Consider the following 62596-nt stretch of genomic DNA (forward strand, 5'->3'; position numbering starts at 1 on the left):
CTGTTCCATGTTCCCATGTGAATGCAGAAGATTAGATGGAGCCATGTCTGTCCCGTGTTCCCATGTCAATGAAGAAACAAATGTGAGTGTGGTCCGGTAGTTGTCCAAATAATGGATACGCATTTCAAAAATCGAACCCCAACAAGACCAACAGCAACACCAAGCTCTTATGGACCAGCCACGTCACAAGTAAAAATGTTGGTATTTGTTTACTTTGAATGAAACTGCTCACCTCCAATCATTTGTTCCTCTTTTTCATACCTGTGGAACCACCTTCCACATTCTCTACAATACAGCTGTTCACCACCACGTCAGATCATCCTCCAACCAAAATAATGATAGTTTCTACCCACATTAACCTCAAATCCACCCTCGCCCTCATGCCAAGCCCTCCTTCCAAATTTACTTTTTCCTTCACACGTTTTCTTCTGTGTCCTTTCCAGCCCCTCATTGCTCCCCACATCCATCATTTATCCAAGTCGCCCTCTTTCTTGTCATTCAACTCTACTGTTGGTGTTTCCCCTCCCTCTCTATTGCCTTCTATTCCTTTTGCCCGGTTAAGTCCTGCTCCTGTTCCGTTCAGTGTACTAGCTCTTCCACGAGCTTTGACTATTCAAAGTGTGTGTGTGTGTATATATAATAAAAATAACCACCTTTAGAGGCCATTTTTCCCCGCAAAGCGGGGGTTGGCCTTTTTCGGGAACCGTGGTTGTTGTTGTTTTGCGGTCACCTTTTTGAAGCAATGTTTTACGGCCGGATGCCCTTCCTGACGCCAACCCTTTTTGCCGCCTTTAACGACAAACAGGGAATTACCAGTGAACTGGTACTCAATTAGCCGACCTCTGAAGGATGACAGGCTGAGTCAACCCCCCTGGCGTTAATTCAGCGATCGACCGGGATTCGAACCCAGGATCCTAGGATCCTAAGCCGGCACCCTAGCCGCTAGCCCAACACCAGGGATATATATATATATATATATATATATATATATATATATATATATATATATATATATATATATATATATATATATATATATATATATATATATATATATATATATATATATATATATATATATATATATATATATATATATATATATATATATATATATATATATATATATATATATATATATATATATATATATATATATATATATATATATATATATATATATATATATATATATATATATATATATATATATATATATATATATATATATATATATATATATATATATATATATATATATATATATATATATATGTCAAGTAGTAGATTTGTTATTGCCTAAAGTTCAGTTATAGACGTTGGGTGCTAATGTGTTATGATTTATATGATGTTTAAAAATGCTATTTTCATGAAGTTAATAAAGGGTTTTTGCTTCGTTTTAGTTTTGGATGAGGAGAGGCTCGCTGAGGTCATGCTGAACAAATTGTATACGTGTGCTTTTTTCGAGGCTGGTCGTAAAACCACGCCCACATGCGCTTGTTTTTGCGTAATGCTAGTAGAATGACATGAACCTATCGTTAACTATATATATTTTGTTTTAATCTCAGCAACGCATGACTCTGTATAAACATGCTTTGGATTACTCATGTACACAAACCCATAAAATATATGGGTTTGTTTGGCTAAGCATACACTCTTCTCTTTGTGAGTTACAGTTCTGTTTTCTCGGAGCCCAGAGAAACAATTGGTCCAAATGATAAGGAAAGGCTGACTCCCCCGAATGATAACGGTGGGAGGGACTCTCGCCAGTCGCTTCGATCTCTCGGAGATTTTCTGATAAATCGTATTCGTATATAAGTGAATGAGAATCAATGCGTTTTCAGGAAGGCTTGACTTGGCATGTTCTTGCTGTAGCTTGCTGTAGATGTCTTGTCTCCTCCGGATCCGTATAAGTTGGTTTTTAATAAAGCTGCGCCATTCCAGGCTATTGTGGACTTCTTTTGCAAACGAAGAGCTGATTCTTCACAGATGGTACCAGGAGTGGGGTGTCAACAGACGCGGAGGACGGGAGACGGAGCCCGAGGGACAGGAGGAAGGCTGACCTGAGGCCGGCGCCGGCACGTTGATTTGATTAAAGGTGGGAGTTGTTTTATATCAGAGGGCTATTATTCCAAATTCGTACCTTCCTCCCTCGCGCGGGTTCAGTCTCCTTGTCTTCCGCGCTGTCTGCACTCGAACAGAAATTGTAAGTAGAGGCTCATTTAGGCCTCAGAATGACGTGGTTTGTTAAAGCCAGGATAAATAAGTAAGGATAAACAAGTAAGGACTTAACAGTAAGCTTAAAGTTACAGTTAGCACCAGGAGGGGAAAATGAGGTCGGACAGCCATATAGGTTGAAACCAGGTGGCCAAGATTTTTCCAGGAAGGAACAGCCCAGAGACAAGATGGGGTATGCCATTGCATGCCAGGGAACGAAGGGCTGTGGCTAAACTTAGACGGCCAAAGGGACATGGCCAGGAAGGGTGAAATGCGTAGGTACCAGGTAGGTTTGACAAGAAGGTAGTGACAACTACGAGGTCAAGCCAGGAAGCTCTAGACTAAGTTCTAGACAAGAGGTCCAGATAAAGCAGGCCAGGATCTGGTGGACAAGAGAAAATAAATAAGCTCACAGGAAATGGGCCAGGTGGCCACAGGGTGAGAAGGACAGGTTAGGTTTTGAAATATTGAAAATTGAAGCAGGAGCTGCATTGTAGGAATTTGAAGCTTCAGAGCCAAAGGAAGCAAGTTCAGGAAGCAAAGTTCAGGACAAAACAATTAAGGAGGTAGTTAAACAAGTAAATCAGCGAGTGATGCCGCTGGACCAGATACCAGACCAAGACCCCCCACCCCCCCAAGACCTGAGCTCAGCCCCGGGGCTCTAGGCAACACCCCAACACCCCCCGCCCTGCCTCCCCTTTCCACCTCAACCCACCCCCCGTCCAACCCGTCCCAAAAATCCTTTTTCCTTGAATGAGAGACGTAATATGAATGAGGATATGAATGAGGAATGAATGTATATTGGAATATTAATTGACGTGTGTGTCTGGCCAATGTGTTTGTCTGTGTGTCAAGTGCAAAGCAGAGGGTTTCGGTGTGAAACTTTGTAAGCGATCTGCTCGACTTGGGGGAAATTCAGGCCGGGAATGTCCATTTTAACGTCTATCCGAGAGAACAGGCGAGGTCCTGAACTGAGTCCGGATTTTCATCTGTTTGGGAGTTGTTTGGGAAGCGAATTGATATAAATCGGGTCAGGAAAGCACCCGGAGTGCCCTTGTCGATCTACTGTTGATATGAAGCGGTTTCTTGGAGATGGTTGCAGAATTCGAATCAATATGTGTGTTTTACTTGAATTGAAGAGTTCATTCAATGGCAGATATTGTGTATTGTATGTGTGGGATGTATCGCTGAGGCAGCTCACCTTTGGAATTGGTGTCATATAGTGCATTTTGGGTCAGAGAGGTGGAGCGTCGGAGATCCTGTTTTTTTGCGATGTTCACGAGCTAGGGATGAGTTCTGACAGCTCAATGTTCTGACAGCTCACTACATGTCAGGTCGTAGATTTGTTATGACAGCACTTTGTTATGACAGCCGACTGCATGTCCCAACGTGAGGTAAACCCCGCCGCGAACGCGAATAGAGCGGCGTGCAGGGAGTGTTGGGATTCGTGTGGAGGCACGAGGGTGCGCGCCAGGACGGAGGGCGGCGTGGCGTCGTCGCGTTGAGATGGTTGTGCCAGGTCGATCGGCGATCTCTGAATTTAAATCGGATTTTTGTCATGTGTGTTGTGAATTTTAGCGTCTATCCGAGAATTCTGGCGATGTCACGGGGCAGGAGCCGAGCGAGCCGCGAGTCACGGGTGTGCTGTATGAGATTTGCTCAGAGTGCCGGCGATAACTCGCCCACTCTCAGAGGAGGATGTGTGCCCAAATGCATTGTGGGTCATTTCGACTTTGCTGGATGTCGGACGTTCATGTCAGACGAGCCATGTCGGAATAGTGGCCGGCTGCGACATATATGCCAGGCAATGTCACAGGACGAATACGTTATTTAAGATGGATTTATATGGATGGATTTATTTAAGATGGTTAAATTAAACGATTTCAAGACAGAGTAATTAATTTCCGGAGCCAAGTTCCAACAGGAAGTCTTGTTCATACAGTAAGGTACAGTGCGGAGTGGCGGCTGGAAGATGCATCGATGCATTTGTGTTGACCAATTCGAAGTTTGACCTTTTAAAGTTTAGTCGACCTTTGTTCGAGATATGCAAGGGAAAGGTCAGAGGTAATTCACTAACCTTGGAAGAACGACAGGCGGAGTCAGTCTACAGGGTGTTGCTTTAACGACAGGATATATAGGACTTAAATCTGGAGAATATCGGGACATTATATTGTGGGTAAAACCAAAATCATGTACATAATTAGTGGACAGAGAATATCGAGTTTTTGTTGTTGAAAGGCCATAAAACACCAACCCCATGAGGAACGAAATAAATGGAGAGATGTTGGGATCACATGATGGTTAGGATTGAAGAACAACCTACTGGGATTTCAAACCTGTGTTTGGGTCTGGGGCAACTGGGTGATGGGCAATAGTGTATGAGTGAGTAATTATGATCTGTTTAAGTGTAAGAGGCGGTGGAGAAGAAAGGGGTGATGAAAAGTTATTTGTTTAGTGTGAAGTAGGTTGGTTGCTTACTTGTCACAGTAAGATGAGAGTTGTGTTTTTAAGCTTGGTCTTTGAATGAATTGTTGCTTGGAATGTGTTGATTGGAAAAGTGATTTTGATCGCTGATCCGATCTGGTTTTGAATTGTTTGATTTAATTTTGAATTGATTGGAGGTAATAAGGATTTGTGTTGATTTCCTGATTTGAGTTGATCTGGAAACAAAGACAGATGGGATTAATGTGTATATCAGGAACAATTTGGAAAAGAAATATGGATATATGACATTACTAAAATATAACCAAGCAATTGAGAGTTCTTGGGTTAATGGGATATAAATAAATGCATCTACAAGTTGATGGTTTATAAAAATTTAGTTCTGGATGATACTTAAACGATGAACAATGTTGGCAATATACAAAGAATGTGACTTGTTTTTTGGGGGGCAAAGTTATGAGTGGTTGTGGGCAAACGAAGATTAATTTAGATTTATCATAGTTAAGTTCGAGGAAGTTGATTTGAAGCCAGAATTTCATTTGGATGCCAGAAAGGAGAAAGGAGATGCTGAAAGCCAGAAAGGAGATGCTGTTGTCTACTCTGAATGACAGGTGGCGGTATCCAGGGCGCTGAGGAGTTCGTTCACGTTGTAAAGTTTGTTTATTTATTTGTTTATTTAGTTTGTTTATTGTAGAGAAGAGTGCTTTTGGGATTCCGGAGCCAGAGTGGATAATTTGAGGGTAGTAGGTGGAGTAGAGGACATCTTTGCAGTGCTGTAGGTGGTCCTTGTGGGGCTTGGGAGTGAACTGATTTGGGTTTAATAGGCACAAGCTGGTCTAAACAGGGTGAGGAGGATGGTGTGATTGATGATGTCAAAGGAGGCGTTGAGGTGAGGAGAATGAAAATGTTGAGGTTGCCGGCATCGGAGGAGAGAAAAGGTCGCTGGTGATTTTGAGGAGAGCAGTTTCAGTACTGTGGCTGGAGCAGAATCCGGATTGGGATGTTTCATACAGGTTATTGGCAGAGTGGTGATGTTTGAGTTGAGTGGCCACAGCACGTTCCAAAACTTTTGACAGAAAGGGTAGGTTGGAGATGGGTCTGAAGTTATTTAGGGTGTCAGGGTTTAGTCCAGGGTTTTTCCAGAATGGGGGTGAAGTTTCACGAGTTTTTGGGGAAATCGGTATGTGAAGCTGGATTAAGTTGGAACTGCTTGATGAGCCATGGAGATGGATTGGGTTTTGTTGTTGGTTGTCTGGGTGTTCGGTTGTTGCATTGCCAAAGGTTTCTGTGTGGTGGACACACTCGTTGGCTGTTGTCTTGTGTGACGTGGATGGAGATGTATGTGGCTGCGTGTGGCTGCCTGGAGTCGGGAAAACGGCTACAGTGGTTGATATTGGCTGTGGATCGTCCGGGGTGCTTCGATTTGCATAGGGGGTGAAGATTGGGATATTACATTATTTTAAGTAAGTATTGGTATGAGTAATTACAGAAGTAATTATGAGTTATTATGAGTAATTAGTGGTATGAGTATTAGTTATGAGTTCCAGGTGTTGAGCTAGTTATGCTAGTTATCCAGCTAGTTATGAGTAAGTGATTATTTTAGTAAAATTACATGTTTCGCTGTGTTGTTGATCTGGGGACAAGCTAGTTTGATGGGTACCCTGGGGTCTTCAGCGTGTCTATGCGTTTGTCTGGCTGTTACACTAGACTCTGGGATGTGTTTTCATGAGACGAATTTCAGAATTGATGACAATTCAGTGAGTATGGTGGACAACGTGAAGTGGCTGGTGTGAAGGAAGGGGTTGGGAAAGATGGACCCCCTTCACGAATACCCAGTAGGGTAGCTTAATTTCAGACATAACAGTGAGAATCTATTGTGAGCGAATCACAGTGGGTGAGGAAACATTGTGTGTGACCAGACACCAGAACTGACCAGAATTGAAATTGGAAGTAGACCAGGTTATTTCTATTATTTGTTTATTCGTGAAAATAAATAAATAATAGGGGGAGGTTCATGGAGGTTAATGGTGGTTTGTTTGTATTAATCGAGGTTAATGGTGGTTTGTGTTTGTGTTAATGGAGGTTAAAGGTGGTTGGTTTGTGGTAATTCTAGTTGAAACTCTCGCTGAAGTAATTTTCGTTTATTTTTATTTTTTGATTCGATTTGAGAGTTGAGATGATTGATTTTTTATTAATTTTATAATTTTATTTTTATTGATGTTGGAAACAGGTAATGGGATGCTGAGAGAAGGATTGAATTTAATTTGAATTGGACTGGATTAAATGGGATTGAATTTAAAAATTGAATATTGGATAAAATTGGATCCACTTGAAAAAAAAGTGGATTAGGAAATTGGAGAAAAGGTGTTCTATGAAACTATGAATTGAATGAATTGAATCTATGAATTGGAGACCTGTAGACCAGGCGCTCCCAGGAGACTTGTGGACCAGGTGTTCCACCAGAGGAAAAAAGACCAGGTGTTCGTGGAGCACTTCACCTGCAAGAACGCCTTGGAACCAAGGTGGAAGGGACCAGTCCAGGTGTTGCTGACTACACCAACGGCAGTCTTTTGCGAGGGCAAGACTTCGTGGATCCACGCCACGCACTGTAAGTTGGCCATACAAGCACCAGACACCACACCCCCAGAACACAGTAAGGATGGGCCTAATCATAGGTACAATACTATTGATAGCGACAGCAGCTAGGGGAAACTCCGATTCCAATAGATGCAAAAACGAAACCCGACACCTCACCGTAACATGGGGACAAAGAGTATCACTACCATGTTTCGAACAGAAAGCCCTGCACACAAATTGGGTGAACATAAATTGGCTAGCACTGTCGGCAGGGCCTGGACGCGTTGGCATGGTACTACAAAAGCAACGAGAGTTCCGGGAAGACGGGCAAGCTAGCATTAAGACCTTGGCCCAACCAGGATACAAATGGGGAACCCCTGATTTTAAGCTACAAACACGCACGCGCCTAGAGAAAGGCATGACTATGCAGGTCCGGTGCAGCGTCTGGACCCCTGGCGCGGCCGGTGGCGAAAAGAACTACATACCATGCATCGAATACATACTCACGCCACAACCCCAGAATAAGGCCCCAAAGAAGGGTGAAAACACATATTGGAAAGTGGCCAGGGAAGTGGCAACAATTCAAAATAGGACACACTGCTGGTCGTGCATGCGCTTTCCCCAAGCAGGCACCACAGGAATACACATGATAGTGCTACCTCTGTCCCTCAATGACCTCTGCTCACAACCTATCGATTCCCCATGTTTAGTCACCACGCTGGAAAGAGAAGGGGTTGACAACGGCAAGAGTTGCAATCGACAATTTAATTATCGCCCGTCAATGATTGCCCATGTGGCCGAGAGGCCTGCCCCCGTCTGGGTCAAACCACAGAAAGGGAGGGTCTGCCTCCAGGGTTCCGGCCACTTGCGTATGGGAGAATCAGAATGCGCCTACACTCTCCCCGGGAAGCTGGGACAAGGGAGCTCGGGGATTACATTACGAATAGTACTGCAAGATAAACACAACCACAACATAACGGCTATAACATTCTCTAGGGGGGTTAGTAGGATTAATGGGGTGGTAAAGGGACTCCAGTGCTTATCCACCCACCTGGTCCCACCCCATGGGACAATGTTTATATGCGGCGACAAGGCTTACCCCTATTTACCAAATAATTGGGGGGGCACATGTTATCTGGGTTCAGTCCTTCCTGACGTTGAGATACTGGATGAGCGAGACCCAAAGTCCTTGGACAGGCGTTATAAGAGGTCAGTCATGAACGAAGATGGAACCACTAAACTACACGGGAGCCTAGGGGAAAAGGTGTTTGGTTTCTTCTTCCCAGGAGCGGGCACAGTCATGGATAGTTTCCGGATAGATAAATTGGCTTTGGCCCTAGAAAAGGTGGCAAACGACACCGCTACGGCTCATGACATACTATTGGATCGATCGGATCGCGCGCGAAAATTCTTATACATTTAGCTGGCTCACTGACTGGTTCCAGGGATGGACGGGCACCATAGTGAAGTGGTTATTGACCGCACTGGCTGTGATAATCGGGGTAGTAATTTGGGGGGCACTAATGAAATCTCTAGTCCTCCTCTGTATGAGAAAGTATTTTACAGGATGGAAAGTGAAAAAGCCGCCGACAACGACTATGGTTCTGACCACAGAGGCCGTCGACCTGAACGGGTCCTTCAACAAGGCAGACGTGACCGGCGCTCCAGAAAATTGCATTGAATTTTGTGACGACTGTGATACTTGTGTGGATCCCATGTGGGAACTGGCTGCTGCCTGTAACGGTGTATGTGATGACTGTGATACTTGTGCTATAAACCCCTTGCGTGTACTGGCTAACGCTGCTTATGTATTACAAGCGGACAGCTGCACGCCCCCTTCCGACCCAACTATGGATCTGATTGCGACACTGGGTCTGGCGGTCGAGGGACCCGACGTGGATATCCTAGACCCGCAAGCCGACCAGGCGCCCAAGGGAGACTTTGACATAAAGGAAGTTCCTCTCTTTGCTTCATATGTATTAAGTTCAAATGCTTCAAGTGAATCGGATTTTTACGCTCTGTACCCTGACCAGGAAATTGAGACACAAGATACTGACAATACTATGTATTCCCCAGAACAGCAGCACGTGAGGGACCTCATGGGCATGATCGTTGATTAACTTCGAAGATCTGCAAGGACTGGGTCTGCAAAGGGTGGGGGGAGCAAGTTCCGCAGGGGAGGTGATGGGCCCTCTGGCGGAGCAGAACCTCATCTGGACCAGACACCTTCGTTGTGGATCCGAAACGTTAATGGACTTTCATGTTCTGAGCCCTCAGGCTCCGAGCACGCACCACACGACACGTTCGCCAAATGCACGGGCGAGGCGCTTTGGGCGCACGATATGCCCTTGGGAGATACCCGCATTACACAATTATTTTTCAATAAAGCCCGATGTGGCACGTTGTCTCTTAAGATACTTTGTCTCGACGAGACAAGAGGAAGGAATGTCAAGTAGTAGATTTGTTATTGCCTAAAGTTCAGTTATAGACGTTGGGTGCTAATGTGTTATGATTTATATGATGTTTAAAAATGCTATTTTCATGAAGTTAATAAAGGGTTTTTGCTTCGTTTTAGTTTTGGATGAGGAGAGGCTCGCTGAGGTCATGCTGAACAAATTGTATACGTGTGCTTTTTTCGAGGCTGGTCGTAAAACCACGCCCACATGCGCTTGTTTTTGCGTAATGCTAGTAGAATGACATGAACCTATCGTTAACTATATATATTTTGTTTTAATCTCAGCAACGCATGACTCTGTATAAACATGCTTTGGATTACTCATGTACACAAACCCATAAAATATATGGGTTTGTTTGGCTAAGCATACACTCTTCTCTTTGTGAGTTACAGTTCTGTTTTCTCGGAGCCCAGAGAAACAATTGGTCCAAATGATAAGGAAAGGCTGACTCCCCCGAATGATAACGGTGGGAGGGACTCTCGCCAGTCGCTTCGATCTCTCGGAGATTTTCTGATAAATCGTATTCGTATATAAGTGAATGAGAATCAATGCGTTTTCAGGAAGGCTTGACTTGGCATGTTCTTGCTGTAGCTTGCTGTAGATGTCTTGTCTCCTCCGGATCCGTATAAGTTGGTTTTTAATAAAGCTGCGCCATTCCAGGCTATTGTGGACTTCTTTTGCAAACGAAGAGCTGATTCTTCACACATATATATATATATATATATATATATATATATATATATATATATATATATATATATATATATATATATATTGTTGCGAATATGGAATTTGGCCTCCATATCCGCTTGTAAATATTCCCCTATTTCCCCAATACTCCCCAACTATCCCCAATCCCCCATTCCCTAGTCCCATTGTCTGTAAACAACACTCTGTAGAACCGACCTTCCCCTTTTTCCCCCATTAAATGTCGTGCCCAGGTCCACCGCATCTCACGTAGACAACTTTCGGACATCTTGCTAGTTATTCTTAGTCTATGTCAGTTAAGGACTCCTTTCCATTAATTCTGACTCTTCGTTGCACCAGAATGTGATTATATGGCACCAGTAGTGAGTTTAGGACCTTCCCATACCTCCTTCCATCTTCTTCCCCAAACAACAACAACAACAACAACTACAGCTACAACAACAACTACAACCACGGCGCGCGGGGGGAGTGTGCGTCCTCCCACCAGCTCGGTTAGCCGCCATGACCATGCGCTCCACGGGGTTACCACGAAGGGGCTCCCTGTCAGCCCCTCGTCAAGGGCGGAGCCGGTAACCCCCCCGCATGCACCCAATGAGAAGCAACGAGCCGATTCCATCTGGGGCGGAGCTAACGAGCCGAGGGCGTGTCACTCCCTGCCGGATATACGCCGCGACTTACCGGATGTGAGGTCAGATGCGCCCCGAGCTTGAGAAGACAAGAGAGCCACCTCCGAGCGCTGAGAGACCTCCTGCATCTTTTGGGCCGTGCTATCCTGTCCCTGAGCACAAGGTGCACCTTGTGCTGGCCATCGAATACCCGCTTTCCTTGCCATCAATCCCCGTGTGAGTCAGTTTTTGTCCTGTTTCTCTGTGGTCTGTCGGGAATAATATAAGATTGTGTCTAAGTGCCTATCTTCCTTTGCTGTCCCTCTTGTAGTTGTAATCTAACCTTCCGAACGAATATAACCTCCTCCGGAGGTCTTGAGAACCGTATCCCTGGTGTCGTGTCATTTTAATCCCAGCCGTGTGTCTTTTCCTTCATTGATCTAGCGTAGCGCGATTAGTCAACGTTCAGGTATAATCGGGTAACTTGTGCAGACGTGGTCATACCAAACCGCTCGGTAAATAACATCTAAGCCGCGTCTGTAACAATTGGTGTCGAGGAGTGGAATTCGAACCCGGGACTAAATTTATTAGGCCCAAATTTGTAGTAGAATCAATTCGGAGCGCGTTTCCCGCGCGAAATTATAACGGCGAAATTTGATTTTGTTATACGGAAATAAAAACCCGAATTTTGAAAGTCGCGCTATGGCAGACCAAGACAGCTGGGGTCCGGTAGGGGAGAGTGAGGCAGGGTCGGTCCAGGACCAAATTGAGGGACGCGAGGAGAGCGAAGCAGTGAGGGCGGCAGGGTCGCAAAATAGCGTTGTCACGCACGAGGTGGCCACGGCGTCCACGCCCGCGACCGTGGCAGCGCCCCTGGTGGATCCGAACCTTTTTATGTTGCAAATGAGGGCCCTTATGGAACAAATGGGTGAGCGATTGGAGGGCCAAATGGGGGTAATGGGGAACCGGATGGATGCTCAGGGTGAGCGATTGGAGGGCCAAATGGGGGTAATGGGGAACCGGATGGATGCTCAGGGTGAGCGATTGGAGGGCCAAATGGGGGTAATGAGGGACGAAGCGAGGGGTACTGGTGAGGGATTAGACAATAATTTTAGGGGATTAGACAATAATTTTAAGGGATTAGACGAGAAATTTGGGAAATTAGACAATAGATTAGGGGAAATACAGGAGGGGTTAATGGGGGTAGAAAACAGAATGGCCACTCAAGAGAATCAAATGGAAGGGATGCAAAAAGGGTTAGAGGGGTTAGAAAACACCATGGAAGGCAAATTGAGGGACATGAGGGACCAAGCGGAAAGGGAAGTTAACCAAATGGGGCAGCAGATAGAGGGGGTCAGAATGGGGGTAGAAGCCAAACTGGATGCTCACAGGGAGGAAATGGAGCAGATGAGGGTGGCATCTGGGAAGGAGATGCAAGTGATGGGAGAGGAGATCAGGAGAGGAGTGAGTGAGGAGGTCGGAGGAGTGCGCGAGGAGGTGAGGCACTGTAAGGAGCGCATGGAGAAGGAGGTGAGAAAGGGGACTGTAAAATTGCAAGGTGGTATAGAGGAGTTGACGCTGGGAGTAGAACAACTGACAGTGGGACAAAAGGAGTTGGGGGACCAGGTAAAGAAGAACACAGCGGTAATAGAGGGTTTAAAATCGACACAGAAGGAGATGAAAAAGGACGTAGGGGTAATTAAAAAAGAGTGTCAGACGGTACATGAGGACCTGACGAGGAAAATGGACAAGGTGGTAGAGGTGGTAGAGGTGATGGAGGTTAAAGAGCGGGAGGTGCGGGAGCACATAGAAAAAAATAAAGTGGAGTTAGAGGAAGAACTTAAAGGGGCGCACGAAGAGATGAAGGAGGTGAAGCAGAAATTAGAAGAAGTGGAAGAAGGGGTGAGCGAAATTAAGAAGCGACGGAGAGAGGATAAGAAAGAGATAAAGGAGGAAGTAAAAGAATTGGTCCAAAGTCTGTGTTCGGATCGTGATGATGTGCTCATTAACCGGATGAGGGATTCGCAGGTGATGGAGGAGAAGCGAAGAGAAAGAGGACCCGGTGTAAGTGGTGACCAATATGGTCGTGCGTATGATGCGCCAGGGGATTTAAGGAGTTTGGGGGTCGAGATAGACCCGGATGTTCGTGAGAGGCCATTGGTGAAGTGTGCGACAGGTCTGGTGTGCGAAAAAGGAGGTGTGCGAGAAAGTCCGACTCTGGGGTGTGTGAGGAAAAAGTGCGTGCCAAGGAGTGAGGGTGCTGGCGAGAGTGAGTCGGTCGTAGCGCGTGTGCGAGGGGGCACATGGAAGCGCGGTGTGGTGAGTGTTACAGAGGGTGTGACGGGAGAGTGTGCGCGAGAAAGGTGTGTGACGGACAGGTGCATGGGGAAAGAGTGCGCTGTCAAAGGCAAGGAAGAATGCACACCTGTGGTGAGTGTTACAGAGGGTGTAACGGGAGAGTGTGCGCGAGAAAGGTGTGTGACGGACAGGTGCATGAGGAAAGAGTGCGCTGTCAAGAGTAAGGGTGAGTGCGCTGTCAAGAATGGAGGTGAGAGTAGTGAGAGTGACAAGGAGAGTGAGCTGGTTGTGACAGGTGAGCGAGGATGTACACCTGGGATGGAAGGATGCACACCTGGAATGGTAGAGCGCGAGTGGGAATGCACGCTGGAGTTGGTAGTGAGGCACGTGGTTGGGTGTGCGAATGAGAGCACACCTGTGATTGTCACAGAGGAGGGGGCGCGAAGAGGTGTGTTAGTGAGGTGTGCGACCAACGAATGTGTGCCAAGGTGTTCGGTGGTCAGGTGTGTGACCAAGTCTGTGAGTGGAATGAGGGTACCTGGGTGTGTAAGGAAAGGTAGCATGGGAACGGCTGGATGTGTGAGCAAGGAACGGGCTGCGGGGTGTAAGCGTCCAGGTGAAGCATCGACGTTAGACGGGTTAGAGGTTAGAGCGACTGTTAGCCGAAGCGGGCCCTCGGTGCGTGCTGGGCCTCGCTTTGAACGGCCGCGTCCGTGCTCCACTAGGCGGAGCGGGCAGCCCGATAGAAAGGGTCGTCATGGCGACCACTTTTTGTTGAGGCATTCCGGCAGGTCGAGATCGAGCCATGGGATGGCTCCGTGCCGAGATGGTGCGTGGGATCTCGGCCCGGGTAAAGCTCCTTCCCTGCACCGAGTGCCGGACGCATCCAGCCGCTGGCACAGAACAACCCGCATTCATGGCTTGGCTTTACGAAGCCGGGCTTTAGACAGGAATTGGCGCACCGAGAGGTATTAGTGAGTAGACGGGTGATGAGGATAGTGTTTTGGCCCCAAAATTAGAGAAAAACAAAATTTGATGATTGGCAAGGGATTGGCAGTAGTGATTGGCAGATGATGGGCAGTGATTGGCCAAATTTTTGATTTGTTGAAATTTGATGTGCAAAATTGGTAGTGAGCGATGGGCCCGGTGGGTAAGGCTGGCATCCCTGCCACCCTTCCCATGTGGGGCAAAGGAGCAATAGCTTATGGGGTGTATGGCAGTGAAAACTAGCCCGGGTGGGTTAGGTTATATTGATAGGGCCCTAGAAGATGACATTAGGTAACGTTAAGTTTAGTTAGTGACTGATACCTGTAGTGGGGACGCAGGTAGATTAGTATGGATGATAATGACGAGGGAGCGCAATAGTTTAAAGGGACGACTGGGAAGCGCAAGTTTCAGAAGGGAGTAGTTAGCTGAGGTGATGCCGTGTGTGTGAGAATGGAACAGGTGTGATTGAACAGGTGTGCAACTGGACAGGTGTGTGGAGCAGTGTGTGAGTAATGAGTGTTGTGGATCAGCGCGAATGCGCTTGGGGAGAGAAGGGTGCAGGTGGCACCAGGTGTGAGAGCACAGGTGTGCAAGTACAGGTGTGTGGAGAGAGTTGGAGTAAGTGGTACGGAGTGGTGTGCATGGTGCGAAGGTGTGGATGGGGGAAGAGTGGACCCCTTTCACGAGTACCCGGGGCGGGTAGTGTAAGTGTTAGGTAGAGGGTATAGGTAAATTGTGGTTGGATATTGGCATCTGTGGTGCGGTTGCAGAATGGTGTTGTGAATGGGTGCATTAGTGTTGTGGAAATGGCTGGGCGTGTAGCCTGTTAGTGTGTGTAGTTGGTTGGGCACTCCACCACTGTGAGGATGTCGGCCAGGTGAGGCCGCAGGTGGGCTCTGGGAGCCGGTAGTTGTGAGTGGGTGCCTGAGGATCCCGGGTGTGGATCGGGCAGCCCAGTGCCAGAGAGGGCACCGAGTGGGGAGAGCGCCAGAGGGCCTTCCCCAGGTAGTTAGGTTAGGGTAAGGAGCAGGTAAGCTCGGAGGCAACTGCAGTGGTGGAGGTGTGCAGGTGGGTAGACCCGCTGGGAGAGGTACACGCCACAGCCCAGAAATTGTGCGAGGGCACCGGGAGATGAATCGGGGGAGTGAGACCCCAAATTGAAAAGCACCACAGTTGGCCAATGGGAATTGGTTTTTAGAACCCATAGTGTAAGAGGGCCAATGGTTTGGCCGGAGAAAGACCCCGGGTAGTGTAAAGTTGTTAGTCATTTAGGAAATAGTTAGGATTGATGAACCTGTCGCACCATACGCAGCCACTTACCTGTGGTGATGATGATGACTCCACACCTGTGTTTTCTTTGTTTTGTTGCAGGAAATGAGATTGCTGTGGATTGGTGAGACGCATCACGACGTGGATGAGACATTGGGGTGATTCCATCTCTCCCTCCCTAGGAGGGACTGATGATGAATTGGTAATGGCAAATTTTGATGTTGAGTTGGAGATGGCAAATTTTGATGGGAGTTGAAGATGGCAAATTTGATTGGTTAGGAGGGAGAGAAGACGAATTTGGTATATGGGAGGAACGGGGAAGACAGTAGGGACGTTTGTTGATTGGTAAAGTAGATGTTTATGGGTAGTGTTGTGTTTTGTGGATGCAGTAAGGGGTAAGGGAGGGGCCATGTAGGTTACCTGGTGGGGGGGGGGGGCGTACAGTAGGAACGTACCTGTCTCACCTGGTTCCCATGTGCCCCCAGTGTGCATTACTTTGCATTGCGTGCACTTTTGCGCCCTTACCACCTTACTCACTTGTCTGCTTCTTTTGTCTCCCACCTCCGAGGATCTGGCTTTGGGGCAGGGAGAGAGAGGTGCTGGCTTCGCAGTTGTGGGCCTGCACTTTCGCTGCTTGCTGCTTGGATCGATACACCATATGGACCGCAATGTTTGTGGCCACCCACAATGGACCGCAGTTCTTTTGCGGCCAAGCACCACCCATGGATGGACCTATGGGTTAACGTGGCACCTATGCCATACAAGGTGAACCACTAACAGTTGGCCCCCTGACGGCCACAATATAGAAATGGACGCGGTTGGCGCCTTTCTTTATTTTTGAAAGAGGCAAGAAGGCCAAGTGCACCACACGAAGGCAAGACCAGCGGCAGAACATCGGCCGGCTGCGACACCACCGGTGATTATAAACACTTTATTGGTGCACCGGATGGTGCTGACTGTACATGATGGGGTGGTGCTTTTCGTGCTGGGAAAGGGTGCTCTGCACGTTATTAAAGGCCGTAGGCCACAGAGCACTCGTGGGTTGGTGTATCGATGCTGGCATGCGTGCGCTCTCTATGCATAACATCTGCATGTGTCCCTCCAAAAACAGGTCCTGGATCGTAGTGTAAATAGCAGCGTAGTCGTGTAAATAATGCTCCCTACCGGCTGTATGTTTAGTTTGCGAATTCTTTCCGGATTCGGTTATCCTGTGGGTGTGTTTCTGTGAGGAGAAGGGTGCAACGTCGCAGGGGGACATATTTACTCATTTGTGAATATCTGTAAAACTGTCGCACTCAGGGTAGAGTTAATAGTAGAGGGAACTACATTGCGTGCCACACTAAAGTAGGTAAAAATTTATCGGGTCGGGACGCCCCGAGGGTAGAGAAGGGTGCAATGTTGCGAATATGGAATTTGGCCTCCATATCCGCTTGTAAATATTCCCCTATTTCCCCAATACTCCCCAACTATCCCCAATCCCCCATTCCCTAGTCCCATTGTCTGTAAACAACACTCTGTAGAACCGACCTTCCCCTTTTTCCCCCATTAAATGTCGTGCCCAGGTCCACCGCATCTCACGTAGACAACTTTCGGACATCTTGCTAGTTATTCTTAGTCTATGTCAGTTAAGGACTCCTTTCCATTAATTCTGACTCTTCGTTGCACCAGAATGTGATTATATGGCACCAGTAGTGAGTTTAGGACCTTCCCATACCTCCTTCCATCTTCTTCCCCAAACAACAACAACAACAACAACTACAGCTACAACAACAACTACAACCACGGCGCGCGGGGGGAGTGTGCGTCCTCCCACCAGCTCGGTTAGCCGCCATGACCATGCGCTCCACGGGGTTACCACGAAGGGGCTCCCTGTCAGCCCCTCGTCAAGGGCGGAGCCGGTAACCCCCCCCCGCATGCACCCAATGAGAAGCAACGAGCCGATTCCATCTTGGGCGGAGCTAACGAGCCGAGGGCGTGTCACTCCCCGCCGGATATACGCAGCGACTTACCGGATGTGAGGTCAGATGCGCCCCGAGCTTGAGAAGACAAGAGAGCCACCTCCGAGCGCTGAGAGACCTCCTGCATCTTTTGGGCCGCGCTATCCTGTCCCTGAGCACAAGGTGCACCTTGTGCTGGCCATCGAATACCCGCTTTCCTTGCCATCAATCCCCGTGTGAGTCAGTTTTTGTCCTGTTTCTCTGTGGTCTGTCGGGAATAATATAAGATTGTGTCTAAGTGCCTATCTTCCTTTGCTGTCCCTCTTGTAGTTGTAATCTAACCTTCCGAACGAATATAACCTCCTCCGGAGGTCTTGAGAACCGTATCCCTGGTGTCGTGTCATTTTAATCCCAGCCGTGTGTCTTTTCCTTCATTGATCTAGCGTAGCGCGATTAGTCAACGTTCGGGTATAATCGGGTAACTTGTGCAGACGTGATCATACCAAACCGCTCGGTAAATAACATCTAAGCCGCGTCTGTAACAATATATATATCAGTGTGTGTATATATATATACATATATATATACACATATATATATATATATATACATATATATATACACATATATATATATACACATATATATATATATATATATATATATATATATATATATTTATATTTATATATATTTATATTTATATATATTTATATTTATATATATTTATATATTTATATATATATATATATATATATATATATATTGTTGCGAATATGGAATTTGGCCTCCATATCCGCTTGTAAATATTCCCCTATTTCCCCAATACTCCCCAACTATCCCCAATCCCCCATTCCCTAGTCCCATTGTCTGTAAACAACACTCTGTAGAACCGACCTTCCCCTTTTTCCCCCATTAAATGTCGTGCCCAGGTCCACCGCATCTCACGTAGACAACTTTCGGACATCTTGCTAGTTATTCTTAGTCTATGTCAGTTAAGGACTCGTTTCCATTAATTCTGACTCTTCGTTGCACCAGAATGTGATTATATGGCACCAGTAGTGAGTTTAGGACCTTCCCTTACCTCCTCCCATCTTCTTCCCCAAACAACAACAACAACAACTACAGCAACAACAACAACTACAGCTACAACAACAACTACAACAACGGCGCGCGGGGGGAGTGTGCGTCCTCACACCGGCTCGGTTAGCCACCATGACCATGCGCTCCACGGGGTTACCACGAAGGGGCTCCCTGTCAGCCCCTCGTCAAGGGTGGAGCCGGTAACCCCCCCGCACGCACCCAATGAGAAGCAACGAGCCGATTCCATCTGGGGCGGAGCTAACGAGCCGAGGGCGTGTCACTCCCCGCCGGATATACGCGGCCACGTACCGGACGGACGTGACGTGAGATGCGCCCCGAGCTTGAAGAGGAAGAACCAGTCGTGACCTCCGAGCGCTGTGACCTCCCTGCATCTACTGGACCGTACAGTACCCTGTCCTTGAGCCAAGAGTGCACCTTGAGCCATCGATACCCGCTTTCCTTGCCATCAATCCCCGTGTGAGTCAGCCTTGTCCCGTTTATCTGTCGTCTGTTGGGGTTAATATAAGAGTGTGTCTAAGTGCCTGTCTTTCTATGATGTCCCTCTTGTAGTTGTAATCTAACCTTCCGCCTTAATATAATCTCCTCCGGAGGTCTTGAGAACCGTATCCCTGGTGTCGTGTCATTTTAATCCCAGCCGTGTGTCTTTTCCTTCATTGATCTAGCGTAGCGCGATTAGTCAACGTTCGGGTATAATCGGGTAACTTGTGCAGACGTGGTCATACCAAACCGCTCGGTAAATAACATCTAAGCCGCGTCTGTAACAATTGGTGTCGAGGAGTGGGATTCGGACCCGGGACTAAATTTATTAGGCCCAAATTTGTAGTAGAATCGATTCGGAGCACGTCTCCCGCGCGAAATTATAACGGCGAAATTTGAATTTGTTATACGAAAATAAAAACCCGAATTTTGAAAGTCGCGCTATGGCAGACCAAGACAGCTGGGGTCCGGTAGAGGAGAGTGAGGCAGGGTCGGTCCAGGACCAAATTGAGGGACGCGAGGAGAGCGAAGCAGTGAGGGTAGCAGGTTCGCAAAATAGCGCCGTCACGCACGAAGTAGCGGGCGCGCAAAATGGCGCCTCGCAGATGGCCACGGCGTCCACGCCCGCGACCGTGGCAGCGCCCCTGGTGGATTTGAACCTTTTTTTTCTACAAATGAAGGCCCTTATGGCCCAGAATAGTGAGCAAATGAGGGCTAATAGTGAGCGATTGGAGGGCCAAAAGGGGGGGTAATGAGGGACGAAGCGAGGGCTCGGAGTGAGCAATTGGGGGTAATGGGAAACCAAATGGGGGTAATGGGAAACCAAATGGGGGTAATGAGGGACGAAGCGAGGGGTACCGGTGAGGGGTTAGACAATAATTTTAAGGAGTTAGATAAGAAATTTGGGAAGTTAGACAATAATTTTGAGGGGTTAGACAACGGGATAAAAGAGGTGAGAAATGGGTTAATAGGGTTAGAAAACAGTATGGAAGGCAAATTGAGGGACATGAGGGACCAAGCGGAAAGGGAAGTTAACCAAATGGGGCAGCAGATAGAGGGGGTCAGAATGGGGGTAGAAGCCAAACTGGATGCTCACAGGGAGGAAATGGAGCAGATGAGGGTGGCATCTGGGCAGGAGATGCAAGTGATGGGAGAGGAGATCAGAAGAGGAGTGAGTGAGGAGGTCGGAGGAGTGCGCGAGGAGGTGAGGCACTAAGGAGCGCATGGAGAAGGAGGTGAGAAAGGGGACTGTAAAATTGCAAGGTGGTATAGAGGAGTTGACGCTGGGAGTAGAACAACTGACAGTGGGACAAAAGGAGTTGGGGGACCAGGTAAAGAAGAACATAGCGGTAATAGAGGGTTTAAAATCGACACAGAAGGAGATGAAAAAGGACGTAGGGGTAATTAAAAAAGAGTGTCAGACGGTACATGAGGACCTGACGAGGAAAATGGACAAGGTGGTAGAGGTGATGGAGGTTAAAGAGCGGGAGGTGCGGGAGCACATAGAAAAAAATAAAGTGGAGTTAGAGGAAGAACTTAAAGGGGCGCACGAAGAGATGAAGGAGGTGAAGCAGAAATTAGAAGAAGTGGAAGAAGGGGTGAGCGAAATTAAGAAGCGACAGAGAGAGGATAAGAAAGAGATAAAGGAGGAAGTAAAAGAATTGGTCCAAAGTCTGTGTTCGGATCGTAATGATGTGCTCATTAACCGGATGAGGGATTCGCAGGTGATGGAGGAGAAGCGAAGAGGAAGAGGACCCGGTGTAAGTGGTGACCAATATGGTCGTGCGGATGATGCGCCAGGTGATTTGATAAGCTTGGGGGTCGAGATAGACCCGGGTGTTCGTGAGAGGCCGTTGGTGAAGTGTGCGACAGGTCTGGTGTGCGAAAAAGGAGGTGTGCGAGAAAGTCCGACTCTGGGGTGTGTGAGGAAAAAGTGCGTGCCAAGGAGTGAGGGTGCTGGCGAGAGTGAGTCGGTCGTAGCGCGTGTGCGAGGGAGCACATGGAAGCGCGGTGTGGTAAGTGTTACAGAGGGTGTGACGGGAGAGTGTGCGCAAGAGTGTGCGCGAGAAAGGTGTGTGACGGACGGGTGCATGGGGAAAGAGTGCGCTGTCAAAGGCAAGGAAGAATGCACACCTGTGGTGAGTGTTACAGAGGGTGTAACGGGAGAGTGTGCGCGAGAAAGGTGTGTAACGGACAGGTGCATGGGGAAAGAGTGCGCTGTCAAGAGTAAGGGTGAGTGCGTTGTCAAGAGTGGTGGTGAGAGTAGTGAGAGTGACAAGGAGCGTGAGTTGGGTGTGACAGGTGAGCGAGGATGTACACCTGGAATGGAAGGAGGCACACCTGGAATGGTAGAGCGTGAGTGGGAATGCACGCTGGAGTTGGTAGTGAGGCACGTGGTTGGGTGTGCGAATGAGAGCACACCTGTGATTGTCACAGAGGAGGTGACCAAGGAGGGGGTGCGAAGAGGTGTGTTGGTGAGGTGTGCTACCAACGAATGTGTGCCAAAGTGTTCGGTGGTCAGGTGTGTGACCAAGGCTGTGAGTGGAATGAGGGTACCTAGGTGTGTAAGGAAAGGTACGAGGAGCATGGAAACGGCTGGATGTGTGAGCAAGGAACGGGCTGCGGGGTGTAAGCGTCCAGGTGAAGCATCGACGTTAGACGGGGTAGAGTTTAGAACGACTTATAGCCGAATCGGGCCCTCGGTGCGTGCTGGGCCTCGCTTTGAACGACCGCGTCCGTGCTCCACTAGGCGGAGCGGGCGGTCCGATAGAAAGAGTCGTCATGGCGACCACTTTTTGTTGAGGCATTCCGGCGGGTCGAGATCGAGCCATGGGATGGCTCCGTGCCGAGAAGGTGCGTGGGATCTCGGCCCGGGTGGGCCCCCGTCCCTGCACCGAGTGCCGGACGCATCCAGCCGCTGGCACAGAACAACCCGCATTCATGGCTTGGCTTTACGAAGCCGGGCTTTGGACAGGAATTGGCGCACCGAGAGGCATTAGTGAGTAGACTGGGTGATGAGGTTAGTGTTTTGGACCCAAAATTAGAGAAAAACAAAATTTGATGATTGGCAAAGGATGGGCAGTAGTGATTGGCAGATGATGGGCAGTGATTGGCAAATTTTTGATTTGTTGAAATTTGATGTGCAAAATTGGTAGTGAGCGATGGGCCCGGTGGGTAAGGGTGGCATCCTTGCCACCCTTCCCATATAGGTGGGGCAAATGCGCAATAGATTATGGGGTGTATGGCAGTGAAAACTAGCCCGGGTGGGTTAGGTTATATTGATAGGGCCCTAGAAGATGACATTAGGTGACGTTAAGATTAGTTAGTGACTGATACCTGTAGTGGGGACGCAGGTAGATTAGTATGGATGATAATGACGAGGGAGCGTAATAGTTTAAAGGGACGACTGGGAAGCGCAAGTTTCAGAAGGGAGTAGTTAGATGAGATGATGCCGTGTGTGTGAGGATGGAACAGGTGTGATTGCACATCACAGGTGTGCAACTGGACGGGTGTGTGGAGCAATGGATGAGTAGTGAGTTGTGGATCAGCGCGAATGCGCTTGGGGAGAGAAGGGTGCAGGTGGCACCAGGTGTGAGAGCACAGGTGTGCAGGTACAGGTGTGTGGAGAGAGTTGGAGTAAGTGGTACGGAGTGGTGTGCATGGTGCGAAGGTGTGGATGGGGGGAGAGTGGACCCCTTTCACGAGTACCCGGGGCGGGTAGTGTAAGTGTTAGGTAGAGGGTATAGGTAAATTGTGGTTGGATATTGGCATTTGTGGTGCGGTTGCAGAATGGTGTTGTGGATGGGTGCATTAGTGTTGTGGAAATGACTGGGCGTGTAGCCTGTTAGTGTGTGTAGTTGGTTGGGCACTCCACCACTGTGAGGATGTCGGCCAGGTGAGGCCGCAGGTGGGCTCTGGGAGCCGGTAGTTGTGAGTGGGTGCCTGAGGATCCCGGGTGTGGATCGGGCAGCCCAGTGCCAGAGAGGGCACCGAGTGGGGAGAGCGCCAGAGGGCCTTCCCCAGGTAGTTAGGTTAGGGTAAGGAGCAGGTAAGCTCGGAGGCAACTGCAGTGGTGGAGGTGTGCAGGTGGGTAGACCCGCTGGGAGAGGTACACGCCACAGCCCAGAAATTGTGCGAGGGCACCGGGAGATGAATCGGGGGAGTGAGACCCCAAATTGGAAAGCACCACAGTTTGGCCAATGGGAATTGGTTTTTAGAACCCATAGTGTAAGAGGGCCAATGGTTTGGCCGGAGAAAGACCCCGGGTAGTGTAAAGTTGTTAAAGTCATTTAGGAAATAGTTAGGATTGATGAACCTGTCGCACCATACGCAGCCACTTACCAGAGGTGATGATGATGACTCCACACCTGTGTTTTCTTTGTTTTGTGTTGCAGGAAGTAAGGACTGCTGTTGGATTTGTGAGACGCATCACGACGTGGATGAGACATTGGGGTGATTCCATCTCTCCCTCCTTAGGAGGGACTGATGATGAATTGGTGATGGCAAATTATGATGTTGAGTTGAAAATGGCAAATTTGATTGGTTAGGAGGGAGAGAAGACGAATTTGGTTTATGGGAGGAACGGGGAAGACAGTAGGGATGTTTGTTGATTTGTAAAGTAGATGTTTATGGGTAGTGTTGTGTTTTGTGGATACAGTAAGGGGTAAGGGAGGGGCCATGTAGGTTACCTGGTGGGGGGGGGGGGGCGTACGATAGGAACGTACCTGTCTCACCTGGTTCCCATGTGCCCCCAGTGTGCATCTTCTTACATTGCGTGCACTTTTGCGCCCTTACCACCTTACTCACTTGTCTGCTTCTTTTGTCTCCCACCTCCGAGGATCTGGCTTTGGGGTAGAGAGAGAGGAGAGAGAGGTGCTGGCTTCGCAGTTGTGGGCCTGCACTTTCGCTGTTTGCTGCCTGGATCGATACACCATATGGACCGCAATGTTTGTGGCCACCCACCATGGACCGCAGCTCTTTTGCGGCCAAGCACCACCCGTGGATGGACCTATGGGTCAACGTGGCACCTATGCCAAACAGGTGAACCACTCTTAGTTGGCCCCTGACGGCCACAATAAAGAAATGGACGCGGTTGGCGCCTTTCTTTATTTTTGAAAGAAGTAAGAAGGCCAAGTGCACCACACGAAGGCAAGACCAGCGGCAGAACATCGGCTGGCTGCGACACCACACAATGATTTATAGACACTTTATTGGTGCACCGGATGGTGCTGACTGTACATGAGGGGGTGGTGCTTTTCGTGCTGGAAAAGGGTGCTCTGCACGTTATTAAAGGCCGTAGGCCACAGAGCACTCGTGGGTTGGTGTATCGATGCTGGCATGCGTGCTCTCTCTATGCATAACATCTGCATGTGTTCCTCCAGAAACAGGTCCTGGATCGTAGTGTAAATAGCAGCGTAGTCGTGTAAATAATGCTCCCTACCGGCTGTATGTTTAGTTTGCGAATTCTTTCCGGATTCGGTTATCCTGTGGGTGTGTTTCTGTGAGGAGAAGGGTGCAACGTCGCAGGGGGACATATTTACTCATTTGTGAATATCTGTAAAACTGTCGCACTCAGGGTAGAGTTAATAGTAGAGGGAACTACATCTGAGTGCCACACTAAAATAGGTAAAAATTTATCGGGTCGGGACGCCCCGAGGGTAGAGAAGGGTGCAATGTTGCGAATATGGAATTTGGCCTCCATATCCGCTTGTAAATATTCCCCTATTTCCCCAATACTCCCCAACTATCCCCAATCCCCCATTCCCTAGTCCCATTGTCTGTAAACAACACTCTGTAGAACCGACCTTCCCCTTTTTCCCCCATTAAATGTCGTGCCCAGGTCCACCGCATCTCACGTAGACAACTTTCGGACATCTTGCTAGTTATTCTTAGTCTATGTCAGTTAAGGACTCGTTTCCATTAATTCTGACTCTTCGTTGCACCAGAATGTGATTATATGGCACCAGTAGTGAGTTTAGGACCTTCCCTTACCTCCTCCCATCTTCTTCCCCAAACAACAACAACAACAACTACAGCAACAACAACAACTACAGCTACAACAACAACTACAACAACGGCGCGCGGGGGGAGTGTGCGTCCTCACACCGGCTCGGTTAGCCGCCATGACCATGCGCTCCACGGGGTTACCACGAAGGGGCTCCCTGTCAGCCCCTCGTCAAGGGTGGAGCCGGTAACCCCCCCGCACGCACCCAATGAGAAGCAACGAGCCGATTCCATCTGGGGCGGAGCTAACGAGCCGAGGGCGTGTCACTCCCCGCCGGATATACGCGGCCACGTACCGGACGGACGTGACGTCAGATGCGCCCCCAGCTTGAGCAGACAAGTCACCATCTCCGAGCGCTGAATACCTCCCCGCATCTCTGGACCGGACCGAGTCGATTCTGACCTTTGAGCCCAGGTGCACCTGGAGCCATCGATCCTGCCTTTCCTAGCCATCAATCCCCGTGTGAGTCAGCTTTGTCCCGTTTATCTGTCGTCTGTTGGGAATAATATAAGATTGTGTCTAAGTGCTTGTCTTTCTATGTTGTACCTCTCGTCCCTGTAATCTGACCTTCCGTAACGAATATAATCTCCTCCGGAGGTCTTGAGAACCGTATCCCTGGTGTCGTCATTTTAATCCCAGCCGTGTGTCCTTTTCCTTTATTGCCTTTATTGACCTAGCGTAGCGCGATTAGTCAAAGTTCGAGTATAATCGGGTAACTTGTGCAGACGTGGTCATCCCAAAACCGCTCGGTGAATAACATCTAAGCCACGTCTGTAACAATTGGTGTCGAGGAGTGGAATTCGAACCCGGGACTAAATTTATTAGGCCCAAATTTGTAACAAGTAGAATCGATTCGGAGCGCGTTTCCCGCGCGAAATTATAACGGCCGAAATTTGTTTTGTTGTATAAAAACCCGAATTTTGAAAGTCGCGCTATGGCAGACCAAGACAGCTGGGGTCCGGTAGGGGAGAGTGAAGCAGGGTCGGTCCAGGACCAAATTGAGGGACGCGAGGAGAGCGAAGCAGTGAGGGTAGCAGGTTCGCAAAATAGCGCCGTCACGCACGAAGTAGCGGGCGCGCAAAATGGCGCCTCGCAGATGGCCACGGCGTCCACGCCCGCGACCGTGGCAGCGCCCCCGGTGGATTGGAACTTGTTTTTCATACAAATGAAGGCCCTTATGGCCCAGAATAGCGAAGAAATGGAAAGCAGAATGATGGGGGTAATGGGGAACCGGATGGATGCTCAGAGTGAGCGATTGAAGGGCCAATTAGGGGTAATGGGAAACGAAATGGGGGTAATGAGGGACGAAGCGAGGGGTACCAGTGAGGGATTAGACAATAATTTTAAGGGATTAGACATGAAATTTGGGAAATTAGACGATAGATTAGGGGAAATACAGGAGGGGTTAACGGGGGTAGAAAATAGAATGGCTGCCCAGAAGAATCAGATAGAGGGAGTGAAAACTGGGTTAGAGGGGGTAGAAAATAGAATGGCTGCCCAGGAAAATCAGATAGAGGGAGTGAAAACTGGGTTAGAGGGGTTAGAAAACAGTATGGAAGGCAAATTGAGGGACATGAGGGACCAAGCGGAAAGGGAAGTTAACCAAATGGGGCAGCAGATAGAGGGGGTCAGAATGGGGGTAGAAACCAAACTGGATGCTCACAGGGAGGAAATGGAGCAGATGAGGGTGGCATCTGGGCAGGAGATGCAAGTGATGGGAGAGGAGATCAGAAGAGGAGTGAGTGAGGAGGTCGGAGGAGTGCGCGAGGAGGTGAGGCACTGTAAGGAGCACATGGAGAAGGAGGTGAGAAAGGGGACTGTAAAATTGCAAGGGGGCATAGAGGACCTGACGCAGGAGGTGGAGCAGCTGACGGTGGGACAAACGGAGTTAGTGGAGCAGGTTCAAAGGAACACTGCGGTATTAGGAGGTTTAAAAGCGACACAAAACGACATAAAAAACGACTTGATAGCGACAAAGAGGGAATGTCAGATGGTACGTGAGGGACTGACAACGAGGTTGGACGAGGTGATAGAGGTAATGGAGACGAAGGACCGGCAGGTGAGGACGCACCTGGAAACGGTCAAGGTAGCCTTAGAGGATGAGCTTGAGGAGACGTACCGGGGAATAAAAGAGGTGAAGCACAAATTAGAAGAAGTGGAAGAAGGGATGAGCGAAATTAAGAAGCGACGGAGAGGGGATAAGAAAGAGATAAAAGAGGAGATAAAAGAATTGGTCCAAAGTCTGTGTTTGGATCGTGATGATGTGCTCATTAACCGGATGAGGGATTCGCAGGTGATGGAGGAGAAGCGAAGAGGAAGAGGACCCGGTGTAAGTGGTGACCAATATGGTCGTGCGTATGATGCGCCAGGGGATTTAAGAAGCTTGGGGGTCGAGATAGACCCGGGTGTTCGTGAGAGGCCGTTGGTGAAGTGTGCGACAGGTCTGGTGTGCGAAAGAGGAGGTGTGCGAGAAAGTCCGACTCTGGGGTGTGTGAGGAAAAAGTGCGTGCCAAGGAGTAGTGAGGGTGCTGGCGAGAGTGAGTCGGTCGTAGCGCGTGTGCGAGGGGGCACATGGAAGCGCGGTGTGGTAAGTGTTGCAGAGGGTGTGACGGGAGAGTGTGCGCGAGAAAGGTGTGTGACGGACAGGTGCATGAGGAAAGAGTGCGCTGTCAGAAGTAAGGAAGAGTGTCCACCTGTGGTGAGTGTTACAGAGGGTGTAACTGGAGAGTGTGCGCGAGAAAGGTGTGTGACGGACAGGTGCATGAGGAAAGAGTGCGCTGTCAAGAGTAAGGGTGAGTGCGCTGTCAAGAATGGAGGTGAGAGTATTGAGAGTGACAAGGAGAGTGAGTTGGTTGTGACAGGTGAGCGAGGATGTACACCTGGGATGGAAGGATGCGCACCTGGAATGGTAGAGCGTGAGTGGGAATGCACGCTGGAGTTGGTGGTGAGGCACGTGGTTGGGTGTGCGAATGAGAGCACACCTGTGATTGTCACAGAGGAGGTGACCGAGGAGGGGGCGCGAAGCGGTGTATTGGTGAGGTGTGCGAGCAACGAATGTGTGCCAAAGTGTTCGGTGGTCAGGTGTGTGACCAAGGCTGTGAGTGGAATGGGTGTACCTGGGTGTGTAAGGAAGGGTACGAGGAGCATGGGAACGGCTGGATGTGTGAGCAAGGAACGGGCTGCGGGGTGTAAGCGTCCAGGTGAAGCATCGACGTTAGACGGGGTAGAGTTTAGAACGACTTATAGCCGAATCGGGCCCTCGGTGCATGCCGGGCTTCGCGTGCCGCGAGAACCAGCGGGGATCCGAACCACGGCGGTTTCGAAAGAACTGCCGTGCGCGATCCACGCTGGGCCTCGCGTGGAACGGCCGCGTCCGGGCTCCACTAGACGGAGCGGGCCGCCCGATAGGAAGGGTCGTCATGGCGACCACTTTCTATTGAGACGTGCCGGCAGGTCGAGATCGGGACATTGGATGGCTCCACGCCGAGGTGGTGCGTGGGATCTCGGCCCGGGTAAGCCCCCATCCCTGCCACGAATGCGGGACGTATCCAGCCGCTGGCACAAAAGAACCCGCGTTCATGGCTCGGCTGTACGAAGCCGAGCTTTCCAAGGAAATTGGCGCACCGAGAGGATGTAATAAGTAGACGGGTGATGGTGATAGTGATAGTGATTTAAAACGAAATTTAGAAAAGTGAATAGAATTGGCAGTAAATGGAAAATTTTTGAATTGTTGGATTTGGACGAGCGAAATTGGTAGTGAGAGACCCCCGATGTGGTGGGATGGCAAATCCACCATCCCTCACAGGTGGGGGCAAAGGAGCAATAGTTTATGGGGTGTATGGCAGTGAAAACTAGCCCGGGTGGGTTAGGTTATATGGATAGGGCCCTAGAAGATGACATTAGGTGACGTTAAGGTTAGTTAGTGACTGATACCTGTAGTAGGGACGCAGGTAGATTAGTGTGGATGATAATGACGAGGGAGCGCAATAGTTTAAAGGGACGACTGGGAAGCGCAAGTTTCAGAAGGGAGTAGTTAGCTGAGATGATGCCGTGTTTGTGAGAATTGAACAGGTGTGATTGCACAGGTGTGCAACTGGACAGGTGTGTGGAGCAGTGTATGAGTAGTGAGTGTGTGGATCAGCGCGAATGCGCTTGGGGAGAGAAGGGTGCAGGTGGCACCAGGTGTGAGAGCACAGGTGTGCAGGTACAGGTGTGTGGAGAGAGTTGGAGTGAGTGGTACGGAGTGGTGTGCATGGTGCGAAGGTGTGGATGGGGGAAGAGTGGACCCCTTTCACGAGTACCCGGGGCGGGTAGTGTAAGTGTTAGGTAGAGGGTGCAGGTAAATTGTGGTTGGATATTGGCATTTGTGGTGCGGTTGCAGAATGGTATTGTGGATGGGTGCATTAGTGTTGTGGAAATGGCTGGGCGTGTAGCCTGTTAGTGTGTGTAGTTGGTTGGGCACTCCACCACTGTGAGGATGTCGGCCAGGTGAGGCCGCAGGTGGGCTCTGGGAGCCGGTAGTTGTGAGTGGGTGCCTGAGGATCCCGGGTGTGGATCGGGCAGCCCAGTGCCAGAGAGGGCACGGAGTGGGGAGAGCGCCAGAGGGCCTTCCCCAGGTAGATAGGTTAGGGTAAGGAACAGGTAAGCTCGGAGGCAACTACAGTGATGGAGGTGTGCAGGTGGGTAGACCCGCTGGGAGAGGTACACGCCACAGCCCAGAAATTGTGCGAGGGCACCGGGAGATGAATCGGGGGAGTGAGACCCCAAATTGAAGAGCACCACAGTTTGGCCAATGGGAATTGGTTTTTAGAACCCATAGTGTAAGAGGGCCAATGGTTTGGCCGGAGAAAGACCCCGGGTAGTGTAAAGTTGTTAAAGTCACTTAGGAAATAGTTAGGATTGATGAACCTGTCGCGCCATACGCAGCCACTTACCTGTGGTGATGATGATGACTCCACACCTGTGTTTTCTTGGTTTGTAGCAGGAAATGAGATTGCTGTGGATTTGTGAGACGCATCACGACGTGGATGAGACATTGGGGTGATTCCATCTCTCCCTCCCTAGGAGGGACTGATGATGAATTGGTAATGGCAAATTTTGATGTTGAGTTGAAAATGGCAAATTTTGATGAGAGTTGAAAATGGCAAATTTGATTGGTTAGGAGGGAGAGAAGACGAATTTGGTTTATGGGAGGAACGGGGAAGACAGTAGGGATGTTTGTTGATTTGTAAAGTAGATGTTTATGGGTAGTGTTGTGTTTTGTGGATGCAGTAAGGGGTAAGGGAGGGGCCATGTAGGTTACCTGGTGGGGGGGGGGGGGCGTACGATAGGAACGTACCTGTCTCACCTGGTTCCCATGTGCCCCCAGTGTGCATCATCTTGTATTGCGTGCACTTTTGCGCCCTTACCACCTTACTCACTTGTCTTCTTCTTTTGTCTCCCACCTCTGAGGATCTGGCTTTGGGGTAGAGAGAGAGGAGAGAGCGGTGCTGGCTACGCAGTTGTGGGCCTGCACTTTCGCTGCTTGCTGCTTGGATCGATACACCATACGGACCGCAATGTTTGTGGCCACCCACAATGGACCGCAGTTCTTTTGCGGCCAAGCACCACCCGTGGAAGGACCTATGGGTCAACGTGGCACCTATGCCAAACAGGTGAACCACTTATAGTTGACACCACTGAAGGCCAAAATACAGAAATGGACGCGGTTGGCGCCTTTCTTTATTTTTGAAAAGAAGTAAGAAGGCCAAGTGCACCACACGAAGGCAAGACCAGCGGCAGAACATCGGCCGGCTGCGACACCACACAATGATTTATAAACACTTTATTGGTGCACCGGATGGTGCTCACTGTGTGATGGGGTGGTGCTTGATGCTTGGAAGGGGTGCTCTGCACGTTATTAAAGGCCGTCGGCCACAGAGCACTCGTGGGTTGGTGTATCGATGCTGGCAAGCGTGCTCTCTCTATGCATAACATCTGCATGTGTTCCTCCAAAAACAGGTCCTGGATCGTAGTGTAAATATCAGCGTAGTCTTGTGTAAATAATGCTCCCTACCGGCTGTATGTTTAGTTTGAGAATTATTTCCGGATTCGGTTATCCTGTGGGTGTGTTTCTGAGAGGAGAAGGGTGCAACGTCGCAGGGGGACATATTTACTCATTTGTGAATATCTGTAAAACTGTCGCACTCAGGGTAGAGTTAATAGTAGAGGGAACTACATTGCGTGCCACACTAAAGTAGGTAAAAATTTATCGGGTCGGGACGCCCCGAGGGTAGAGAAGGGTGCAATGTTGCGAATATGGAATTTGGCCTCCATATCCGCTTGTAAATATTCCCCTATTTTCCCCAATACTCCCCAACTATCCCCAATCCCCCATTCCCTAGTCCCATTGTCTGTAAACAACAATCAGTAGAGCCGACCTTCCCCTTTTTCCCCCATTAAATGTCGTGCCCAGGTCCACCGCACCACACGTAGACCACTTTCGGACATCTTGCTAGTTATTCTTAGTCTATGTCAGTTAAGGCCTCGTTTCCATTAATTATGACTCTTCGTTGCACCAGAATGTGATTATATGGCACCAGTAGTGAGTTTAGGACCTTTCCCATACCTCCTCCCATCTTCTTCCCCGTCTACAACAACAGAGGGGCACGGCGCTGCGCGGGGGGGAGTGTGCGTCCTCCCACCGGCTCGGTTAGCCGCCATCGACAATGCGCTCCAGACAACGCGCTCCAGACCATGCGCTCCACGGGGTTACCACAAAGGGGCTCCTTGTCAGCTCCTCGTCAAGGGCGGAGCCGGTAACCCCCCCGCACGCACCCAATGAGAAGCAACGTGCCGATTCCACGAGGCGGAGCTAACGAGCCGAGGGCGTGTCACTCCCCGCCGGATATACGCGGCCACGTAGCGGACCGGACGTGACGTCAGATGCGCCCCCAGCTTGAGCAGACAAGTCACCATCTCCGAGCGCTGAATACCTCCCCGCATCTCTGGACCGGACCGAGTCGATTCTGACCTTTGAGCCCAGGTGCACCTGGAGCCATCGATCCTGCCTTTCCTAGCCATCAATCCCCGTGTGAGTCAGCTTTGTCCCGTTTATCTGTCGTCTGTTGGGAATAATATAAGATTGTGTCTAAGTGCTTGTCTTTCTATGTTGTACCTCTCGTCCCTGTAATCTGACCTTCCGTAACGAATATAATCTCCTCCGGAGGTCTTGAGAACCGTATCCCTGGTGTCGTCATTTTAATCCCAGCCGTGTGTCCTTTTCCTTTATTGCCTTTATTGACCTAGCGTAGCGCGATTAGTCAAAGTTCGAGTATAATCGGGTAACTTGTGCAGACGTGGTCATCCCAAAACCGCTCGGTGAATAACATCCAAGCCACGTCTGTAACAGTATTATGGAAGTGATGACTGATGCAGATACAAAATGATTTATATTTAAGGAATTTAAAACCAGAGAGTAAAAGGACTTTCATCAATTTTACTTTACACCACCAAACAACAATTTATGAAATTGAAAATTAAATCCGATATTCAAGTACAACAAACTTGTTCCACAAGTGTCCATCATCGTGACATTTTAAGAACAAATTCGAACCTGCCCTAACAAATCAAATTCCTTGCACAGCTCAGTCCGGCCTAGAAACTAAATCATCCTGAAAAAACAAAAACTCCAACCTGGTCCTGGAACAAAATCGGATGATTCTTTACTTTATACAAGCCTATGGCAACGGCAATCTTAGCACAAAACAGGAGTTTTAAACACAAGTAATATTAATAAATCAAGCACTATCAGAAATACCAAGCATCAGATCCAACAAACATGAAGCAAAATATACAAATCAGGAAGGAAATAAACATCTCGTGTGGGGGTTAAGTTTGAATTAAGGGAGGCAGAAAACATCCTTTAACGAGGTGAACGTGAAAGTGTAATTAGAGCAAACAAATGAGGGAATCAAGTTTTGGAGAGGAGGCGTTGCAGGATAAGAACCGATTATAGGGTCAGGTATCATACAGACAGACGATGGAGATTTTGTGGCCGAGCACACGCTTGAGTTTTAAGGGGACAAACATGGTGTACAGACTTGGCATGCTCTGAAAAAGAGACAAAGTGCTGGCTGTCCAGAGCAAGCAAACAGCCACCTCTTATTCAAGCTTGAGTCGCTGCGAAGACACACGATAAATGAGAGAATCCGAGCCTGGGTCCATGGAGGCGAGACTGTATGCGGTGAGAATGAGGGCCAGCGAAAGCAATATACACAACCACAAAATGATGTTGAAGATGACGCTGTAGTTTGAGCTATATTTATAACCAAGGTTTGGGTCCTGTGGAGGGAGAGGTGAGAGAGAAGGTGAGAGAAAATTGTCATGGGACGAGAAGTCATTCCTTAGTTTCGACTCGTTGAGTAACTCATTGCCGAAAGTTTCATGAGTCAAATTAAACAAACATCATAAGCTCAGTGCAGTTACCACCACTACCATCACATGACAGGTACCGGTGGTAAAATGCCAAGTAGGACAAACCATGTCATCCTCAGTACGTGGATACTCCAAACAGACAAAAAGAGACTAAAGTAAATACACATTCTGGCTCAGTTTGTGAAAAAAAAAAAAAAATGTTTGTGCAAGATCTGAAAAACACTGAACCTGCACACTGCTACCTGTCTTTACAAGCCTTTCATTGATCACCAGCACACCAAATAGGAGGTGCATCTCTATATATATATAGTACTATAGTACTGTGATGACTGGAGATGAGAGTTGGGATGACTGACTGGCGATGAGAGTTGGGATGACCGACTGGAGATGAGAGTTGGGATGACCGACTGGAGATGAGTTGGGATGACCGACTGGAGAGATGAGTTGGGATGACCGACTGGAGAGATGAGTTGGGATGACCGACTGGAGATGAGTTGGGATGACCGACTGGAGATGAGTTGGGATGACCGACTGGAGATGAGTTGGGATGACCGACTGGAGATGAGTTGGGATGACCGACTGGAGATGAGTTGGGATGACCGACTGGAGATGAGTTGGGATGACCGAATGGAGATGAGAGTTGGGATGACTGAATGGAGATGAGAGTTGGGATGACCGACTGGAGATGAGTTGGGATGACCGACTGGAGATGAGTTGGGATGACCGACTGGAGATGAGTTGGGATGACCGACTGGAGAGATGAGTTGGGATGACCGAATGGAGATGAGAGTTGGGATGACCGACTGGAGAGATGAGTTGGGATGACCGAATGGAGATGAGAGTTGGGATGACCGACTGGAGATGAGTTGGGATGACCGACTGGAGATGAGAGTTGGGATGACCGACTGGAGATGAGAGTTGGGATGACCGACTGGAGATGAGAGTTGGGATGACCGACTGGAGATGAGAGTTGGGATGACCGACTGGAGATGAGAGTTGGGATGACCGACTGGAGATGAGAGTTGGGATGACCGACTGGAGATGAGAGTTGGGATGACCGACTGGAGATGAGAGTTGGGATGACCGATTGCAGATGAGAGTTGGGATGACCGACTGCAGATGAGAGTTGGGATGACCGACTGCAGATGAGAGTTGGGATGATCGACTGGAGATGAGAGTTGTGATGACGGACTGGAGATGAGAGTTGGGATGACCGACTGGAGATAAGAGTTGGGATGACTGACTGGAGATCCGTCCACAACTTTTTGAGATATCATGCTATATATCGTTGCTGGCCCTATCTCCCAATGGTGAAGAATCACTTGTAAAATTAAATTACTCTCGTATCCGAATTCATATTCAGATCTTCACTAAAATCAAATCATTTTGTCCGTGTCACATACAATACATCTCTGCCAAGCTTCGTCCGAATCCACCCACAACTTTTTTAGATATCTTGTTCACAAACAAACAGACAGACAAGGGTTAAAACATAACCTCCATCCACCTTCGGTGGCGCAGGTAAATACTTGAGCCTTGGCAGAAATGTGTGGACCGCAGTGGTGATCATGTTAAGCAATAAATATGTAACACGGTAGAATAAAGATTGATGGTAGTAACGGTCTTTGTTTCATTCAAATACATTTACCTGTTTCAGAGGGAAAGTCATAGGAGGCATTACTTTTCAACACGCCCTCATGTTAAAACTAGAACGGGCACTCGGTAGAGCGCATACCTTCGCCGCAGCTACTGTTCTGTACTTGGCATGGGAGTGTAGGGAACAGAACAACAAAAATACGATTTTGACCTTTTCGTGACCTTGACCTTGACCTTTGACCCGATTGCTCCCAAAATCTAATCAAATGTGTCCCGTATAATAACCAATCATCCCACCAAATTTCATGCAATTCGGTTGAATACTTTTTGAGTTATGCGAATAACATACACACACACACACACACACAGACATACAAATAAATACACAGCGATCAAAACATAACCTTCCGCTTTTGCGAAGGTAATAATGGTCTGACAATTTGCAAGTAGAGTTGAACAGGGAAAATGAGACGACATTTGAGGGGGGAGGGGAAGAAAATTCCACCATTTCTGTATGTAAAGTGTGGAACAACTCCTCCATGAGGCTCCATCTCCATATAAAAGGAAAAGGTTGGCTTTAGGGTAAAAGGGAGATGGAGATAAAAAGTGTGACAATAAATGTAAAAGCAACTATATATATTTTTATTTTTTTTTAAATATATATATATATATATATATATATATATATATACCTTTTCATCTGCTGCAAGTAAGTTCCTCTGTACGAGTGGCACAACTTCAGGGATCGAGTCGGTCGTTGCCACAACAGCCAGTGCTTTGCCCTTGCACATCCAATCTACTGCCATCGCAACCTGATAAAAAATATATATATCTATATATATTCAAGGAATAGTAAGTACTCGGATGACACTTCCAAGAAACATCACATAACCAACCAATGACATGAAATCAGCTTGCAAATGCTTTGGTGAAGAGATTGGTGATCTAAAGCAAACCTCAGTAATCCTGGTAACCAGTAGTTGTCTGGCATCAAAAGTTGGTTTAGCCTCGTCACCATGGAGTCGTTCAACAGCAGCCAATCCAGTAAGGGAAACAGAGACAAGAGCAGGAGAAGCATCCATAGTGGTTGTAGAGAGCTGGGGGAGGGCAGGGAGGAAGGTAGACGTGAATAAATAGGATAGGAGTGCAAGGAGTGAGTGAAAGTGAATAAAGAGTATGGCAATGTATGGAGGGGGGTAGAGGTTAACATAAAGGATACAAGTATAGAGGATAATCTTTCTTGGGAAACCACATTTCAAAGTTGGCCACCAAACGCCAGCCGCCGACTGGCCATCCTCTGTCGTACAATCCTTCTTGGCACACCTGAACTCCTATATCTACCGACAAGGCCTTCATTCACAGCTTGATGGAGTGCTGCTCTCCCCCTCGAGGCTTGCACCCCTGCCTCACACCTTGTTCAGCTCAATGCCGTGGAAACCAAGGCCTTCAATATCATTAGACTCTCAAATGATGAAGCTGAGTCTATGGGCTTATCTTATCACCTTCCCATCCTTCCCATTGCAGACAGGTCGGTGGTCTCTCTGTCTTCTCACGCCTTCTTTCTGGTCTTGCACCCTCTGCCCTTTAAGGTGTTGTGTTTCCTCCCCCCACCCCCCCCCCCCCCCTCCTTCCCCCCGTCCCCCACACTTTCCCACAGCAGGGCGACTTAATCCAATCCATCTTCTGGTGGATTGCTTTGACCTTCTGGTGAAACTACCAAAATCCAGAATCACTGTTCACATCCACTCATTTTCCCACTTATGGAACCAACTACCTCATTCTCTTCAATCCCATTCATCCCTCCAGGTCTTCAAGACAGCTGTTCACCACCATCTTCAATCACACCCCTCCCCCCACTCCAACCCAACCCCCCACCCATCCAAAACCATGATATTTTCTACCTCCGTTAAACCACCCCTCTCCTCTACCTCCCCCACCCCACTTCCTCCACATACTTTACCTTTTCTACCTCTGTTATACCACCCCTCTCCTCTACCTCCTCCACCCCCACCAAAATTTCAAGTTTTTCTCTCATGAGAGTTTGCTTCTGTATCCATATTGTCCACCCCCTGCATCCTCAGAAAACCCTCATTCTTACCTCATTCTTACCCACATCCCTTGTTTGTCTGTCTCCCTCTATTTTATCCTTCAATCATGCTGTTGGTATTCCCCCCCCCCCCCCCCCCTCTTTCTTCTGTTCCTTTTGTTCTGTTGCATCCTAATCCGTTCTGTGTTCTAGCTCTTGCACAAGCTTTGACGTATACAAAAAAGTGCTCCAGACAGTCCTGTCCTATTACAATCCTCATTCCATTTCTTCACTTCATCCACTCTTTCCTCAATTTTCTTTTGTCAAATCTGTCCCAGCACTCCCCCCACCCCCACCCCCCTTCCATCCCGCCCCACCTCCTCTACCCACTTCACCCCTCCCCTCCCACCACTTTCCTTGGCCAATAAAGTTTTTCCATCTACCATTTACTGCAACAGTATGTGGTACTCGTATCTCATTTACCCTATCCAGAAAACGAGGAGCAGTAAGAGGACAAGAAAACAAATTTCAGATTTTATGCAATTGCCACAATGATAGAGAAAAACAAAAACAAAAGGGAAATGTGAAACATCATGCATATTTTACGATGTTACCCCTACTGACTATGGTAAGACGGCAAATCAAAGTTGCATCCTCACCATCTCCCGCAGCAAGCGTAGAAACTCCATCTCCTGCAGGAACAGGTGATCTGGCTGTGGAAAGAACAATATCGATTCAAAGTAAAATAGGAGCAGTGGGGTCTGGAAAATGTTATCAAAATGGCTGGCCAGTACCTGCCGAGATGCATTTAGACTCAAACCCCTTACCTGCAGCGATGCATTAAGACTCGAGCGCCGATTTGAAACATCAGCAAATTCAACCCTCCCCAATTGTTCCACATCTGCAAAGTCCTTCCCTGTGTTTTTCGATTCAAACTCCTACTTGGGATGTGGGTACAGGTCGCCATGTCACAAGCAAGTGTTTAGCAAAGTAACAAGTCCATGTTGAGCCAAAAGCAAGCAATTTATATTGGAAGGTGATGAAAGAAAAATCATTAATGGCAACGAACCTTCGCTAGGGATTGATGGAAATGACAAGAGGAGAGTCAAAAGTAGAGAGAAGAGAGGACTTTAAAGGTTCACTCATTCCCCAGTCCACCTGAGAGAACAACATGGCAGGAAAAATGAATGAGAAAGCAATAGATTGAAAAAAAAATGAAAAAAAAAAGCTTGATGTTTAGGAGAACCTCGTCAGATGTTTTTCTTCAAAGTGGCCCAAAACGCAATTTTTTTTTTCCTGAAAAACCATTGAAAATCATTTATCCATAATATAAAAGGAGTTCGGCCTCGATGTGTGTGCGTGCGACTGTGCATCCGTCAACAAATAGGGGATTTATACGCCGTTTGTATGCTCGCCGTCTTTTTATCAATCAGATGTTAGGCAATCTGCAAAAAGTATGATATAGTTGAATACGGTGATGATAGATTGACCTGTTGGTTCACGAGTTATCAAACAGAGTGACCACTATATTCGTCATGGGTGTGTGTCTGTCTGTGTGTCTGCCTGTGTGTTTGTGTTCATCTGTGTGTCTGTCCTGTCTGTCTGTGTGTCTGTCCGCAGCATAACTACCCGGTATCATCCAATCTTGATGAAACTTGGGTGGGAGGTTGATATCATGATCTAGTTGTGTCCTGCCTAGTGTGGGCGTATTGCGCCCATTGTGGGCGGAGCCACGCCAAAAAATGTATTTTTAGGGGGGTAATCAATTTCAAGCTACATCTTCTCCGAGGGGTTTGGGGAATCTGACAGGGGTTTCGGTATTTGGTTAGGCCAATGTCATGTGTCTAGCCCCACGGAGCTCGATTTTTCATTTTCGCCCCAAGGTCAAGGTCACAAGGTCATGAAATTTAGAAAAGTCGATTTTTGATGGTTTTATTACATTGTTCGCTTCCTGAGAGGGTGAAATGTCATACATGATCTTATATTATCACATACATCATGAAATACAAGTTTTCCAACAAATTTTAGAATCTTTGACCTTTGACTTTTGAAGGTCACAAAGGTCAAATTTTCAAAGTTGTCGGAATCTAACCAAATTTTCGGTATTGTGTAGCTAACTAACCTCATAACTGATTATACATTATTTTCTATCTCATTTCAAGGTCAGTAACCTTCGTTTTGACATTTCAAGGTCACAAAGGTCAAATTTTTCAAGTTGTCGGAATCGAACCGAATTTTTCTTCAGGGGTCCTCCCCTTACAACTAGAGAATAGAGTCCAAGAGTTGGAAGAAATAGGTAAACAAAAAAGGTAAATAATGCCAATGCGATGCAATTTAAAATTTATAGAAGTTAAACTGAAGTCTGAAGTTGTGAACAGGGCGATTATTAAATTAAAGTTATTCTATACCATAATGTTGTGTGTGGATAATTGAAAGGCCAGCACCACACACAATTACATACAGCTGGCTCTTAAAGGCCTGCGCACGCAGCGCATTGGGGCCCTTTGTAAATAGGCATGTACACCGCATGTCAGGGGCCGACACCTGCCACGTGGGCCCCCGACCCCCTCACCCCCCCCCCCCCCCCCAGTCCGGGCCTGTTTCGGTTATAGTCCGTCCTTTGTCATTGAATACCGCTCGCTCGTGAACCATCGTCGTCTCCTGACTTGTTTCAATTTAAAGTTTAAAACAAAGGCTTCCTCCATCTTCTTCACTTATGATAATGGTGAGTCAATCCCGTTTCTCATATCGATTAGATTCAGAAAACGCTTGCCATATTCAATACCTTTTTTCTTTCAACATTTCCATTTTATTCATACAACAGTAATATATCGCCCTATCAAACAGTATTTCTGATTATACACCGCCTTTTAAAGTTGGATTGTGAAGAAACTATTGGAGAAAAAATTAGTGATGGAAACGCTTTCAGGGGGAATTATGAAGCCTCATCATTTCGAACCTTATGCGAGCGATTCAGACGAAGATGGCGACAATAGAGGTGTTACAGAAGATGAAAACGCCAGTCGCACGTTCACTACAGATTGGTACGTTTTGTTTTTCCATTCAATTTACAGAGTATGAGGGATTCTTGTGTTAATTGATAAATCAGTTATATTATTCCAGAAGAAAAGCGGCACAGCACAGACAATGCCCAGACACACTCGGACACCGGTGAGAAAATTTAGGGTCTTTCGGCCTATTGGTGCGGCAGGAAACCATCTCGCTTTGTGTTATTACAACCACCAAGGATGCATCAACTAGGCATATTTGTGGAAAATTGAAAACTATTCGCAGTTTGAGTTAAATCGTACCGTGATGTAAGCCATAGAAAATATGAAAACAGCAGCCAACTGCTGAGTGTGGTGTCACGACCAAGCAAGCATGAAGAAGATTTCTACTTTTAATTGCAAAATTACCTACTTTATATATCACAAATCGGAAAAAGACATCATATCTATTTTGTAGGGTAGCAAGGGATAGATTAGCGTTGGCAGTCTGAGTGTTTGGGATCCCCTTTAAACTCCCATTCTCCTCCAGTACCAATTTCATGGTCCATGGAGTCGACCATAATAGTAACAGATAAGCTACATCGAGCAAAACAAACAAGATGTACTTCAATAAACAATCCGGCCTGACTTCAAGAGCTGGTTGGGGGTTATGTTGTTTGTGAGAGTAGTGGTTCTACATGGTGTGTGTGCACACTCAGAGTGTGGTAATGTTTGGGCCTTGCAGGAAAAGTACGTTATTGGCTGGATACGAGATGACTTCACGAGGGAAAGGGAGGGTTCTGGAGGTTGCCACGGTCACCAGGAAGGCCCCTTTGGGACGATTGAAGAGATCACCAGCCATAAGTCCAGACCAGTGCAGCGGCTGGGGGAAGGGAGTACAGTTTTGCAATCATCAGTTCCGTGTGATTTTTGGTATCATCAGGAGAAGTGTCAAAAGGCTGTGCAATTTCACCACAATAATAAAATTAAAGGAGGGGCTGGGAAGTGGGGGGTGGGAAAGGGGGGGGGGGAGTCTGTTCATTAGAAGAGGATATGGAGTGGAGGGAAGACTGATTATTAAAAGAGGGGTTGCGAGCGGGGAGAATTGGAGGGGAGGAAGGAGAGGCTGTTCAATTTCATGATGTAAAACACCAACATAATCCCAGATTGCTGTTTCACTCTAGTTCCTGCTTTACACATGGATCAAGACAAGTTTTAATGTAATTTACATTTGCCAAAGGAAATAATGCTTGAATGTACATTTATAAAATAATCAATTTCTCTCAAACAACAATTTGAGTTTAAAGAGATATCAAATAAATAAAATTAACAGAAGTCACCTCCTCAACAGAAAAGCCCATTGCCATGGCGACAACATCACCCAAACGGTCACCGGGCACTTGGCCAGCTTTCGGGTCGAACGTCACCGAGGATGGAGCCTTGGCAATGTAAAAGGTGTCGCACCAAGCGCCTGGAAAACAGAACACAAGATGCTGGCCTAATAAACCCAGCTACAAAGATGAATGAGGGAAAAAGCATGGTTTTGGATCAATATCAAAAACATCCTTGCAGTAAAAAACCAAACAAGACCGAAAGTGTAACAGCGGCATACAACAACAACAACATGCATTTTAAAAGGCCATTTTCCCTGCTAGAGCGGGGGTTAGCCTTGCGGTCCCCATGACAATCTTCTCCATTTTGCCCTATTTTCTGCATCTCTCCTTGTTAACCCCCTTGCCCGCATTTCTTCTTCCACCATCTTTAGCCAAGTCTTTCTCGGTCTTCCCCGTCTTCTACTTCCTTCTACATTCATTTCCATCACTCTTCTCAACCAGTCACTTTCATCCTTCCTCAACACATGACCAAACCATCTCAACCTGTTCCTCTTCACAGCATCAATAACAGGCTCTATTCCCATCATCTTTCGCAATTCATCATTTGTCTTCCTCTCTCTCAACGATACTCCGCACATCCGTCGAACTATTCGCATTTCCACCCTTTCCAACCTTCGTTGCTGCTCTACGTTCATTACCCATGTCTCGCTCCCATAAATCATAACACTTCTCACACATGCAGCATACACCTTTCCCTTCAGCTTCAACGACACTCCCCTCATCATCAGCACGCCACTCAATTCCCGAAACTTCTTCCATGCACATCTCACTCGAGCAACCGTTGCCGAGTCTGATCCACCTTCTCCATTCAGCATGTCTCCGAGGTAGCAAAATGTTTTCACACCTTTCAGCTTCACGCCGTCTCCAAGATCCAACTCAACATTTCCTCCATCTGCAGCTCCCTCTGTGCACACCTTACATTTGAATGTAGCTGCCACACTGGTTAATGAGCCTCTTAGACCACTACATTTTTTATGAACCCACTCAGCGCACATTGTACACTGAATGGAGTTCACTCCGACACCCTTCCTACACACAGCACAGGGCCACTTCCCAGTTCTTTCCACCTCACCACATGCTTTACCACTTGCCATCACCTTCGTCTTTCCGATATTCACCTTCAGACCTTTTGTCTCCATACATTCCTTCCACGTGTTCATCTTTTCCTTCAGTCCATCCATACTTTCCGCAATCAACACCAGATCATCTGCATACAACAACTCCCACGGTAAACCCTCCTTTACGTTCTGAGCAAGCACCTCCATCACAGCTACAAATAGTAGTGGACTTAGTACCAACCCCTGATGCACTCCCACCTTCACCTCAAACTCACCACTGTTCCCGTCCTTCGTCCTTACAGCTGTGCGTGCTCTTTTGTACATTGCCAACACTACTCTGATCAACCATTCCTCCACTCCTAACTTCCTCAATGCCCATGTCAATACTTTGCGTGGAACCCGATCGAATGCTTTCTCCAAATCAACAAACCCAAGAAACAACTTCTTCCTCTTCTCCATGTACTTCTCCTGCAACTGCCTCACAATGAAAAGCACGTCTGTCGTTCCTCTTCCTGGCATGAATCCAAACTGCATTTCGTCGATCTTCACTTTCTTCCTTATCCTCCTCTCCAACACCCTTTCCAATACCTTTATTCCATGCTCCAATAACTTTATCGCTCGGTACGAGCCACACTCCAGAGGGTCACCTTTCCCCTTGTATAGAAGGACGAGGGTACTCAGTTCCCAATCCACTGGAATGCGGCCTTCTTTCACCACCAGATTACAGATCTCTGTCATTCCCTTCACACCCCAACTTCCTGCTGCCTTCAACATATCTCCCACAACTCCCGTCGGCCCTCCCGCTTTTCTACCCTTCATTGCTTTTATCGCTTCCTCAACTTCCTTCTCAGTTATCTTCTCTGCCGGTCCTAAAACTGGGTTACTCTCTATGTTGCCATCCCATTCATTCTCTGTATTCAACAGCATTTCCATATATCTTTTCCATCTTCCTTTAATTCCATCTGGGTCGACAACGATTTGTCCCACTTCATCCTTCAAGCAACTCACCCCCATCACATCACACCTCTTTCGCTATCTGCTTTGCAATCCTGAATACTGCTTTCTGACCCTCTTCCGAATCCAAGCGTTCTCTGAACACTTTCCTACATGCCTCCTGCGCCTTTGCTACCTCTTTCTTTGCAGTTCCTGGCTGCCTTATAACTTTCATGCTCTGCTGTTTCTGCTCCCGTACCCTTCGCCTTCTGCCACTCCTTGAACTTCTTCCTCTTCTCGTCAATCCTCTTTCCAACTTCATCATCCCACCACCATGTTTCCGAGTGCCTCGGTGGTCCTTTTGTCCATCCACATACCTCACCAACGGCTCCCAACAGACTAGCTCTCATTGACATCCAACCACTTTCAAGCTCAACCACATCATCCTCGACCCTACTCAGCCTCTCTTTTAATGCCTCCCTTACTGTCACCTCTTTCAACCTCCACACCTTCATTCTCGGTTGGTACTTCACCCGCCAAGCTCTCCTCGCACCTTTCACCCTTACGTCGCAGACAACCAAGTGGTGCTGTGAAACAGCCTCCTCCCGGGATCACCTTTGTGTCCCGGAGGTGCCCCCTATCTCGCCTACGCACCATCAAGTAGTCAACGGTTGTCGTCGACCCACCTGACGTGTATGTAACAAGCTTATTATCCTCTTTCTGGAACTGAGTATTGTAACAGCGGCATAGCCGGACTTGTAAAATATTATAAACCACAAACACACATGATTAGCTTTTTAAACAGTCGCTAATGCTGTTTATAACATTAAACAAAGAAATATGGATGAATCCAGACATCCATGAGGAAAGTTTTACTTCCAGAACTGAGGGAAGATCTACTGTAATGTATATTATACCCCACAAGGGTTGGGTACGTACTGTTTTGTTGGAAGAGACGTAACGCTGATGCTTTCGATATTTGATGGTCATTTTAATATCGGTTTGTTTGTGTTTCACGCTGAATGAAAAATGTAAAGGTAGAGCATGGCGATTGTGATATATGACAGGTTCGTCGATATGTTCGGCATGAACGGCATACAAATCAAAATGGCGGTGTGTGGAGAGGCAGCCGCCGTAATGACATCAGACGTAATCACATCACCCTGTCATGTGACCAGATCCTCAGCTCTGATTAATATACGTTTGAGGGGACATATATATATATATACACACACACACACACACACACACACACACACACACACACACACACACACACACACACACACACACACACACACACACACACACACGCCAAAGTACACACGTCACCACGCCGGACTACGGGCGTCATAATGTACGGATTTATCTTAGATTATTGGACCTTTAAGCCTCAAATCAACCAACAACAGCGATGTAACGGATATACACAACTCCAGTAATACGGTCATTGTGGTCTTTATCATTAAAAACTTTCACACATTACATTAAACTCAAAATTTGATTTGATTAGGCTGTTTGATATGCCAATATACAAATCTGAGGTTCAAACTTGATGTACATTTATCCAAAGTCTCCTAATGCAATTACCTTTCATGTTATCATTAAATGTACCATGGACCTCTCCTTCATGACCCTTGCACAGTAATTACCCAGTTACATACAAGACAATTTTTTTTTTTATACAAGACCAGCAGGAGTACCCGGCGTTGCCGGGGGGCGGGGTGGGGAAGCAGGAGAGGGAGAGGGAGGGGGAAATGGAACGGGGAGTTGTGGGGAAAGATATACTACATATACATCCTTTGGGGGGTGGAGGGGTGGCTTTGACAGGCCCCTCCGTTTTGGGAGAGGGAGGGAAGGGACGGATGAAACATTTTCCCATGCAAAGAGTGCTTCATAACCTCAGTGTTGCACAGGTAAAAAAGGAAATTGTAATACCCTCTGCCACAATCACCAGGTGGCGCTACACGATACACATTTACATAGAGAATTCACGCCCCTCTCCTAGTCCCCCACACCCCCCGAATCAGGCCGTGGCCACATAGCCGATGTTACCCCCCAGACAAAGTCGTATTTGTATTTGTACCCTGAGTAAAGTATAAAAGTGTTTATAGCTGGAGTACCCGGCGTTGCTCAAGCGAAAAAGAAACATTAACATATTTGAAATGAGGGCAAATACAATGGAAAAGCAATTACATCCAAATCAGAATCCATCACAAATGTCAAATCGTCATTTTACCTTTTCGTTGAATATATTGTTGCGAATATGGAATTTGGCCTCCATATCCGCTTGTAAATATTCCCCTATTTTCTCCAATACTCCCCAACTTTCCCCAATCCCCCATTCCCTAGTCCCATTGCATGTAAATAACAATCAGTAGAGCCGACCTTCCCCTTATTCCCCCATTAAATGTCGTGCCCAGGTCCACCGCACCACACGTAGACAACTTTCGGACATCTTCCTAGCTATTCTTATTCTATGTCAGTTAAGGCCTCGTCTCCATTAATTATGACTCTTCGTTGCACCAGAATGTGATTATATGGCATCAGTAGTGAGTTTAGGACCTTTCCCATACCTCCTTCCATCTTCTTCCCCAACAATTACAACAACAACAGAGGAGATGGCGGCGGAGCGGGGGAGGATGCGTCCTCACACCGGCTCGATTAGCTCCAGACCATGCGCTCCACGGGGTTACCCCGAAGGGGCTGGCTGTCAGCTCCTCGTCAGGGGCGGAGCCAGTAACCCCCCCGCACGCACCCAATGAGAAGCAACGTGCCGATTCCACGAGGCGGAGCTAACGAGCCGAGGGCGTGTCACTCCCCGCCGGATATACGCGGCCACGCGCCGGATGTGACGTCAGATGCGCCCCCAGCCTGGAGAGAGAAGTCGCCACCCCTCGAGCGCTGCAATACCTCCACCGCATCTCTTAAACTGGACCGTACGTGATCCTGCCCTGAGCCCAGGTGCACCTGGAGCGATCGCTACCCGCTTTCTTTGCCATCAAACCCCGTGTGAGTGAGCCTTGTCCCGTTTATCTGTCGTCCGTTGGGGTTAATATAAGTGTGTTTAAGTGCCCACCTTCCTATGTTTCCCTCTTGTCCCTGTAATCTAAACCTTCCGCATTATTGTAATAACAACCTTTGAGAACCGTATCCCTGGTGTCGTGTCGTATTAATTCCAGCCGTGTGTCTTCTTTTTCCTTCATTGGTCTAGCATAGCGCGATTAGTCAACGTTCGGGCACAATCGGGTAACTTGTGCAGACGTGGTCATACCATAAAACCGCTCGGTAAATAACATCCAAGCCACGTCTGTAACAATTGGTAGTCAGGAGATGGGATTCGAACCTGGGACTAAATTTATTTAGCCCAAATTTTGGACACCAATTGTGTTAGTACTGTAACAATTGGTGTCGAGGAGTGGAATTCGAACCCGGGACTAAATTAGTTAGGCCCAAATTTTGGGAGGGAAAATCGAGCCGGAGCGCGTACGGCGCTCGACCGAATCGATTCGGAGCGCGTTTCCCGCGCGAAATTATAACGGCGAAATTTCAATTTGTTTTACGAAAATAAAAAATAAAAACCGAATTTTGAAAGTCGCGCTATGGCGGATCAAGACAGCTGGGGTCCGGTAAAGGAGAGTGAGGTAGGGTCGATCCAGGACCAAAATGAGGGACAGGAGGAGAGCGAAGCAGTGAGGGCGGCAGGTTCGCAAAATAGCGCCGTCACGCACGAAGAAGCGGGCGCGCAAAATGGCGCCTCGCTGGTCACCGTGCCCGCGACCGAAGTAGCGCCGCTGGGAAGATTGGAACTTTTTTTTATACAAATGACGGCCCTTATGGAAAAGAATAGTGAGCGATTGGAAAACCAAATGGGGGTAATGAGGGACGAAGCGAGGGGTACCAGTGAGAAGTTAGACAATAATTTTGAGGAGTTAGACAAGAAAATTGGGAAGTTAGACAATAATTTTGAGGAGTTAGACAACGGGATAAAAGAAGTAAAGAATGGGTTAACGGGGGTAGAAAACAGAATGGCCGCTCAAGAGAATCAGATAGAGGGAGTGAAACATGGGTTAACGGGGGTAGAAAACAGAATGGCCGCTCAAGAGAATCAAATGGAAGGGATGCAAAAAGGGTTAGAGGGGTTAGAAAACAGTATGGAAGGCAAATTGAGGGACATGAGGGACCAAGCGGAAAGGGAAGTTAACCAAATGGGGCAGCAGATAGAGGGGGTCAGAATGGGGGTAGAAACCAAACTGGATGCTCACAGGGAGGAAATGGAGCAGATGAGGGTGGCATCTGGGCAGGAGATGCAAGTGATGGGAGAGGAGATCAGAAGAGGAGTGAGTGAGGAGGTCGGAGGAGTGCGCGAGGAGGTGAGGCACTGTAAGGAGCACATGGAGAAGGAGGTGAGAAAGGGGACTGTAAAGTTACAAGGGGGCATAGAGGACCTGACGCAGGAGGTGGAGCAGCTGATGGTGGGACAGACGGAGTTAGTGGAGCAGGTTCAAAGGAACACTGCGGTATTAGGAGGGTTGAAAGCGACACGGAAAGAAGTGGAAGAGGGGGTGAGCGAAATTAAGAAGCGACGGAGAGGGAATAACAAAGAGATAAAAGAGGAGATAAAAGAATTGGTCCAAAGTCTGTGTTTGGATCGTGATGATGTGCTCATTAACCGGATGAGGGATTCGCAGGTGATGGAGGAGAAGCGAAGAGGAAGAGGACCCGGTGTAAGTGGTGACCAATATGGTCGTGCGTATGATGCGCCAGGGGATTTAAGGAGCTTGGGGGTCGAGATGGACCCGGGTGTTCGTGAGAGGCCGTGGGTGAAGTGTGCGACAGGTCTGGTGTGCGAAAATGGAGGTGTGCAAGAAAGTCCGACTCTGGGGTGTGTGAGGAAAAAGTGTGTACCAAGGAGTGAGTGTGCTGGCGAGAGTGAGTCGGTCGTAGCGTGTGTGCGAGGGAGCACATGGGAGCGCGGTGTGGTGAGTGTTACAGAGGGTGTGACGGGAGAGTGTGCGCGAGGAAGGTGTGTGACGGACAGGTGCATGGGGAAAGAGTGCGCTGTCAAAGGCAAGGAAGAATGCACACCTGTGGTGAGTGTTACAGAGGGTGTGACGGGAGAGTGTGCGCGAGAAAGGTGTGTGACGGACAGGTGCATGGGGAAAGAGTGCGCTGTCAAGAGTAAGGGTGAGTGCGCTATCAGGAATGGAGGTGAAAGTAGTGAGAGTGACATGGAGCGTGAGTTAGTTGTGACAGGTGAGCGAGGATGTACACCTGGGATGGAAGGATGCACACCTGGAATGGTAGAGCGTGAGTGGGAATGCACGCTGGAGTTGGTGGTGAGGCACGTGGTTGGGTGTGCGAATGAGAGCACACCTGTGATTGTCACAGAGGAGGTGACAGAGGAGGGGGCGCGAAGCGGTGTATTGGTGAGGTGTGCGAGCAACGAATGTGTGCCAAAGTGTTCGGTGGTCAGGTGTGTGACCAAGGCTGTGAGTGGAATGAGTGTACCTGGGTGTGTAAGGAAAGGTACGAGGAGCATGGGCACGGCTGGATGTGTGAGCAAGGAACGGGCTGCGGGGTGTAAGCGTCCAGGTGAAGCATCGACGTTAGACGGGGTAGAGTGTAGAACGACTTATAGCCGAATCGGGCCCTCGGTGCGTGCCGGGCCTCGCTTTGAACGGCCGCGTCCGTGCTCCACTAGGCGGAGCGGGCGGCTGGATAGGAAGGGTCGTCATGGCGACCACGTTTTGTTGAGACGTGCCGGCAGGTCGAGATCGGGACATTGGATGGCTCCACGCCGAGGTGATGCGTGGGATCTCGGCCCGGGTAAGCCCCCGTCCCTGCACCGAGTGCCGGACGCATCCAGCCGCTGGCACAAAACAACCAGCATCCATTGCTTGGCTTTACGAAGCCGGGCTTTGGACAGGGATTGGCGCACCGAGAGGTATTAGTGAGTCGACTGGGTGATGAGGTTAGTGTTTTGGCCCCAAAATTAGAGAAAAACAAAATTTGATGATTGGCAAAGGATTGGCAGAGTGATGATTGGTAATGGTACAGTGATTGGCAGATGATTGGCAAATTTTTGATTTGTTGAAATTTGATGTGCAAAATTGGTAGTGAGAGACCCCCGATGTGGTGGGATGGCATCCCTGCCACCCTTCCCATGGGGGGGCAAAGGAGCAATAGCTTATGGGGTGTATGGCAGTGAAAACTAGCCCGGGTGGGTTAGGATATTGTGTGTAGGGATCTATAGAAGATGACATTAGGTAACGTTAAGATTAGTTAGTGACTGATACCTGTAGTGGGGACGCAGGTAGATTAGTGTGGATGATAATGACGAGGGAGCGCAATAGTTTAAAGGGACGACTGGGAAGCGCAAGTTTCAGAAGGGAGTAGTTAGCTGAGATGATGCCGTGTTTGTGAGAATTGAACAGGTGTGATTGCACAGGTGTGCAACTGGACAGGTGTGTGGAGCAGTGTATGAGTAGTGAGTGTGTGGATCAGCGCGAATGCGCTTGGGGAGAGAAGGGTGCAGGTGGCACCAGGTGTGAGAGCACAGGTGTGCAGGTACAGGTGTGTGGAGAGAGTTGGAGTAAGTGGTACGGAGTGGTGTGCATGGTGCGAAGGTGTGGATGGGGGAAGAGTGGACCCCCTTTCACGAGTACCCGGGGCGGGTAGTGTAAGTGTTAGGTAGAGGGTGCAGGTAAATTGTGGTTGGATATTGGCATTTGTGGTGCGGTTGCAGAATGGTGTTGTGAATGGGTGCATTAGTGTTGTGGAAATGGCTGGGCGTGTAGCCTGTTAGTGTGTGTAGTTGGTTGGGCACTCCACCACTGTGAGGATGTCGGCCAGGTGAGGCCGCAGGTGGGCTCTGGGAGCCGGTAGTTGTGAGTGGGTGCCTGAGGATCCCGGGTGTGGATCGGGCAGCCCAGTGCCAGAGAGGGCACGGAGTGGGGAGAGTGCCAGAGGGCCTTCCCCTGGTAGTTAGGTTAGGGTAAGGAGCAGGTAAGCTCGGAGGCAACTGCAGTGGTGGAGGTGTGCAGGTGGGTAGACCCACTGGGAGAGGTACACGTCGCAGCCCAGAAATTGTACGAGGGCACCGGGAGATGAATCGGGGGAGTGAGACCCCAAATTGAAGAGCACCACAGTTTGGCCAATGGGAATTGGTTTTTAGAACCCATAGTGTAAGAGGGCCAATGGTTTGGCCGGAGGAAGACCCCGGGTAGTGTAAAGTTGTTAAAGTCATTTAGGAAATAGTTAGGATTGATGAACCTGTCGCACCATACGCAGCCACTTACCTGTGGTGATGATGATGACTCCACACCTGTGTTTTCTTTGTTTTGTGCAGGAAATGAGATTGCTGTGTGGATTTGTGAGACGCATCACGACGTGGATGAGACATTGGGGTGATTCCATCTCTCCCTCCTTAGGAGGGACTGATGATGAATTGGTGATGGCAAATTTTGATGTGCAGTTGGAGATGGCAAATTTTGATGAGAGTTGAAAATGGCAAATTTGATTGGTTAGGAGGGAGAGAAGACGAATTTGGTTTATGGGAGGAACGGGGAAGACAGTAGGGATGTTTGTCGATTTGTAAAGTAGATGTTTATGGGTAGTGTTGTGTTTTGTGGATGCAGTAAGGGGTAAGGGAGGGGCCATGTAGGTTACCTGGTGGGGGGGGGGGGCGTACGATAGGAACGTACCTGTCTCACCTGGTTCCCATGTGCCCCCAGTGTGCATCACCTTACATTGCGTGCACTTTTGCGCCCTTACCACCTTACTCACTTGTTTCTTCTTTTGTCTCCCACCTCCGAGGATCTGGCTTTGGGGTAGAGAGAGAGGAGAGAGAGGTGCTGGCTGCGCAGTTGTGGGCCTGCACTTTCGCTGTTTGCTGCCGGGATCGATACACCATATGGACCGCAATGTTTGTGGCCACCCACAATGGACCGCAGTTCGTTTGCGGCCAAGCACCACCCGGGGATGGACCTATGGGTCAACGTGGCACCTATGCCATACAGGTGAACCACTTTTAGTTACCACCAAGTGCACCACAAGAAGAGCAAGAGACACCTGCAGGGTTAGGGGTTGTCGAATTTATTTTTATACCAATGAACAATGGTGACTGCACCGGATGGTGCTGACTGTGTGGTGGGGTGGTGCTTTTGATGCTGGGAAAGGGTGCTCTGCACGTTATTAAAGGCCGTCGGCCACAGAGCACTCGTGGGTTGGTGTATCGATGTTGGCAAGCGCGCTCTCTCTCTATGCATAACATCTGCATGTGTTCCTCCAAAAACAGGTCCTGGATCGTAGTGTAGATATCAGCGTAATCGTGTAAATAATGCTCCCTACCGGCTGTATGTGTAGTTTGCGAATTCTTTCCGGATTCGGTTATCCTGTGGGTGTGTTTCTGTGAGGAGAAGGGTGCAACGTCGCAGGGGGACATATTTACTCATTTGTGAATATCTGTAAAACTGTCGCACTCAGGGTAGAGTTAATAGTAGAGGGAACTACATTGCGTGCCACACTAAAGTAGGTAAAAATTTATCGGGTCGGGACGCCCCGAGGGTAGAGAAGGGTGCAATGTTGCGAATATGGAATTTGGCCTCCATATCCGCTTGTAAATATTCCCCTATTTTCTCCAATACTCCCCAACTTTCCCCAATCCCCCATTCCCTAGTCCCATTGCATGTAAATAACAATCAGTAGAGCCGACCTTCCCCTTATTCCCCCATTAAATGTCGTGCCCAGGTCCACCGCACCACACGTAGACAACTTTCGGACATCTTCCTAGCTATTCTTATTCTATGTCAGTTAAGGCCTCGTCTCCATTAATTATGACTCTTCGTTGCACCAGAATGTGATTATATGGCATCAGTAGTGAGTTTAGGACCTTTCCCATACCTCCTTCCATCTTCTTCCCCAACAATTACAACAACAACAGAGGAGATGGCGGCGGAGCGGGGGAGGATGCGTCCTCACACCGGCTCGATTAGCTCCAGACCATGCGCTCCACGGGGTTACCCCGAAGGGGCTGGCTGTCAGCTCCTCGTCAGGGGCGGAGCCAGTAACCCCCCCGCACGCACCCAATGAGAAGCAACGTGCCGATTCCACGAGGCGGAGCTAACGAGCCGAGGGCGTGTCACTCCCCGCCGGATATACGCGGCCACGCGCCGGATGTGACGTCAGATGCGCCCCCAGCCTGGAGAGAGAAGTCGCCACCCCTCGAGCGCTGCAATACCTCCACCGCATCTCTTAAACTGGACCGTACGTGATCCTGCCCTGAGCCCAGGTGCACCTGGAGCGATCGCTACCCGCTTTCTTTGCCATCAAACCCCGTGTGAGTGAGCCTTGTCCCGTTTATCTGTCGTCCGTTGGGGTTAATATAAGTGTGTTTAAGTGCCCACCTTCCTATGTTTCCCTCTTGTCCCTGTAATCTAAACCTTCCGCATTATTGTAATAACAACCTTTGAGAACCGTATCCCTGGTGTCGTGTCGTATTAATTCCAGCCGTGTGTCTTCTTTTTCCTTCATTGGTCTAGCATAGCGCGATTAGTCAACGTTCGGGCACAATCGGGTAACTTGTGCAGACGTGGTCATACCATAAAACCGCTCGGTAAATAACATCCAAGCCACGTCTGTAACAATATGCTGTGCCGTTCATCGCGTTTCTGAGTCAAGTATGATGACGTTCAGGAAGGAGAAGAAGCCTTACCACCAACTTCGACTGCTTCTGGAATTGTTTTATTTGTGTTCAAATGTCTGGTGATTGTTTTGTATTTATTTATGCGAATGTGCACTTGTATATAACTGTCTTTAATCAAAAGGTTTAGGCACTATAGAGAGATGTTTTAAAAATCCAAAGAAAACAACTTTCTTTTTCTTCCAAAAACACTCCCAGGCAGTCACTGATGAACCTCTGAAAGTTTGACGAAGATCCGTTCAGCCATCTCTGAGAAAAATGGTGACACACACACAGACCAACAGCTCTCATATAGTAGATATAAGGCTCGTAATGGAGCTGCCACTCACACGTGGACATACTGATGAGATACGATGATAGGCGTTATACGAGATACGAGATAGGCGAGATACGAAAAATAGGTGTTATTGAAGAAATGCCGGTAACAAAACAACACCCGGCAAAACTAAGATTCCTAAATGGGACGTCCCCATACAGACTCATATACAGACAAAGGGAACAACAAAAATGAAAATAAATGTGTGGGTGTTTTTAGGTACTTAGCTCTGAGCATCTCCTGAACCCCCTCGGAAATCGTCAAACCCCCTCGTCCTTGGCGGGAACAGCACAGGCCTCTGTGCGCAGTTCGCTCAAGGGAAACGCAGGCCTCAGTCCGTGCGCGGGAAACTGCCGGCCTCGGTCCGCAGTTCTCTCCTCCTCACGATCACAATGATGATGATTTTGGAACACAACCGTTCACCACCAAACCCACCCGTCAAGAGCTCGTAAACTTCAACCGTTCGTTGAGACTGTCCCACCGCAAGAGCTTATCGGTGCCCGTGCACTTTCAGATCCAGAAGCTGAGAGAAAGCCAAGAGAGAAAATGTCGGGGAGAGCGTTCTTTTGTACTCAAGGCTCTGACGTCATCCGACGCTGCCCGTGCCTGCTCCTATCAGCCAGTCCCTTTCTTCGTTGTTCGACAAATCTCACCAATCACTGCTCTCCAGGGCGTGGCCTCCCGGACCTGCCTGCTTGATATCACATGTCGGTGGTATCATCGTTGGTGCTCAAAGTCCTGTTTCCGGTTAGCTTTTATTTAGTGTCTTTTAATGTGCTATTGCCTGGCTTTGTGTGTGTGCTGCATTATCATAAGGAACAGAGGGGAAAAATAAGAGGCAAGTTACATACAGGGGATTCATTACCCATAATTCCTAACCAATTAACATAACCCCACCCCTCTCATGGGGACACATACACTTACACAACATACGGTCTACCGGATCCCAAATTATGTACATGGGGGTTCTTCTTCTTCATTGCACCATACGGAGCATGGTAATCCATACACTTCTACCTGACTCTAAGGTAATCATTGTCTACCCCCCACAAAGTAACAGTACTTTTTGTCTCCTGTTGGTCAGAAACTGCTTCAGCCAGGAATTAACTTTACAAAGAAAACCTAAGTGATGATGTCTGAACAGAAAATACTGCTGAGATACAAAGAGTTAAAAAGGCTTTTGTGAAATCAATATAAACTTGAACAGAACTCAGTGGAGATCATACCTCCACCTGGTTGCCCACAACACTCAATGGTGAAGAATCACTTAAAAAATTCTACTAGCCGTATCCGGATCCGAATCTTCACCAAAATTGAATCGATTCTTCCTTGTCACACACACAACCTGTCCAACAAGTTTCGTCCAAATACATCCATAACTTTTTGAGATATCCTGCTATGTATCGTTTTTGGCCCGATCTCCCAATGGTGAAGAATCACTTTTAAAAATTCTACTAGCCGGATCCGAATCCGGATAATCACCAAAATCGAATCATTTCGTCCTCGTCACATACGCTACATCTCTGCCAAATTTAATCCAAATCCGTCCACAACTATTTGAAATTTTTGTTCACAAACAAACAAACAAACGGACAAACAGGGGTGAAAACTTAACCTCCATCCTCCACCTTTGGTGGCAGAGGTAATAACCACATTTCATTCCTTTGTCAAAATTGGAGGCTCAATTTATATAGGCAATCCAAAAAGTTGTTTCATAACAACACAAACAAGGAGAAGCTTGATATCATGGTTTAACCAATCGTCGGGGTAAATGAGTGTCGGAGCACACCTATTAACAACACCGATCAGTTTACTTATCCTAAACCTAACCGTAACCAGAGACCAGCCTTCCATGGAGATTTCCTATTCACCTTTTATACTTTTTGTGGCCAACCCCTGCATAAAGTATCCTCATTGACATACCTGGTAGTATGTGAATGAGGATACAAAATAGACAACAAATCAAGATGGTAATGTACAACTCACAAAGGTAACGTCCAAAGTATGCTCGGTGGTATAATGGTGTAGACTGGGTGGCTTTTGCCATCCCACGTGCGAGCAAACCCCAGTCTTGGCTTTATTTGAACGATCCTTCGTGGATTGTAAATAGTTCATTCTGAATGCGGCAAATTCAAAACTGGGTTTGGTCATTCGCGGAGGTCTATATACCATTATACGTCCAGAGCAGAGAGTCCACGTGAGCTGGGCCTCTGACGCGACAACTTTTGTCCACTATGGGTCTTGGAGGTCGGCGGTCTGAACCCCGGAAGGGTAACACCAAAGACTTACAAAAATGGTACGTGATGCTTCCTTGCTTAACACTCAGCATCAAATTATAGAGCATGGACAAAGAACCACAGGTTGGCAACCATTACGCAGTCTTGATGGGCCTAAAGGGTAAAGCCTAAAGGCCTCGTCCTGCATTGCAACTCCTAAGGGAACTCTAATGTATAACCTTTGTGGAATACAGATAGATAGCCTGCATATGACGACTCAACATGTAAATAAATGTACAACTGTGACCAGACGTGAGACCTGCCTGGTTAATCGCGAGTATTAGGGAAAATGACAGGGCAACGACAATAGTTTAAAAGGTTATTTTAGATTATTTTGCACGTTATGGGTATTTAATAAACAATACTCGTCTTACCCAAACACAGGGATAAAAGCGCCGAAATGAAAAGCCACAACGCCATGGTTCAGTATGAACCTGCGAGGCAGACGAGGTCAAATGACAAATATGACATAACAGGCAACAATGACGAATCGATCTTCCGCTCTTGAGATATAAGGTCGTTTTCTCACTCCAATGTATCCATGTACGGCAGAAATAACTATAAAAAGACAACAAAAATATATTTTGTGGAACTTCAGAAAAGCAATCAGCTTATCGAGCAATCTTATACGAAAGATTGGAAACACTGCCACGACTTTTACTGCCATGGCGCCAAGCATTGCATAAGCAATTTTTTTTCTCCCCATCACCATTAATCACCAGCATTAATAGTGACGAGGGGTGTGTTCCATTACCAATAAGGGGTGTGTTCAGTTATCACGTTTCTTGTAGAGCGCTCGCCAAGGGGCTTCGGCACTCAAGCAAGCATTCAATTTGAAACCGTTAAAGAACGTGGTGTAGTGTAGTGCGGTGCTATGCGCACGACTTGTCTTGCCAATAAAGGAAGCAACAACGTACGTAACCAAAAGCGTCTTTATTCGAAGGATCAAACTATAGCACTGCCGTGCTCGGTGCTCGGGGCTGTGACTGTGGTCTGTGAGCCCCGTGTATATCCCGAGGCCACGCCTACCCCTCGGGCGTGGCCGACACCCTCTTGGTGCGCGGAATGATGTCATCGCGCCAGCGAGCCATCGTGTCCGCCACACGCGCCCCCCCAGAATTCCCGCGCACCTGAAGGGTCAGTTTGCGGGGCAAACAGATGACCTGGCCGAAGCGCCCTCTGGCGGCTGGCAGCGTCTGCGATGCCGGGCTGCCACCGGCTGCCCCTGGGATGGGTGCGGAACCAGGGGGCGGCATGCCGGCGGGGTTGGGCGGTGCCGGGGGTCCGCCCGCCGGGGGGCGGCCCCGACGCGGGGGCGGAGCCACTGGCGGGGGTGGTCCACGTCGAGGTGGGCCGGTTTGAGGCGGTCCACGGAAATGCGGTCAGGAGTACCGCCGATGTCCAGGGTGAAGTGCTTCGCCCCGGTCTCCAGCACGCGGAAGGGCCCGTCGTACGGGGGCCGCAGCGGTGTCCGGTGGGCGTCGTGTCGGACGAACACGTACTCCGCCGTGCGAAGCTCCGGGGCGACGTGCGTGGGCGCGCGCCCGTGGTACGCCGTCAGCACCGGGGCGAACCTCTGGGCGGTCTCCTGCAGCGCGGAGCGCTGCTGCGTCGCGGACCATGGTGCCGTGGAGTCGGGGAGGAACTCGCCCGGCACCCGCAGCGGTTGTCCGAAGACCAACTCTGCCGCGGATGCGCGCTGGTCATCCTTGGGCGCCGTCCGGAGGCCCAGCAGGACCCAGGGGAGCCTGTCGACCCAGCCGCCGTCGTGGAGGGTGGCCCGGAGCACGGCCTTCAAGGAGCGGTGGAAAAGCTCGCACAGGCCGTTGGCCTGGGGGTGATAGGCCGTCGTACGGTGCAGCTGGACACCGAGCCCCCGCACGACCGCCCCCCAGAGCTCTGAGGTGAACTGGGGGCCGCGGTCGGACGAGATGTCCGAGGGGGCGCCGAACCCGGCAACCCAGGTGGCGATGAACGCCTGCGTGATGTCCGCCGCCGTCGTCGCCGCCAAAGGCACGGCCTCCGGCCACCGGGTGGTGCGGTCCACCATGGTGAGGACTTGGGTGAAACCCCGCGAGGGGGGCAGAGGTCCCACCAAGTCCACGTGAACGTGGTCGAACCGACGTCCGGGCACCGTAAATGGGGCCAACGGGGCCTGGGTGTGGCGGTGCATCTTCGCGCGCTGGCACGCGAGGCACGTCCTGGTCCAATCGCGGACGACCTTCCAGAGGCCATGCCAGACGAACTTGTCGGCGACCAGCCTCTGGGAGGCCTCCGTGCCCGGGTGGGACAGGCCGTGGATGGCGTCAAAAACTTGGCGCTGCCAGCCCGCGGGCACGATGGGGCGAGGCCGCCCGAGGGAGACGTCGCACAAGAGGGCCGTGCCCGCGCCGTCGAATGGCACCTTGGTGACGCGGAGGCCCGTGACAGCGGTCCGCAAGGCCTGGACGTCGGGGTCGGTGGTCTGGTCCGCCGCCATCCAGGCATAGTCGATGCCGAGGTGGACCGCGTGGGCGACGGACCGGGAAAGGCAATCCGCCACCGGGTTGTCCTTCCCCGCGACGTGCCGGATGTCCGTCGTGTACTCGGACACAGCCGAGAGGTGACGCTGCTGACGGGCCGACCACGGCTCGGCGACCTTGGCCATCGCGAAGACCAGGGGCTTGTGGTCGACGAAGGCCGTGAACGAACGGCCCTCGAGCAGATGGCGAAAGTGCCTGACCGCCAGGTGAAGCCCGAGCAATTCGCCGTCGAAGGTACTGTACCGGCGTCCGTGCGGGCGAAGCTGCCGGCTGAAAAACGCCAGCGGTTGCCAAGCTCCACGCACCCATTGCTCGTGCACCGCGCCCACCGCGTAGTCGGACGCGTCGGTGGTGAGGGCGATCGGTGCATCGGGCGCCGGGTGCACGAGCATGGTGGCGTTAACCAGGGCGAGCTTCGCGCCCGCGAACGCTGCGTCCATCTGCTCGGTCCAAACGACGTCACCTTTGCCCGGCTTCCCCCGGAGGGCCTCGTGCAGGGGGCGCAGGAGCTGGGCGATGCGGGGCAGGAAACGGTGGTAAAAGTTCACCATGCCCAGGAACTCCTGGAGCCCCCTGATCGTGCGGGGGCGTGGAAACCCCTTGACCACCTCCACCTTTGCTGGTAAGGGGATGGCCCCGTGCCTGGTGACGCGGTGCCCCAAAAGGTCGATCTCGGCGACGCCGAACCGGCACTTGGCGGGGTTCACGATCAGGCCATGCTGGCCCAGGCGTTCGAAGAGCGCACGGAGATGGAGGAGGTGCTCTTCACGGGACGCGCTTGCGACGAGGATGGCGTCCAGGTAGACAGAGACAAAATCCAGGTCGCGCAAGACGCTGTCCATCAGACGTTGGAACGCCTGAGCCGCATTCTTCAAACCGAAGGGCATCCGAAGGAACTCAAAGGCCGAATGGCGTAATGACGGCCATCTTCGGGATGTCCTCCGGCCTGACGGGGACCTGGTGGTAGCCGCGTATGAGGTCCACCTTGGAGAAGCAGGACATTTTCGCCAACTGGGTGGAAAAGCCTTGGATGTGGGGGACCGGGTAACGGTCGGGGGTGGTGGCACCGTTGAGGCAGCGGTAGTCCCCGCACGGCCGCCATCCCCTGCCAGGCTTCGGCACGATGTGTAGCGGCGACGCCCAAGCACTTGTGGAGCGCCGCACGATGCCCAGCCGCTCCAGCATAGCGAACTCCGCTCTCGCCACCGCGAGCTTCGTCGGTTCGAGGCGGCGGGCCCGGACGTAGACCGGTGGCCCGACGGTGGGTATGTGATGTTCCACACCGTGCTTTACGGCCACCGCCGAGAAGGTGGGCCGCGTGAGGGCCGGGAAATTGGCGAGGAGGCGGGTGAACTCGTCCGCTGCCGGAGGCGTACAAACCAACCTCGCCGGGACCGAACCGCTCAGCAAGCCGCTTGGCGAGCCGCTCGGTGAGCCACTCAGTGAGCCGCTCAACGAGCTGCTCAGCACGCAAGCAAGCGAGCTGAATGTTTCGGCCTGGACGAGGCGTCTGTTCTTCATGTCTACCAACAACCCGTTTGCACAGAGGAAGTCCGCACCGAGCAATGCCATGGGCACTCTGGCGGTTACGAATGACCACTTGAAGCATTGCCCTCCGAACCGCAGGGAGAGGCAGCGCTTCCCGAACGTGCGTATGGGTGTTCCGTTGGCTGCAAGCAACGCGGGGCCCCGGCCCGCGGTTCGCTTGTCGGACGTAGAGGCAGGGATAACGCTCACCTGTGCACCTGTGTCGCATAGGAAGCGGCGCCCGGACAAGGTGTCCGTTATAAAAAGAATGCTGCCGGAATGGCCGACGCTCAGGGCCGCTACCGAGCGCCGGCTTGGCAGTTTCCCGACTTGCCGAACGAGCACGGCGGGCGACAATTCCTCGCCTTGTGGCCAAACCTGGCGTGGAAATGGCACCAGGTTTGCGGCGAAGGTGGAGGCTGCGGTTTTTGCGGTGGTGGTGGGCGGGGTGTGGCGGCGGCCACGCGGTGTGCATCAGCCTCGAGATCCGCGACGGCCACCCCGAAGCTCGCCCGCGTCTCACAAGCCGCGAAAAACTTGTCGGCCTCGACGGCCAGCGCGCGGGGTTCCTTTATTTTGTAACTGGCCAACGCGAGGCATACCTGGGCCGGTAGCTGGCGTAGAAAGAGCGCCCGGAATAAAAAAATCCGGTGCTTTGTCCCCCAGTAGCGACAGCATGTGGTCCATTCGGACCGATGGTCGCGTGTCGCCGAGTTCGGGAAGGTCCAGGAGACGGTCGGCCCGTTCAACCCGCTGTGAGGCCGAACGTGGCGATGAGGCGACGCTTGAGCGCCTCGTACCTGTGGTCGGCCGATGGGTTCCGCAGGATGTACACGACTCGGTCGGCTGTGCTGGGCCTGAGGGCGGCGATCACGTGATAGTAACGCGTCTCGTCCGCCGTTATGCCTCGAAGCTGGAACTGGGCTTCGGCCTGCATGAACCATATCTCAGCCTGAGCCTCCCAAAACTCAGGGAGTTTCACCGCTACCGTGTTGCTGCTTGTCATGGCGCGTTCTGTAGGTCAGCGTCGGCTGAACTAGTCGGAGTTCACCAATGTAGTGTGGTGCTCTGCGCACGATTTGTCTTTCCAATAAAGGAAGCAACAACGTACGTAACCAAAAGCGTCTTTATTCGAAGGATCAAACGATAGCACTGCCGTGCTCGGGGCTGTGAGCCCCGTGTATATCCCGAGGCCACGCCTACCCCTCGGGCGTGGCCGACACCCTCTTGGTGCGCGGAATGATGTCATCGCGCCAGCGAGCCATCGTGTCCGCCACAGTGGCATCATACTTCAAGAACGAGTTTGTGTTTAAAACATTTTCCTAAAAAGCCAAATATAAAACATGTCTCATCAACTAAATAGAATACACTAGGACTAGGGTGTCCTCGCTTAACGTCGTCCCCGTTAACGTCGTTTCGTTACAACGTCTGTAATAAAATACCAAGGACGTAGCGTGGTGCTACGCACGCAACTTGTTTGCCAAAGAAGGTAAGCCACAACGCGTAGGGTCAAAAGAGTCTTTATTGTAAAGCTCAATCTGTAGCACTGACTTGCTCGGGGCTGCGAGCCCCGTGTATATCCCGAGGCCACGCCTACCCCTCGGGCGTGGCCGACACCCTCTTGGTGCGCGGAATGATGTCACCGTGCCAGCGAGCCATCGTGTCCGCCACATGCGCCCCCCCCCCCCCCCCAGAATTCCCGCGCACCTGAAGGGTCAGTTTGTGGGGCAAACGGATGACCCGGCCGAAGCGCCCTCTGGCGGCTGGCGACGTCTGGGATGCCGACTGGGATGCCGCTGGCGGCATCTGGGATGGGTGCAGGCCAGGGTGGAGGCATGCCGGCGGGGCTGGGCGGTGCCGGGGGTCCGCCCGCTAGGGGGCGGCCCCGACGCGGGGGCCGGGCCACTGGCGGGGGGTGGTCCACGTCGAGGTGGGCTGGCTTGAGGCGGTCCACGGAAACGCGTTCAGGAGTACCGCCGATGTCCAGGGTGAAGTGTTTCGCCCCGGTCTCCAGCATGCGGAAGGGCCCGTTGTACGCGGGCCGCAGCAGTGTCCGGTGGGCGTCGTGGCGGACGAACACGTACTCCGCCGTGCGAAGCTCCGGGGCGATGTGCGTTGGCGAGCACCCGTGGTGCGCCGTCGGCACCGGGGCGTACCTCTGGGCGGTCTCCTGCAGTGCGGATCGCTGCTGCGCTGCGTACCATGGTGCCGTGGAGTCGGGGAGGAACTCGCCCGGCACCCGCAGCGGTTGTCCGAAGACCAACTCCGCCGCGGATGCGCGCAGGTCGTCCTTGGGCGCCGTCCTGAGGCCCAGCAGGACCCAGGGGAGCCTGTCGACCCAGCCGCCGTCGCGGAGGGTGGCCCGGAGCGCGGACTTTAAGGAGCGATGGAAGCGCTCGCACAGGCCGTTGGCCTGGGGGTGGTAGGCCGTGGTGCGGTGCAGCTGGACGACGAGCCCCCGCGCGACCGCCCCCCAGAGCTCCGAGGTGAACTGGGGGCCGCGGTCGGATGAGATGTCCGAGGGGGCGTCGAACCGGGCAACCCAGGTGGCGATGAACGCCTGCGCGACGTCCGCCGCCGTCGTCGCCGCCAAAGGCACGGCCTCCGGCCACCGGGTGGTGCGGTCCACCATGGTGAGGACGTGGGTGGAACCCCGCGAGGGGGGCAGAGGTCCCACCAAGTCCATGTGAACGTGGTCGAACCGACGTTCGGGCACAGTAAACGGGGCCAACGGGGCCTGGGTGTGGCGGTGCACCTTCGCG

The 62596-nt window shown here is 49.7% G+C and overlaps 2 protein-coding genes across 2 annotated transcripts; both read right to left on the minus strand.

The window, feature by feature from the left end:
- Positions 1-32544: 32544 nt before the first annotated feature.
- Positions 32545-38083, minus strand: LOC137425218 (renin receptor). The gene is made up of 5 exons (XM_078776423.1): positions 37946-38083; positions 37778-37831; positions 36049-36189; positions 35785-35904; positions 32545-33403 (listed from the first exon to the last, which is right to left on the minus strand). The coding sequence occupies exons 2-5, from the start codon at positions 37805-37807 to the stop codon at positions 33224-33226; spliced, it is 471 nt and encodes a 156-aa protein (XP_078632549.1). The 5' UTR covers positions 37808-37831; positions 37946-38083; the 3' UTR covers positions 32545-33223.
- Positions 38084-38094: 11 nt separating this feature from the next.
- On the minus strand, positions 38095-56310 carry LOC144891807 (renin receptor-like). The gene is made up of 4 exons (XM_078776424.1): positions 56160-56310; positions 41446-41576; positions 40860-40988; positions 38095-38276 (listed from the first exon to the last, which is right to left on the minus strand). Exons 1-4 carry the CDS (start codon positions 56203-56205, stop codon positions 38193-38195), a joined length of 390 nt encoding a protein of 129 aa, XP_078632550.1. The 5' UTR covers positions 56206-56310; the 3' UTR covers positions 38095-38192.
- Between the last annotated feature and the right edge of the window lie 6286 nt (positions 56311-62596).

Source organism: Myxine glutinosa, chromosome 4 (assembly GCF_964187855.1).
Source record: "Myxine glutinosa chromosome 4, kmMyxGlut1.1, whole genome shotgun sequence".
Classification (NCBI taxonomy): Eukaryota; Metazoa; Chordata; class Myxini; order Myxiniformes; family Myxinidae; genus Myxine; species Myxine glutinosa.

Coding starts and splice junctions, on each gene's coding strand:
- LOC137425218 (XM_078776423.1), bottom strand. CDS start 37,807: ATGGAGTTTCTACGCTTGCTGCGGGAGATG. Junction 35,905..36,048: donor TGGTTACCAGGATTACTGAG/GTTTGCTTTAGA, acceptor ATTTTTTATCAG/GTTGCGATGGCAGTAGATTG. Junction 33,404..35,784: donor TACTTGCAGCAGATGAAAAG/GTATATATATAT, acceptor CTCCCTCCACAG/GACCCAAACCTTGGTTATAA.
- LOC144891807 (XM_078776424.1), bottom strand. CDS start 56,205: ATGGCGTTGTGGCTTTTCATTTCGGCGCTTTTATCCCTGTGTTTGG. Junction 41,577..56,159: donor GCTTTTATCCCTGTGTTTGG/GTAAGACGAGTA, acceptor TCTGTTTTCCAG/GCGCTTGGTGCGACACCTTT. Junction 40,989..41,445: donor TGGGCTTTTCTGTTGAGGAG/GTGACTTCTGTT, acceptor CCCTTCCCCCAG/CCGCTGCACTGGTCTGGACT.